Source organism: Elephas maximus, chromosome 4 (genome assembly GCF_024166365.1).
Source record: "Elephas maximus indicus isolate mEleMax1 chromosome 4, mEleMax1 primary haplotype, whole genome shotgun sequence".
NCBI lineage: Eukaryota > Metazoa > Chordata > Mammalia > Proboscidea > Elephantidae > Elephas > Elephas maximus.
Genome location: NC_064822.1, coordinates 108,388,098 through 108,459,712, shown reverse-complemented (window position 1 = coordinate 108,459,712; position 71,615 = coordinate 108,388,098). Strand labels below are relative to the sequence as shown.

General features: G+C 47.5%; 1 protein-coding gene across 1 annotated transcript; it reads left to right on the top strand.

Annotated features, from left to right (window-relative positions):
• The first annotated feature begins 29,538 nt into the window (after positions 1 to 29,538).
• Positions 29,539 to 38,349, top strand: KRT8 (keratin 8). Its single transcript, XM_049883222.1, has 9 exons — positions 29,539 to 29,969; positions 33,452 to 33,660; positions 34,288 to 34,348; positions 34,847 to 34,942; positions 35,554 to 35,718; positions 35,999 to 36,124; positions 36,721 to 36,941; positions 37,097 to 37,155; positions 37,891 to 38,349. The coding sequence occupies exons 1-9, from the start codon at positions 29,625 to 29,627 to the stop codon at positions 38,088 to 38,090; spliced, it is 1,482 nt and encodes a 493-aa protein (XP_049739179.1). The 5' UTR covers positions 29,539 to 29,624; the 3' UTR covers positions 38,091 to 38,349.
• The last annotated feature ends 33,266 nt before the right edge of the window (positions 38,350 to 71,615 follow it).

The window sequence follows — 71,615 nt, the reverse complement described above, 5'->3', positions numbered from 1 at the left end:
CCATTTCATTTAAGCTGTGAGATTTATAGGCAAAAATCTGTTCGTAATATTTGCTTATTATTCTTTTACTATCTATAAGATCTCTTTCACTGGTGATATTGGTAGTTGGGGTCTTCTTTCCCCTCTCCCCCCATCAGTCAGGCCTGAAGTTTATTCACATTTTTATCTTTTCAAAGAACCAGCTTTTTTTTTTTTTTTTTAAAGAAAAAAGCTGTCTTTATTTACAGATGGCATGATTGTCCTTGTGATGAAATCTCAAAAAAAAAAAAAAAAAGCGACAAATCAACAAGTTAGTGTAGGAAGGTTGCATGGTACAAGATCAAATCAAATCCATTGTATTCTAAATAATAGCAATAAACAATTGGGAACTGAAATTTAAAAAATACCATTTACAATAGAATTAACAAGTATGAAATACTTAGGGATAAATTTGACCACAGAAAAGAACCAGTTTTTTATTTCATTGGTTTCCTCTATTGTTTTTCTGTTTTTAAGGTCATTGCTTCCTGCTTTTATGTTTAGTATTTCCCTCCTTCTGCTTGCTTTGGTTTTAATTTGCTCTTCTTTTCCTAGTTTCTTAAAGCAGAAGCTTAGATTTTTATTTTTAGGCCTTTCTTCTTTGCTAATATCAGCTTGTAATGCTAAAAATTTCCCTCTAAGCACTGCTTTAGCTGTGTCCCCCAGATTTTGATGTATTTCTTTCAATTCAAAATGTTTTATAATTTCCTTTATGATTGCTTCTTTTAGAATGAGTTATTTAGAAGTATCTTGTTTAATTTCCAAAATTAAATTTGGAAATTTTCCAGGTATCATTCTGTTTTTTATTTCTTTTATGGTTAGATATGGTTAGATATTTTACCATAGAGTATATGATTTTATTTTTTAAAAAATTATTGAGATTTACTTTTTGACCCAGAATGTGATCTGTCTTGATGAACATTCTAAGTGCCCTAGAAAAGTATGTGTATTCTGCTGTTGTTGAATGAAGTTCTATGTGTCAATTAGATCACATTGGTTGATAGTATTGTTCAGGCCTTCTATATCTTTACTAATTTTCTATTTGTCTTATTAATTACTGAAAGGGGAGTGTTTCTGTCTCCAAGTATTATTTTGGATTTGTTTTTTTCTCCTTTCAATTCTATCCATTTCACTTTTATGTTTTTTAAAGTTCTGTTTTTCAGTGCATACACATTTTAGGATAGTTATTGTTTTCTTAATAAATTGATCCCTTTATTATTATGTAATGTCCCTCTTTACCCAAAGGTAATATTCCTTGTTTTGAAGTCCACTGTGTCTGATATTTATCTGGCTTTTATTTAATTTTCCCTTTCTCAGGAATGACATCATGATCCAAAGAGGCATCTAGGCAGAAGTGGAGGGGTCATCCTTGATACCCATCTCCTCCAACCATATCAGCCCATCATCAAGTCCTGTCCATTTTACCTGCTAAATTACTCTCTGCACTGCAAGCAGGAAGGATTTGTTTAAAAACACAAATGAAGTCATGGCCCTAAAACTAATCAGGTCTAATTAGGTCCTATTATTCTTTATTTTATTTTATTTTTAAAAACTTTATTGTGGTAAAATATGTATAACATATAACTTGCCATCTTAACCATGTTTAAATGTACAATTCAGTGACATTAATTACATTCACAATGTTGCACAACCATAACCATTATCTATTTCGAAAACTTTTTCATTACCCTAAACAGAAATTTGATACCCAATAAATGATGGCTCTCCAGCCCCCTCCCACCCATCCCCGGTAACCAATAATTTTTTATCTTTATGCATCTGTCTATTCTAGATATTTCATATAAACAGAATCTTAAAATCTTTGTCCTTTTGTGTCTGATTTATTTCACTCAGCATAATGTTTTCAAAGTTCATCCACCTTGTAGCATGTATCAGACCTTCATTTCTCTTTATGGTTGAATAATATTCCATTATATGTATACGTATATGTATATGTTGTTGTTGTTAGGTGCCGTCGAATCCGTTCTGACTCATAGCGACCCTATGCACAGCAGAATGAAACACTGCCCGGTCCTGCGCCATCCTTACAATCGTTGTTATGTTTGAGCTCATTGTTGCAGCCACTGTGTCAATCCACCTCATTGAGGGTCTTCCTCTTTTCCGCTGACCCTGTACTCTGCCAAGCATGATGTCCTTCTCCAGGGACTCATTCCTCCTGACAACATGTCCAAAGTATGTAGGATGCAGTCTCGCCATCCTTGCCTCTAAGGAGCATTCTGGCTACAATTCTTCCAAGACAGATTTGTTTGTTCTTTTGGCAGTCCGTGGTATATTCAATATTCTTCACCAACACCACAATTCAAAGGCGTCAACTCTTCCTCTGTCTTCCTTATTCATTGTCCAGCTTTCGCATGCATATGATGGGATTGAAAATACCATGGCTTGGCTCAGGCGCACCTTAGTCTTCAGGGTGACATCTTTACTCTTCAACACTTTGAAGAGGTCCTTTGCAGCAGATTTCCCCAATGCAATGCGTGTTTTGATTTCTTGACTGCTGCTTCCATGGCTGTTGATTGTGGATCCAAGTAAAATGAAATCCTTCACAACTTCAATCTTTTCTCCATTTATGATGATGTTGCTTATTGGTCCAGTTACGAGGATTTTTGTTTTCTTTATGTTGAGGTGCAGTCCATACTGAAGGTTGTGGTCTTTGATCTTCATTAGTAAGTGCTTCAAGTCCTCTTCACTTTCAGCAAGCCAGATTGTGTCATCTGCCTAACGCAGGTTGTTAATGAGTCTTCCTCCAATCCTGAGGCCCCTTTCTTCTTCATATAGTCCAGCTTCTCATATTATTTGCTCAGCATACAGATTGAATAGGTATGGTGAAAGAATACAACCCTGATGCACACCTTTCCTGACTTTAAACCAATCAGTATCCCCTTGTTCTGTCCGAACAACTGCCTCTTGATCTATGTAAAGGTTCCTCATGAGCACAATTAAGTGTTCTGGAATTCCCATTCTTTGCAGTGTTACCCATAGTTTGTTATGATCCACACAGTCAAATGCCTTTGCATAATCAATAAAACACAGGTAAACATCCTTCTGATATTCTCTGCTTTCAGCCAGGATCTGTCTGACATCAGCAACGATATCTCTGGTTCTACATCCTCTTCTGAAACTGGCCTGAATTTCTGGCAGTTCCCTGTTGATATACTGCTGCAGCCGTTTTTGAATGACCTTCAGCAAAATTTTGCTTGTGTCTGATATTAATGATATTGTTCTATAATTTCCACATTCGGTTGGATCACCTTTCTTGGGAATAGGCATAAATATGGATCTCTTCCAGTCAGTTGGCCAAGAAGCTGTCTTCCATACGTCTTGGCATAGACGAGCGAGCACCTCCAGCGCTGCATCTGTTGAAACATCTCAGTTGATATTCCACCAATTCCTGGAGCCTTGTTTTTTGCCAATGCCTTCAGAGCAGCTTGGACTTCTTCCTTCAGTACCATCGGTTCCTGATCATATGCCACCTCTTGAAATGGTTGAATATCGACTAATTCTTTTTGGTATAATGACTCTGTGTATTCCTTCCATCTTCTTTTGATGCTTCCTGCGTTGTTTAATATTTTCCCCATGGAATCCTTCACTATTGCAACTTGAGGTTTGAATTTTTTCTTCAGTTCTTTCAGCTTGAGAAATACCGAGTGTGTTCTTCCCTTTTGGTATGTATATACCACATTTTATTTATTCATTCACCTGTTGATGGACACCTGCATTGTTTCCACCTTTTGGCTACTGTGAATAACGCTGCAGTGAACACTGGTGTACGAGTACCTGCTTGAATCCTTGCTTTAATTCTTTTGGGCATATACCATAAGTGGAATTGCTAGGTCATATGTTAATTCTATGTTTAACTTTTTGAGGGACTGCCAAACTTTTTTCCACTACAACTGCACCATTTTACATTCCTGCCAGCAATGCACACAGGTTCCGTTTTCTATACATCCTTGCTGATGCTTGTTATCTTCTTTTAATTTTTTCATTGTTTATAGTAGCAATTCTAGTGAGTATCTATCTCACTGTGGCTTTGATTTGCATTTCCTTAATGACGTAAGACTTTGAGCATCTTTTCATGTACTTATTGGCCATTTGTGTATCTTCTTTCTAGAAATGTCTATTCAAGTCCAGTTTCTATTATTTTTAGGGTAAAGACCCGAAACCTTAAGGTGACTGACAAGACTCTGCATGGTCTGGTCTCATTTCCCTCTCCAGTCTTATCCTGTACCTTTCTCCTTCTTGATCTGGCTACACTGTTGCTCTTTCTGTTTCTGGAACATGTCATACCCTGCTCATCCAGGGCCTTTGCACATGAAATTTCTTGTGTCTGGATCATCCTCTCCCCCTCTACATTAGTTTCCTTGGGCTGCCATAACAACTTAATGCAACAACTGCCTTGCTTAAAACAACAGAAATTTATTCTGTCATAGTTCCGGAGGCCAGAAGCCCAAAATCAAGGTGTCAGCAGGGTTGGTTCATTCTGGAGGCTTTGAGGGAGAATCTGTTCCATACCTCTCTCCCAGCTTCTGGTGGTTGCTAGCAATCCTTAGTATTCCTTGGCTTGTAGCTACATCTCTGCAATATCTACCTTCGTCGTCATTCGACTCTCCCTGTGTATCTCTTGTGTGTCTGTCCTCTTCTTATAAGAACATCAGTAATTAGATTTAGGGCCCACTCTAATCCAGGATGACCTCATCTTAACTGCAATTACATCTGCAAAGGACCTATTTCTATATAAGGTTTCATTCTGAAGTTCCGCGTAGACATGCATTTTTGGACGACACTGTTCAATACACTACACCCTTACTCTAGCCCTTTCTATTAACTTATCCTTCAGATCTCAGTTCAAACATTACTTCCTCAGGGAAGTTTCCCCAACTCTTTCAAATTTAGATCAGAATCCGTTGTAATATGCTGTCAAAGAATCATGTTTCTCTCATTAAAATAACTTATAGCAGCTTGCATTTATATTTTCACTCTTGGGATTATTTGATTACTATCTTCCTTGCCAGCTAGATTGTAAGCTCCAGGAGCTGTGTCTGTTTTGCTCACCAGTGTGTTCACAGTGCCTGTGCCTAGTAGATGCTCAGTAAGTGTTAGTTGAATATATGGGGAGTCAATGGGTGGCAGAGCAAAGGAAGAGCAGCAGATGAAACGGGAAAGTTGGTGAGGGCCAGGCCATGGAGGGGCTTGTAGGCCATGAAGAATTTGTACTGCCTTGACTGGCGGCTGAGGCTTAACTTTGTATTGCACCAGGATCACTGGGCGCATATTGTAAATGCAGTTGCCCATAGTAATAATCTCTGGGGGTGAGATCTGGGCCTCTACTTAAAACAAGTTCCCTTTAAGCGCTCAACTGCTAACTGAAAGGTTGGTGGTTCAAACCCACCAGCTTCTCTGTGGGAGAAAAGACCTGGTGATCTGTTCCTGTAAAGGTTATAGCCTAGGGTCCTGGACAGAGCTGGAGAAAAATGTAGAACAAAATTCTAACTCAAAAAGAAAGACCAGACTTGCTGGCCTGACACAGACTGGAGAAACCCTGAGAGTATGGCCCCCGGCCATCCTTTCAGCTCAGTAATGAAATCACTCCTGAGGTTTACCCTTCAGCCAAAGATTGGACAGACCCATAAAACAAAATGAGACTAAAGGGGCGCAGCAGCCGTGGGGCAAGGACTAGATGGCAGGAGGGGACAGGAAAGGGGATAGTGAACCCAAGGTTGAGAAGGGAGAGTGTTGACACGTCATGGGGCTGTTAACCAATGTCATAAAACAATATGTGTACTAACTGTTTAAGGAGAAACTAGTTTGTTCTGTAAACCTTCATCTAAAGTACAATTAAAAAAAAGAAAAGATTATAGCCTAGTACGCCCTATGAGACATGTCTGCTCTGTCCTATAGGGTCTCTGCGAGTAGGAATCGACTCGATGGCACATAACAACAACAGGAATGGCCGTTGTTTTAGTGTCAGGGAAGACACTGAAGCTTGAAGCAAGGAAGTGTCATTATCAGAGTTACGCTTTGCCAAAACAGTTCTAGCTGGATGTCTTGGAAAAATTTGAAGGAACAAGATTGGGGGATCCTGAAATCATCTAGGCAAGAGATAAGAGTGCCTAAACTAAGAAAAAAATCAGTGGAAATACAGAGAAGAAAATAGAGTCCAGGGACATTAAGAAAATAGAATTCAGGAGAAAGAATAGAAATTTAGAAGATAGAAGATAGGACTTGGTTTCTAATTGAATGTAAGGGGAAAGAATAACAGGAACAACAATAGCTAGCACTTATTGAGCATTTCCAATGTGCCAGGCACAATTGTAAGGGCTTTATATGTATCACATTATTTAACCTCATGGCAACCACGTGACAGGCTGTATTATCATCCCCAGGACTTCAGGTGAATCTAGATTTATCACTTTGGAGGCAGTGATACTGTCCACCAGATAGTGATTATGAGAGGGAGTGGGGCTTTGAGGGCGGGGTTAGATAATGACATCAGTTTAGAACTTTCTGAGTTTGAGGCTTTGGTGATTATTGGTGATTCTCCTTAGACCTGGTGGGACATACAGATGGTGATTGGAAACATGGGTCTACAACTCCCATGAGAGTTTGGAGATGTCCATCTTGGAGTCCTTAATCCTGAGAGTGGAGATAAGAGATATAAGGAGAAAAGAGGTATAAGGAGAAGCCTGAAGATCCTAACATTCCAGGCTTAGGCTCTTAATCTGACCTCTGAGGATGAGTCTCTGGAGTCCATGAGCCCCTTGAGGTTGTATGGGAGATGCTGAAAATCTGTGATTGTGTATTAGAGTCTCAAAGGAGTACATGACCCCACAAAAAGATGAAGGACCACTGACACAAGTGCTGCGTAGATAAAGAAGATTCAAGGAAGAAGATTGGAAAGGAGTGGCCAGAGAGACAGTGAGAAATGCAGGAGGCCAAGTCTACCTTGAGACCTGAAGAACTAGATGGTGCTTGGCTACCCCTTCCAAACATCCTAACCAGGGCCACAGTAGATGGCCTCTGATAGAAAGGGAGAAAAATATGGAGCAGAACTTCAAATTCTCAAAGAACCCAGACTTACTGGGCCCTATGAGACTTGAGGAATCCCCGAGACTGTTTCCCTGAGATACTATTTAAACTGAAATTATCCCCTGAAGTCACCTTATAACCAAATGGCGGGTAAACTAAAAAAGAAAAGAATGTTTCCCTTGAGTACGGTGCTCTTTAAAAAAAAATTGACTATATGAGGCCCGATGGTCCACAGTTATTCTAAAACATGAATGAGAAGGTTGAGGGGCAGTGAGATGGAGCTAATGGGGATGGAAATAATGAGAATGTTGACACAATATGAAGACTGTAATCAATATCACTGAACGATGTGTGTAGAAATTCTTGAATGAGAGCCTGTTTTGCTGGTATACTTTCACCAAATGTACAATAAAATAATAAAAAAGAAAAGAAACACAGGAGGCCAAGGAAATAGTCTTAAAGAAAGATGGAGTGGTCAGGGGTGACCAATATTGCAAGGAGGTCAGGTAAGAGAAAGCTTGAAAAGAATCCATCAGATTTGGCCATTAGTTGATCATTGGTCCATGGATGGTGGTGCAGGCAGAGATGGGTAGGATAAGGTGAGAATGGGTGTGGTCTTTTCTTTTGGGAAGCTTGGCTGTGGGGGAGAGAGAGTTGAAGTGAGAGGTGGGTCCGGGAGTCAAGAACAGTGTCCTCTCTCCCTCTTTACCACCTTCCTCCCTTCCTCTCTTCTTCCTTCCCTCCCTTCCTTTTCATTTTTTTTAAGAAGGAAGGGACTCAAGCATGGTTATAGGTAAAGGGGAAAAATCCAGCCTGGGATAAGGGTGGGGGTAGGATGACTAGAGAGAGAGGCCACTTGGTGGGATAAGGATTCAAGTGGGTGGGGTTCAGAGTACAGGTAGAAGGACTAGCCCTGAAGAGAAGAAGAGTCACCTCCACCTCTGAGAAGGAGGTAAGGATGGATGGATATAGACGACCAAGGGTAGTGGTGGGTATTATTCAGGATGGAGGTGGCAACAATGGGGGGCCCTGTTGAGCACCAAGAATTTATGGTTCTGGTGCATAGCAGAAGGGAAAGGGTGAAGGTGGACCATTCTCTGCCTGCACCCCGTTTTTATGGACTCCCGAACCAGCTGAGTAGACACCCTCTTCTTTTCTGAAGATTCTACCATGTTTTCTTTAGCTTGGGACACCCCTCTCCTTGTTTTCTGAGTTGTCTCCAGGAAGCCTTCCCTGAATGACACCCCCACTCTACCCCCTTCCTGGCAGCTGGTCCGGCTCCCTATTCCTCCCTTCCTCTAACACAGAGGCAAAGTGCTCCCCCCAGTCTGGTGTCTGTCTCTGGTCTCAGAAGAGAAAGCACATGGAAGGAGGTTGGGAGGGGATAGAGACACATGTGCATCTGTAAAATGGGTGGCTTCTGCATCAGGACTTCCTCACCTCCAGGTCTCAGGACTGACTCTGCCCACAAGGGGGTGCTTGGCCAGAGAAGGTCTGGCTGGCAGGGCAGCAAGGCCTGCAGGGTTAGGCCCTCATGACTCCACCTCCAGCTGTGATCTTTGCTCCCAATCCTGATGGCCATGGCCACTGTTGCCATGGCTGCCCCTTAGTTTGGATAAACAGAATTTTTTTGCCTCTTGTCCAGCTTACAGGCACCCAAGTGTCTCCCTAGGGATGGGCTAGAATTTCAAATGTCCAGGCCAACCTCCCCCCTTCCCCACCGCCCACTACTCCAACCAGGGGAGGCCGGAGGATGGTGAGTTACTGGGCTTGGGCCACCACCCTCTCGCTATCCTCCGGCTTGCCCAGCTGTATTTTTCTGCCCCACTAATGTCCTGTTGACATTGGGAGGGTGGAGGGAAGGTCTGGGGCTCACCTGGGTCTATCACACTGAGTGATGGGGTGAGAGGAGGAGCCTCCCTCTACCGAGTTACCCCCGTAGGGCTGTTTCCTGAGGCCCAGTTTCAATCTCTGATATTAGTGTGAATAATCACAACTTCTTTTCTCTCTCATCTCCTGGATTCTTGGGGTCCAAGGTAAAAAAGAGAAGATAGGAAAAAAGGAATATGGGAGAGAGGAGATAGGGGAGTAGAATGGAGAAGAAGGCTCGTCTGGATAGAATTGAATCATAGAATCATTCATTCATTCTTTCATTCAAACAAGCAAGTCCCTGTGCTGGGTGCCTTGGTAAACAAGCCCATGTAAAGCAGGACTCTGATTTAGAGGGAGGCGTCTTGGTGCTGGTTTGAGGGTTGTGGACTTTGAATCCGGGGACCCTGGTTTGAGCCATGACTACCACTTCCTGGGCAGGTTACTTCTCTGAGCCTCCCGTTCCTCATCCGTAAGTAAAGATAATGATATTGAATTGCCAAGGTCATTGTGAGCTAAATATGGAAGAAGACCTCATTAATAGTTGCTGTTCAATGTACCTTAGATGACTGTGGGTCAGGTGGGGAGCTCAGACATGCCCACTGGCAAGTATAACTCAGCCTAGCAAAGACCTGTTCTCGGGGACTCTTTGGGGAGTGGGGAGCGGTCACTTCCAGCAGAGGCAACTAGGGCAGGCTTCAGGGCCGAGGTGCCTGGTGTGTAATTTTCATTCAGTAAATGTTTGTGGAATGAATAGGGTGTGCTGCAGCCAGGGCCTGGAGGCAGGGTAAGGTTTCTGCAGGCTCAGGTGAAGGGGGAGTGCTGCTGGAGGGAAGGGTACAGCCCAGGGGGTGGGGAGGGGAGGGCAGCTGGTGCCAGGTGGGGAAGGTTCAGCCTCAGCCACAGTGCCAGATGAGGAGTTTGACCTTTATTCTGAAGGCAGTAGGAAGCTCTGTGCTGGGGAACGCTGGGATCAAAGTGGTGTTTGTAGAGGATCAATCTTGCTAGGCACCGGGAGGAGACATCTTGGAGCACATGGGGGAGGTGAAGGGAGCGAGGGACACACTGCGCAGAAGGAGCGTGTGTACGTGTCTAGGAACCTGAGGCAGGCGGTGATGTCACTGACCCCCTCCACTCTGCAGAGGGGCCAGTTTCATACCAGCACGTCTCCGGGGTAGGTCTCACCTGCCTGGAAGAAGGAGGGGGGGACATCACAGGGAGGTGCAGAATTTTTTGGGGACACAGAGAACTAGGGAACACTGTTTCCTTTCTCCTCCTGCCTCCCTGGGACCCAGGACCCAGCCCAGAATAACAGGATGGGACGGGGAGAGGAAGATGGGGCTCGAACTAGGATCCAGCCCCTCATTTTCTGGTTCCTGTTCCAGTCCTCTAAGATAGAGGGTGAGTCAACTGCAATTTTTTAAATTAGAAAAATATTGAAGGGGTAAGAGAGAGAGAACCCATTAGGCCCCAGGGAGAAAAAAAAAAAAATTTATTTTTTTTTAAACCCTAGAGCTCGGTGACCACCGACTCTTATAGAGGGGCAATGAAGAACAGTGTTGTTCATTCCCAGCCCTGATTTTCCACGAAGGGAAATTTCTGGCCTGGGACTGGGGCCCAGTCACTCTGAATTATCTCTTCTCCCCCACCTTTGCCAAACAGATACACTTTGCGCCATCTAATTTCCGGATCACACACCCTGGAGTGACTCTGGTATGCTGCCCAGCCCACGACCCCCCAGCCCCCAGCCCTGACTCAGCCATAGCGCCTGGGAGCCCAGAGGTGGCGATCCTAAATCCGGAGGTGGGGAGATAAGGTTTATGGCCAGGCCAGGCTCATTCTCTCTGAGGTTGTGTACACACATACCTTCCGTTGCATTCCTCCAGGCCTGCCTCAGCCTTACTCAGTCCTTTCTAGAAATTGCAGACTGCCTGAGAGCACCTTTTTCCAAAAATTCCTCAACACCTCCTACCCCCAAAGTTTATCTTTACCATCCAGGCCTATTGCCTCCCTGAGGCCTGCTGCTCCCAATCTTACTTGCTCCTTGGCTTCTGGACAGGACCAACCAGGTCTGGGCCTGAGTGAGAAGAGGCCCAGCCCAGCTCTGTTTTTCAGAGGAACAGTCCCCTGCTTCGTAGCCACTCATTTCTATTCCTAGTCCTTTGGCCTAGTAAGTCCTTCCTTCAGTCTATCCTTTTGCTCCCTTTCAGTGTTCAGTGAAGGAGAGAATGCTGTTATGTTCACTGGCTGTTAAGGCAGTGCGAAAGAACCAAGGTAGACTCCAGAGCACGGGAGGGTGTCCTTCACCATAGGAGCCCTTTGACCTGGGTGAGAGGGAGGTAAAGGCAGAAAAAAAGGCAGAAGGAAGGGTGAATTCTTGGCGGCTGGGGGATGGCCCTACAGGCTTCCACAGAAGAAGAGGGAGAAGAGTTTTTACAGTATTATCTCATCACAGTAGAAGTCAAAGGAAATCTTTTAAAACATCATCTTTAACAACTTATATGAGGGAACGAAAGTAGAGAGAGGTTATGACTTGCTCAAATCAAGTATGATTTCAAGTTTAATGCTTTTCCCACTACATTGTAATCACTCCGGGAAATTCAAAGTTCTAAAAACCAAATTAATTTTACTTACTAGTAAAACATAATTTTCAAGGGATTTTAGACATAAATGGTCGTATCCATTTTATTAGAGAGTTGAGGCAATTTAGAGACTGAGTTGAGACTAGAACACAGGTTATTTGATCCCCAAACATGCTTTTCTGCTACTCTGCATTGTCCCCAAACCCAAAATCAAACCCATTGCTGTCGAGTTAGAACTGCTTCATAGGGTTTTCCTGGAAGCAGATCGACTTTCTTCTGCAGCGCCACTGAGTGGGTTCAAACTGCTGGCCTTTAGGATTAGTTAAAAAAAAAACCCTTTGCTGACAAGTCGATTCCGACTCATAGCGACCCTATAGGACAGAGTAGAGCTGCCCCTTAGGGTTTCCAAGGGGCGCCTGGTGGATTCAAACTGCCAACCTTTCTGGTTAACAGCCAGAGCTCTTAACCACTGTGCCACCAGGGTTTCCTTTAGGTTAGTCGTCAAGCACAAGCCTTTTGCGCCACCAGGGCTGCTTGACATTGTTCTCAGGATTGTTTAAAACTATCCACAAAATAAAAATTTAATCTTAATTTTGTCTAATTTTAATCATGAATCCTAGAGCACTTTGGGGGTGGTACAGTAAAACATGTGAAAGCCAGAAACTGTGTAAGGCAGAAACATGTCAGAAAGAAAGCTCAAATATTTTCCATTAATAGAGTGGTAGAAAAGTGGCAAGACTGCTCCCTGGCAAAGGTGGAAAGCTTGCAAGTCTGGGAAAAACAAGGCAGTGCTATAGAGTTCTAGCTTTCACGGGCTTCACTTAGTAGGGATTTGCAGAAGTGAAAGAACTTGAGGGTGTGTCAGCTCGTAGGATGAAGGGAGACCATCTGTCTAGCGAGCACTCAACTGCCCTGGGTCTCCTATGCCTTTCCACATCCCTGGGCGCTTCTGCAGGCTTCTGGACGGCATTTTCCTTTACCAGAGGTGCTGGCTGCTCAGAGACAAGGTTTGCACGCTGGGCTGAGGGTCTGCCTTCCTGACCCCTGCATCTTTCAGCCTGTCTTTGGCTAGACCCAGTTGAGTAGGAAACGAACTCTTGGGTTTCAGAACCAGAAAAGCTGAGACTGAATTCTGACCTTGGCACTCAGGAGCTATGTGACTATGGGAAATGTGTGGAAAGTTTCAGAGCTTCAGTATCCTCACCTGTAAAATGAGGGTAGCTGTACTTTCCCCCATAGGTTTAATTGGGAGGAGGACTGAAAGCTGTACTTTCCCCCATAGGTTTAATTGGGAAGAGGACTGAATGAGGTTATAAAAGCTCATGGTGCAGGGAGTGCCTGGCACACGTCCATCTTCAAGGGACAGGAGAGAGGGAGGTGTAAGGCAGGAAGGAGAGCAAGTGGCTTTTAGACAAGAAGGTACCTGTTCTGGCTTTCCTATTCTCTATTTTACTACAATCGGGCAAGCTACTTTTTAAACCCCAGGCTCAGTTTCCTCAACTCTAAAATGAGGGTGATGCATATTTCACAGAGTTTCTGTAAGAATTAAAGACTGTAATTACCTTCTTAAGGGAACTCCAAGGCCTCTGAGGGTGCCTAGACCCACACCCAACCCTGGGAGACCAGGTCAGAGCTGGGGTTGCCCAATCAGAGGCTCCACACTAGAGGGTAAAGTCTGGGAGGGCAAGTCTGTTTGGGATGGCTTCCTGAAAGGGGTTCTTGGGACAGAGCCAGGCTGGAGGGACAGAGACAGAGGAGCGGGGACTCCAGACTGGTGAATTGCATAGGTGGAGAGTTTATGTAGGAGCTGGTTGCCAAGCAGAACAGGGCCAGGCCATGGAGAATCCAGGGGTGAAGGGTGAATATGGGTGGATATGAGAGAACTGGGAGACATGGGCACATGGGCCCATGGGCCTAGGATGAGGCCTGAAGCAAAGGGGTTTGGCTTCTGCAGCTGGATACTTCTAAGCCAGAAGCACTGGTCTGGAAGGAAAAGGCCCCCCCTTCCCTTGGGTAGGGCTTTCTCTTCTCTGCCTCCCTTGTCCTGGAAGTTGCTTCTCCTGCTGGAGCTTCCCTTAGTATTCCTGGGAAACCAAGAAAGAAGGGAAGGTTGTGGTGGGGGGGGAGGGGGGAAGGAGTGACTTGGCCTTGGGGAATAGATGACCTTAGCCTGGAGTTCTGTTGGGAAGACACAAACACACACTAAGTTGCCATGGGAGGCTGCCTCCCACATCCCTGAGGCTAAACTAGCCTGGGCTGCCTGGGCCCAGCTCATTCCCACCCTCCAGGTCATAGCAGAATTCCTAATAAGACCTATGAATGAGAAATTGTACTCTGGTTTGGGGCTATCTTAGCCTTTAGAGACCAGGGAAATTGGGAAGTAGGTTGGTTATTGGGTAGCAGAGTTTCCCTACCTATTCCCTCTCTCATTTTCTCTCTTATAGAGGCACATGTACGCGATGGAGCAGGCTGAATCAGTCATTCATGACTTCATTCAACAATGTACATCAGTGGAGTGTCTGCTTGGCACTTTTCTAACCCTGTAGATATGGCAGTTAACAAGATAGTCAAGGTTCCTGTTCCTGTCCTCATGAAGCTATTGGTAGGAAGTGACCCCCAAATCTGCCAGAATCCCTCAGGTAGAAGAAGTAGTTTAGATGCCTAAAAACTATTAGATGAATGAATGAATGTTATATATATTTAAATGGCAAATAAAATAGGAAAAATGTTTTTGGATGATTTTTGTGGGTTATACACATTACTGCTTCCCTTGATGGAGAGAATTGGAGACTGACTGTACAGGTCACATTGAGAAACTTTGAGCCGCAGTCTCCTTATCTATAAAATGGGGATAATGTTACCTTCCTCATGGATTATTTTAGGGTTACAAGTAATAAATGTAAGAGATCTGACACTGACAGTACCAAAGCCCATTGCTCTCTAGTCCATTATGACTCATAGGGACCCTGTAGGACAGAGTAGAACTGCTCCATAGGGTTTCCAAGGCTGTAATCTTTTTGGAAGCAGACTGACACATCTTTCTCCTGTGGATCCGCTGGTGGGTTCAAACTGCCGACCTTCTGGTCAGCAGCTGAGCATTTAACCAATGCACCACCAGGGCTCCTCCGACACTGAGTAGGAACCCAGTGAATGGGAGCTCCCTTCATCATCGTCATTATCATCCTCACTATCCTCATCATCACCATCATCATCATCTCCATCATCAATATCATCATCACCATCACCATCATGGGCAGGAGAAGTAGCCCTGGGCTTAGAGTTGGAGAAGGGAAGGAGTGTCAGTAGGCAAGGTTCACTTTGCATGGTTAATGCCCTAGAAGTTGGGTTTGCAAGCTTCTGTTTTGCATGGTGGCAGATTTTTGCATGTTGTTCCTTTATTACTTGAGATAGCTTCTATAGACAGCTTCTGATATCCCCAGTTTGCCACCTCCTTCTAGTTACCCTCAATCCTTCTGAGCCAGCACTCTCTCCCACTTGAGCACCTACTGCGGGCTGGGCAGGAACCCCAGGGGACACACAGATGCATGAGACACAGTTCTCTCCTGCAAAGAGGCTCCTTCACATAGGGGAATACCAGGACTTAAGCTCGCACAAGGCAGAGGTGCCAAAGCAGCTGCCAACACAAGTTCCATGGGGGGTGGTCCTGAAGACAGTGAAGGGAGGGGGGAGACTTTAGGAAAGGCAGAGGAGGACAAGCTGGTAGTAGGCAGGGGTGGTGAGAGTCAGTTAACGTTTACTGAAAACCTGCTATTGTCAGGCACATCCCCTTATCTAAATAAAGTTCATATTAGTTTTCTGAGGTGGTTGTTAAGTATTTGCATTTTGAACTGAGGAAAAGGAATCTCAGAGACCTTAAGTAGCTTGCCCAACTTCACAGGAAATTGGAAGTGGCTCCAGTATTCCTTTGATTGACCCACTGTCCTTTAGCTTTCTGTCATATGACGATGAGGCTTGGGTCCAGTCCCACAGTGAGGACTCTGACAGGGTTCAGAGCCAACTTCTTCCTTTCACAGGTGTGTGAATTTGCATACTTTTCAATCCCAACTCGGCAGGTTTAAATGAGGTGTTCAGTGCACATAGTAGGTTCTCAGGACATGTTTCTAAAGCCCCCACACCCATCTGATGTTCTAGGCTCCTTGACCTTCTGCTTGAGTCCTTCCTCGTGAAGGGGAAGTCGCATCTTCCAGGGTGACCTAGACTTCATTTTCAGGGAACTCAAATTTTTGGAAAGTCCTTGCTTTTTTTTTTTTTTGCTTACAGGGAGCAGAAGCCTCTCTTCGGGGATTCCTTCCATTTAACCCTACTTGTGCCCTTTGGGCCACACAGATGAACAGCCTTACTTCTTCCTGGCAGTCCTCAGCTTCCACAGGTGTTGGGCTCTTTTCCAGAGATCTCATGGGATGTGGCTTTCAATCTCCTCCTTATTTTAGACAGTTCCTTATATCAAATGCCATTTGTCCAGGTTCCTCCTAAGAGTTGACCTAGGGCCTAACACAGTTCTCCAGGTCTGATATAATCAGCAGGGTTAAAAATGGGCTTGCCCACGCTTACTTTTGCTGCTGTGGACCATGCTGGGTTTTGTGGTGGCCTCACCATGATGTTGCTGGAGTGAAGGGTGTGTGCGTGGGATAAACAATGAAAAGAAGGCAAATGCTCGGGAAAGGCTCCACGCATGTTGACTCTGTGGCATCTTCTCTGGGCTGGCCCTGCCTGGCTCACAGATACGAACCAGACACAGACCCTGAAAGGAATCTACTCTTTCAGCAAGGAGCTGGGGCCTGAAACCAGTGGGATGAATGAGATGGTAGGAGTAGGCCTAGTGGCTCATGGCTAGTAAGTGCACTAGCCTGGCTAGAGTGAAAGTGCTAGGGCTCAGCAGAGAGCTACTGGAAGTACATCTGAGTCACTTTCTCCCTTCTCTCCACCTTGGACTCACAGCCCTGTAACCAGCTGCCACATTCCTGTTGGTTCTTCCTTCTTACCGTAGCCTGACTCCATTCCTGTCTTTCCACTCCACTGTGTTTCTACCATGGAGTCCCTGGGTGGTGCAAATGGTTAATGTGCTCAGCAGCTAACCAAAAGTTTGGAGGTTCGAGTCCACCTAGAGGTGCCTCAGAAGAAAGACCTGGTGAATTACTTCTTGAAAAATCAATCATTTAAAAACTTAAGGAACACAGCTCTACTCTGGCACACATGGGGTCACCATGAATTAGAATTGACTTGACGGCAACTGATCTTTTGGCTTCTACCACACCACAGGTCCCATTGCCCACATTCTGCAATAGCCCCCTTTCTAGCATCCTGCCTCCAGTTTTTGCCCCTGCCATCTAACTTATATATCTCAACCTGTTTCATTTTCCTTAAGTATTGCTTTAACTACATCACCCTCCTGCCCTCTCTCCTTCAGTAGCCCCCGCGATCTACTCCAGGGTAAACCCCAAGCTTCTCCATCTGGCCTTTGAGACCCTTAAGAGTAACCCCTCCCCCCACCCGTCACCACCCAGCCTTTCCACTCTGTTCCACAGGGATCCTGTTCCTGTTCAATGGCTCATGGCATTTCCAGGCCTTTCCATCCACCCACAGCTTACATTTCTAAGTTCAGCTTACTCAAGCCCAACCCCATTTTAAAGGGCTCTTCCCCGCCTCTGGAGTCCTAAAGCATATGTTTGAATCATGCTTTTATCTGAAATCAATATTTTGTTGATAAGGTACAGAAGGTAGACTTGGGCCAGATAGTAGTTATATTTATACAAAGGCTCAACATGCACACTGATATCTTTACACCCCTGAAGCTCTCTAGGTTTCCACATCTTTATTTGTGTACACTTGGGTTAGTGTGTGTAGTGAACATCTGTTGTTTTTGCCTGTCCAACTTCTCTTCCCCCTTTTTTGGCAAATCAGCTCTTCCTGCTCCTCTTCTATGTAGCTTTGGGTGGAGCCACCCACCCCTTCCCAGGGGCTGAGCATAGGATCTAGTCTAGCCATAATTACAGCATCCTATTTTTTTTTTTTTATTCCCCTGGCCAGAAGTCCTGGTGGCGCAGTGGTTCAGATTTCAACAGCTAACTAAAAGCTTGGTAGTTCGAATTCACCAGCTGCTCCTTGGAAACCCTATAGGGCGGTTCTACTCTGTCCTATAGGGTCGCTATGAGTAGGAACCGACTCAACCGGCAACCAGTTTATCGCCCTGGTCACAGTGATTGATTCAGGGATGAGCGTGTGACATAAGTCAGTCCAATGACAGTCAGCCTTGGAACTTTAACTGGAAGTTTTGGGAAACAAGGGAGTCCCTGGGTGGTGCAAATGGTTAATGAGCTCGATCGCTAACTGAAAGGTCGGTGGTTTGAGTCCACCCAGAGAGGTTTAGCAAGAAAGGCCTGGTGATCTACTTCCGAAAAAGTAGCCATTAAAAACCCTGTGGAGCACAGTTCTACTCTGACACACATGGGGTCTCCATGAGTTGGAATTAACTCGACTGGAACTGGAATTGGAGTTGGGAAAGAGGTACTTCTTTTTTTTCTGCTGGGTTTGCTCACCTGGTGAGATATATGTACCTGGAGTAGTTGGGAGTCATCCTTGCCACCGCATGGAAATAATTTGCCGAGGATAAAACTAACACAGAGGAAAACAACAAAAAGAAGTGGAAAAAGGGCCCTGATGATATCACTGAGCCCCTGGATTCATCTATGCCAAAAACCAAATGCACCCCTGAACTTCCCAGTTATGTGAACAAATAAATTATATTTTATGCTTAAGCCTGTTTGAGATGGATTTTGGTCACCTGGAACCAAGAATCCTGAGTAATAATGTGTATCCATTTGCTTAGGTTCTGATGATATGGTTGTGTGTGCGTGGGTGTAAGTGTGTGGTATATACGGGAAGAGTGATATGTACATGGGTATGATGCATAGGAGATGTAAGGGGAGTGTCTTAGTTATCTAGTGCTGCTATAACAGAAATACCACAAGTGGATGGCTTTAGCAAAGAGAAATTTATTCTCTCACAGTCTAGTAGGCTAGAAGTCCAAATTCAGGGCGTCGGCTCCAGGGGAAGGCTTTCTTTCTCTGTTGGCTGTGGAGGAATAAGTCTTTCTTATTCATTGTCCAGCTTTCGCATGCATATGAGGGGATTGAAAATACCATGTCTTGGGTCAGGTGCACCTTAGTCCTCAAAGTGGACTGGTCTAGGAGCTTCTCTGTGGAGGAACCCCATGTCCAGAGGATGCACTGTGCTCCTGGTGTTGCTTTCTTGGTGGTTTGAAGTCCCCATGTCTCTCTACTTGCTTCCCTCTTTTATATCTCAAAAGAGATTGGCTTAAAACACAACTTAATCTTGTAGACTGGGTCTGTCTCATTAACATAACTGCCACTAATCCTGACCTCATCAACATCATAGAGGTAGAATTTACAACACATCTGAAAATTACGTCAGATGACAAAATGGTGGACTATCACACAATATTGGAAATCGTGGCCTAGCCAAGTTGGCACACATTTTTTTGGGGAAAAAATCCAATCCATAACAGAGTGGTACCTGTGTGTCATGGGGATGTGAGGTGGCTGTACACCTTGGAGTAAGAACGAGGACAACTTGTGTGTGAGAGGGGAGGGTGTGTGTGTACTCAAGTGTGTATGTGATGGGGATAAGTGTGGATGTGTGGTGTAGGTTGAGCTTGTGTGTACATTGGTGGGGTATGGGGATGTGAGCAGTTGTACGTTTGTTTGGGGCAGAGAACCTGCCTCACATGTGTCCTGAGAGCAGGGGCTGAGCTTTGTACTTACATGTATCCCAGAGAGCAGGTGCTCAAAAAACACCTAGTTACTATCATCAACCTCTATTGTTATCGGAAACCCTGATGGCATAGTTGTTAAGAGCTACAGCTGCTAACCAAAATGTCGGCAGTTCAAATTCACCAGGCACTCCTTGGAAACCCTGTGGGTCAGTTCTACTCTGTCCTGTTGGGTCACTATGAGTCAGAATTGACTCCACGGCAAACGGTTTGGTTTTGGCTTTATTGTTGTCAACAGCTGCCGTTGAGTCAGCTGTGACCCATGCCAACCTTAATGAAACATTGCCTTGTCCTGTGCCATCTTCACGATTGTTGGGATGTTTGAGTTCATTGTTGCAACTATTGTGTCAATCTATCTCATTGAGGGTTTCCCTCATGTTCATCGACCCATTATTTCACCAAACATTGTCCCCTTTTCTAGTGATTGGTCTTTCCTAACGACATGTCTAAAGTAAGTGAGCTGAAATCTTGCAATCCTAGCTTTTAAGGAACATTCCTATTGAATTTCTTCTAAGAAATATCAGCCTCCCTTGTCGTCGTTGTTAGGTGTCGCCGAGTCAGTCCTACTCATAGCGGCGACCCTATGTACAACAGAATAAAATACTGCGTAGGCCTGTGCCATCTTCACAATCGTTGCTATGTTTAAGCCCGTTGTTGCAGCCACTCCGTCAATCCATCTCATTGAGGGTCTTCATCTTTTTCACTGTCCCTCTACTTTACCAAGCATGATGTCCTTCTCCAGGGACTGATCCCTCCTGATAACATGTCCAAAGTACATGAGACAAAGTCTCACCATCCTTGCTTCTCAGGAACATTCTGACTGTACTTTTTCCAAGACAGATTTGTTCATTCTTCTGGCAGTCCATGGTATATTCAATATTCTTCACCAACAGCATAATTCAAAGGCAGCAATTTTTCTTCAGTCTTCCTTATTTGTTTCCAGCTTTCGCATGCATATGAGTCGATTGAAAATATCACCTTTTGGGTCAGGTGCGCCTTAGTTGTCAAAGTGACATCTTTGCTTTTAACACCTGAAAGAGGTCTTTTGCAGCAGATTTGCCCAATGCATTATCTCCTTTAATATTGTTGAAAAAAGGTATTTGCAATGAATAAATCATTGGTCTTGCAAAATTCTATCATGTGTGTCGTTTCTATCACCAAGACCATATTTTCCAACTACTCATCCTTCTTCTTTGTTTCCGACTTTTGCATTCCAGTTACCAGTAATTATCAATGCACCTTGATTGCGTGTTTGATCAATTTCAGGCTGCAGAAGTTGGTAAAAATCCTCAATTTCTTCAGTTTTGGTATGACCTCTACCCTCTCCAAAATCCTCATTGGGATTTTGACTGAAGTCAAATTCCTTAGAATCTTTGAATGATGTATAGAATCATAAAACCTTTGTTGTTGGTGGTAGTAAAGTTTGGAACGTCAGAGGTTGAGCAGCCCAACCCCTACTAATCAGAGGGTATTAAGGATGTTAAAACCCAGACAGGGTGATGACTCATTGGGACTCAGCCAGATTTCAGCTAGGACAGAGTCATTACTTCCTTCCACTGAAGCAGGTGAAACAGGTGTGGCCAGGGCTAGCCTTGGGGCAGCTCACTCTTGAGGAGAACCCCCCTTAGCCCCCTTCTCCCATGGGCTATGGCTTTATGGTAGGCCATTAACTTCAGGCTGGACCTTGATACCTGCGTGTTTATGACTTCTAGCTCTGATGAGTGCCCTTGATCCCTGAGCCTTCTGTCCAAAGAAGGCTGGGTTTTTGCTCCCTATTCTTTCCAGTTCTTTCCTCAACTCCTCACTTCACAAAAGCAGATTGGTCTCCCTAAGCCAGAGGGTCCCAACCAGGGTGCCTGGTCATACCAGCTGTGCAGGGACCGGGCTACAACTGTGTAATATATTGACCCCATCAGTCCTCCGAGTCTCTAAGTGAGGCCTGGGGTGGCCACAGCCCCTGGCCTGAGCACATCTGGTGTCAAACAGATTTTTCCACCTGCCCCAGCCTGCCATATACATACTATCATTTTCATGTAGGCCATGACCGTGGAAAAGGTTGAGAGTGGCCTAAGCAGTACCATATCTCCGGGTCAGATGGAATGAGACGCGGAGACCAGGAGAAAAGCACTCAGAGGACTACCCCATGTTGTCTGAATTTCTCTTTTGTACCATGTGTGGAGGGTTACTACTCTTCGTGTATCAGGAAAGCAAGAAAGGGGTCCTCCTCTTCACCTAAGGGCTCGGAGGGTGCCTGGGCTAGTGTGTGCTTGATAGGGATGGGCCCTCGTCTGGGACCTCTTGGCAAGTTACGGGGTAGCAGGGCATTCAAAGGTTCTTGTCCAACACCATGAATTATGAGTTTTTAAGGGAGGTGCCTGGGGATGTTTTTCTGAAATCCGGGACTCTGCTTAGATTTCTCTGAGGGGCTGGTGCTGGGAGGAGTGATCTGGAATGGAGACTTGGAAGATTTCATCCTAGAGAAGACTGACTTCAATCAACACTGAGGGAAAGGAAGCTTACCTCAGTAGCCTTCCCCACCCTAGGGACCATCCTACCTCCATGGGGGATCCTTGAGCCTAGCCTGTGACTCCGCTCCTCTTCCCATCAAAATGTGCCTATCTTCAGTCCCCTTCTCTTAGACCCTAGCCCCTGCTGGGTGCCAGTTTGCTGACCTGAGAATAATTCCTGGGTGTTTAGACCACCATATTGCTTTTCTTGCACCTCCATTCTCAGGTTCTTTGTCTATAAAATAGCATCTATTTTATAGGGTATTTATGAAGATTTAATGAATTAATGTTTGTAAAACATTTTTGTATCATATAATGATATTATTATGGTGTTTAGAATAAGTGGTATTATATGTCTGCCTGTCTACCCCTAAGTGATTAGGGATCTTATTCCTCTGAGTTTCCCAGCATGTGCCCAATGTATATTCAGCCAACAGTATGCTGAATTAATTACTCAGGACTCCTGATGATCACTTGTGAACAGGGATTTTCAGGATACACCTTGTCTTGCTCCAAGGAGGCTCCCACTTATACCTAAATGGTTTGAGAGAAACAAAAAACTCATTTCTCTAAATCTGTCAGGCTAAGCCTGATGAGCAAATGAGTGGATGAAGGGATGAATGGGTGAACAAAAATGGGAAAAAACAAAGGACCTTGTCCCTGCACCCTATTCCTTAATGCCTTCCTCAGGTTGCTTAGCAGAAACTTGTGAACTATAGGCCTCTGGACAAAAGCACCATTACCAAGCAGCTCAGGCCAGAGGTAACTAAGGGGCCTGGAGGTGTGGGTGGAAACAGGTCAGTTGTAGCTGAGCCCCAGATCTTTCGTATTCCTTCCTCCCTCTTGCGTGTTGGTCTAGTCACCTGACCACATCTGTTGTTGTTATTAGGTGCCCTTGAGGCCTGTTTGGCGCTCCTTGGAAACTCTATGCGGTAGCTCTACTCTGTCCTATAGGGTCGCTATGAGTCGGAATCGACTAGATGGCACTGGGTTTGGTTTGGGTTTTTTTTTTTTAGTCTGTTCAGACTCATAGCCACTCTGTGTACAACAGAATGAAATGCTGCCCAGTCCTGCGCCATTCTCACAATCATTGCTATGTTTGAGCCCATTGTTGCAGCCACTGTGTCAATCCATCTCATTGAGGGTCTTCTTCTTTTTCACAATGACGCTCTATTTACCAAGCATGATGTCCTTCTCCAGGGACTGATCCCTCCTGATAACATGTCCAAAGTATGTGAGACGAAGTCTCACCATCCTTGCTTTTAAGGAGCATTCTGGCTGTTCGTCTTCCCAGACAGACTTGTTCATTCTTTTGGCAGTCCATGGTATATTCAATATTTTTCACCAACACCATAATTCAAAGGCAGCAATTCTTATTCAGTCTTCCTTATTCATAGTTCAGCTTTCGCATGCATACGAGGTGAATGAAAACACCATGGCTTGGGTCAGGTGCATCTTACTCCTTAAAGTGATATCTTTGCTTTTGGACACTTCAAAGGGGTCTTTTGCGCAGATTTGCCCAATGTAATGTGTCATTTGATTTCTTGACCGCTGCTTCCATGGGTCTTGATTGTGGATCCAAGTAAAATGCAGTCCTTGACATCTTCAATCTTTTCATTTATCATGACGTTGCTTATTGGTCTAGTTGTGAGGATTTTTGTTTTCTTTGTTGAGGTGTAATCCATTCTGAAGTTTGTAGTCTTTGATCTTCATCAGTAAGTGCTTCAAGTCCTCTTTGCTTTCAGCAAGAAAGTTTGTGTCATCTGCATAACCCAGGCTTTTAATGAGTCTTCTTCCAATCCTGATGCCCAGTTCTTCTTCGTATAGTACAGTTTCTCAGATTATTTGCTCAGGATACAGATTGAATAAGTATGGTGAAATGATACAACCCTGACACACACCTCTCCTGACTTTAAACCACACAGTATTCTGTTGTTCTGTTTGAATGACTGCCTCTTGATCTGTGTACAGGTTCCTCATGAGCACAATTAAGTGCTCTGGAATTTCCATTTTTCACAATGTTACCCATAATTTGTTATGATCCACATCTGACATCAGCAATGATATCCCTTGTTCCACATCCTCTTCTGAATCTGGCTTGAATTTCTGGCAGTTTCCTATTGATGTAGTGCTGCAACTGTTTTTAAATGATCTTCAGCAAAATTTTGCTTGTGTGTGCTATTAATGATATTTTTCAATAATTTCTGCATTTGGTTGGATCACACCTAGGAAAGCGCTTTCCTTGTTTGTTCTACAGTGGAACCATTGGGGCCTGTGTGATCCCTTCCTCAGGGCTCTTCCAGGGACCTATTCACTGTCTTCCCTGTGTCTCCCCCATCTCAAGTTCAACTTCTCATCTAAATCCTCTTCCCACCCCCACCCCTTCCAAAGCCTCTCCAGTGACTCCCTGCCTTCCACTTCCCCTCATTCAGGTCCCCTGGCACTGCTGCCCTTAGGGCCCATTTGGGTGCTCTCTCAGCCCTTGTGTTTGTGTCCCTGGCCAGGCGGTAAAATATCACTCTGTTTCCTCCCTCAGGGGCATGGTGTCTCCTCCTTTCTAAGAGTGGACTCTGCAGTGCTCTGGACTTGGGGACTGTCCTGTTCCCACTGGGGAGAGAAGACTGATCTTAGGGGTCTTGGTGATTGGGACCACGGCTAAAGTACCGAGGAAGCTTTCCGAAACATAGATGTCTGGCTCCACCTTAGAGATAGAGTGTGTGGACTGTGGCCTGGGCATGTGCATTTTTAGTCTTTCACAAGTGATTTTGATGTGCACACTCCAAATAAAGAACCAGAGTTAAAGGGAAGGACTCCAGGGACAGAACCATAACTGGATCCTTCCTGCCTAGCACCAACTGCCCATTCAAGGATGGCTTTTTGGGTTTGGTATCAGTAGAGATGCGGGTGGTGGGTGGGAAGAGGGGCAGCAGCCTTCCTGTCTCTTTATGTCTTTTTTCCTCCACAATAAACCTTACCTTGCCATACTTGCCCCCATATTTGTTCTAGTAACTTCTAATCACATCCCCTATTAAAACCTCAATTCAGAGAACATCCATGACTGTCTAATCTTCTATTTGTAAAGCTCTGTGGTAGTGGGACATGGATAAAAGGCTTTCAGAATTGGGAGAATTTGGAAGTTCTAGTCCAAATTCTGTGAGGCGTTGGTGGTTAAGTGGTAGAACTCCCACCTTCCATATTGGAAACCTGGGTTCGATTCCAGACCAATGCGCTTCATGCGCCACCAGTGTCTGTCAGCGGAGGCTGGTGTGTTGCTATGATGCTGAACGTTTCAGTGGAACTTCCCGACTAAGACGGACTAGGAAGAAAAGCCTGGTGATCTACATACTTCTGAAAATCAACCAGTGAAAATCCCGTGGATCACAACAGTCTGATCCCCAACTAATCATGGGGATGGTACAAGGACCAGGTAGCTCTGTTCTGTTGTGCATGGGGTTGCCATGAGTTGGGGGCCAACTTGGTGACAGCTAACAACAACAAAATCCAAACTCTACCTAGCATAGGATTCTGCCTTCCCGTGAGTGGCTGGTAACCAGGCCTTGGTCTCAGTATTTCTAGGAACAGGAGCTTGGCCTCCCTAGGCAGTCCATTCCCATTCTGAATGGCTCTAATCATCAGAACAATTTAATCGTATAAGCAATTTTGGCCTTGAGGCACCCAACACAAAATCAGCCATCAAATCAATTTTATTTTTCATGATGTGGCTTACCCACCATCTGTGGCTTCCTATTTAAACTGATTGTTCTTGCTGCCTAGGTACTAAACTATGCCAACAATGACATTTTAAATTGCCCCATCTTTTAAAGCAATTTTAGTGCTTTGGGGGACATTGCCTTAGTTACTAGCTAGAGGTAGAGAACGCCTTTTCCTTCAGCATCCAAACAAACTCTTCCCTCCTATTCCCCCACCCGTATAAATATATATATATATAAAAAAAAACTGACCTAAAAATCCCCTGCTTTGTGTGGCCAACTTATGCTTCTGTGGTGTTATGGCTTTATTAAGTGATAATTCACATATCATACAATGCAACCACTTAAAGTGTACAATTCGATGTTTTTCAGTATATTCACAGAGTTGTGCAACTCTCATGACTAAATTTGAGAACATTTTAATCACCCCCAAAAGAAACCTCATACCCTTTAGCAGTCACCCCATCCCTCCATCCCTAGGCCACCACTAATCTACTTTCTATCTGTATGGTTTGTTTATTCTGGAGATGTCATATAAATGGAATAATAGGATATTTGTCCTTTTGTGACTGGCTTCCTTCACTTAGCACGACGTTTTCAGGGCTCATCCATTTTGCAGCTTGCGTCAGTACTTCATTCCTTTTTGCTGAGAGTAATTGTCCATTGTACGGCGATACCACATTTTGTTTACCCATTAATCATTTGGTAGACATTTGAACAATGCTGCTATGAATATGTTATCCTAATGTTTTCAGTCCTGATTCTCCGAAAAAAACTTGCTCAGGCTATCTTTTCTGATAATTGTGGGTGATGCAGTGATAACTCCGCCCACTCTACCTCTGCCCCAGCCTTGAGGCATCAGGGCCTCCTGCGGTCACTCTGCACCATGGAGGGGGGCTGGCCCCCACTCTTGACCTGCAGGGAACAAATGTCTCCTCCTTCCCTCTCTGGCTCTCCAGGCAAGGCAGTTTGGGGCGGGTCCTCTGGGTTGGGCACAGTCACCACAAACACTTTCCCTTTTGTTGGGTGCGCAGTGGTGCTGATTACAGTGGCCAAAGGCAGCCTTACAAGGAGCTGTACCGGTGGCCGCCCCAATCCGGTTTTTCCTTCCCTCACCACTTGGGCCTAGTCCCAGCTGCCTTCCCCTTGTGCCGCCACCCGTGGACTCCCAGACAGGGGACAGCAGAGAGGACAGCTCTGCTTACTGAGACTGGGGGAGGGGCTGCCTGGGTCTCTGGGCACTCAGGAGCTGACACCCCCATCCAATGATTTTTGGCCCTGGCTTGCTCTGGGCTGCCCCAGCAAAGAGGGGTTCTTTCTGGGTGAGATCTGGGCCAGCCCTTCAGCCAGCAAGCAGAAGCACAATCCCTTGTAGCCCCCTTTGTCCTCACCTTAGCCAAGAGACATTCTTGGAACCAGGGAGCCAGGTGGGTGGGGTGGAGGGGCTTGAATTTCAGGAAGGAACTCTAGGTTGCTGTTTTGTGCTCCTTAGGCTGCTAAAACCAGGAGTTCAGGAATAGGCCCTCCCCTCTGAACTCCCCAGGCCCCTCTGACAATAGTGTGGAGGAGGGGAAAGAGGGGGCCTTGGTTGTCCCCTCTCCCCAGGGCTGCAATACCTGTCTGACCAGCCCCTCCCTCTCTCCTTCCGCCTTCTCTGTCCTTGGCTTGGCACTGGGCCCATCCCCTCCTCCCTTTGGTTACTGGAATGGGAAGTCTCTCAGTGTTGCTGCTTGTGCGTGTTTGTTGAGGAGCGGGTGGCAAGTATTTGGGAAAATTAAAACCAAACAAAACCCATTGTTATCGAGTCTATTCAGACTCATAGTGACCCTACAGGACAGAGTAGAGCTGCCTCTTAGAGATTCCAAGGCTGCAATCTTTATGGAAACAGACTGCTACATTCTTTCTCCTGCAGAGTGGCTGGTGGATTCAAATTCTGGCATTTTGGTTAACAGCTGAGCACTTATCCACTGCGCCACCAGGCCTCCTTTTGGGAAAATTAAACATTGTTTAAAGGGGCTGGGAGAAGGCCTGGTATGAACAGGTGCTAACTGGATTCCCTCTGCATGGTTCAGTATACTCAGAAGGTCCCAGCCTAAAGATGGGTAAACCCCAGTGCCTTCGAGGAAGAGGGGTAGGGAGAGGAAAAAGAGAGAGGGAAGAAGGGATGTGACCTTGGGGTCCTCTCTGGGGGTTTCTGGATTTATCTTTTTGGAAGGGACTTCAAAGTGTGTCCTTTTATGTGTGTGTGAGAGCTTGTCTGTGTGTCTGTCTCTTAGGATTTATGTCTGTTCCCCAGGGAGGGGGCACTGTCTGGCGATGGACTGTCCATTTGGGTAGGGGTCTATGTGCCCGTCCTTGTGGGAGCCTGAGTGTCTCTCCTGGAGAAGGATGGGGAGGAACCTGTATATTTGCCCTCCTAGTCGGTGGTTGGAAACCCTGGTGCCTTAGTGGTTAGGTGCTATAGGTGCTAACCAAAAGATCTGCAGTTAGAATCCACCAGGTGCTCCTTGGAAACTCTATGGAGTAGTTCTACTCTGTCTTATAGGGCCGCTATGAATCGGAATCTACTTGACAGCAAATTCAAATCAAAGTAGGTGGTCAGCCCTTCCCTGGGTTGGGGGCTGTGTGCCACCTGTACCTCTGTTTCTCCCCCAGCAGATCTGGGCTTCTGTCATCTGTTAGTCCCTCAGGTTAAAATTCATCCAGTCCCCACCTCATGCCCTGCACCCAGCCATAAGGTAATTGCACCTGGAATGTCTGCCTCGGGGACCCAAACCTCCTGCCTTTTCCCCACAGCATGCGCACACAGCTGCCCCATCCAGCCCCACCCGGGCCCCAGGTGCCTTCCTTGCTCAGCTCCTCATTCTCCAGCCTCCCACAGGTGTGTGCTGTGGCCCAACCTGCTCTCCTGACTCACTCTGATAATGGGTTCAGGGAGACAGGTGCAGGGACTCTTTCCTCCATCTCCTCTGGCCAGTTGGGGGCCTGGGAAGAGAAGGGGGGTCTAGGTGGCTGCAGACTTGCTCTTTATCAGTGCCATGTACCACCCACTCCACTCACCCCACTCCACATTGTCCTTTCTCCCTTCTGGTGATTCAGGCTCTGGGAGCTATGGAAATGACTCCCTCAAGCCACAATGAGAACAATGAAGATCTCCCAACCCAGCCCCTCTTTCCCTTGTACTTCTCTGCCCTTTTAGCCCCTGTTCTTTGTTCTCTGTTCCCTTCAACAAGGTTTACAGTGTCAGATCTGTATGGAGGATCCTGAGACTGTGGAAGAAGAGGAGGGTACTGGATTGTGTCCATAAAAAGTGCTATCTTGGGTCTCACATTATCTTGCACCTACAGACCCAAAGGGAAGTTAGCCAGAGTGTGTGCGTTTTCATTCATTCATTCCACAAATATTTACCGGGCCCCTCTTGGTGACCTGGCACAGTACCAGGTACTGAGGATACTGCAGTAATGGAGGAGAGACAGAAGCAAATGGTTGACCTCAGGTTCAAGGTTCTGGAGCCCAGGTGCGCTGTGATCCAGCAGGGAAGAGCCCCATAATCCCTTAAAGGGGGGAGAAGAACACTGAGTGTTCTTGTGGGGTGTCAGTGCTCAAAGGAGACCCCAATACCAGGGGTCCCTTTCCTGCTATGCTTCCCAGTTCTCCAGTTTATTTGTCACAGGAGGGAAGGAGACAAGACCCTAGAGCCAGGGTTCCAGCGGATGGGGGGTCCAGGGCAAGTCTCCTTGGCACAGGGAGCTCCAGCATGGCCGGCCAGGCACATTCCTTCCGGTTTCACATTCAACGATTTGCTCTGTCCTGGGTTTCTAGGGCGGTGCTGGAGTGGGCCCCTGGATGGGAGCAGCTCTCTGCTGCCCCCACCTGAGCCCTGCCTGGAGGTGGCAGGTGTCAGGTTAGGCCCGGCCCCCTCAGGGCCTAGCCACTCAGGTAGGAGGCCGCTCCCCCTGCCCTTGGGCTGGGTTCTCTTTTATAAGGGCCATCGCTGGGAGCTGTCCCCCACCTAGAAGCAGGTTCTTGGCTCATTCTCGAACCTCTGTCTACTTCCGCCGCTGCCTCCTCTCCAGCCTCCACCATGTCTATCAGGGTGACCCAGAAGTCCTACAAGATGTCCACCTCTGGACCCCGGGCCTTCAGCAGCCGCTCTTACACGAGCGGGCCCGGCGGCCGCATCAGCTCTTCTGCCTTCTCCCGGGTGGGCAGCAGCAGCAGCAGCTTCCGGCCCGGCCTGGGCGCCGGTTTCGGTCTGTCCGGGGGCTTCGGCGTAGGAGGTGCGGGGGGCATCACATCCGTCACCGTAAACCAGAGCCTGCTGAGCCCCCTTAAGCTGGAGGTGGACCCCAACATCCAGGCCGTGCGCACCCAGGAAAAGGAGCAGATCAAGACCCTCAACAACAAGTTTGCCTCCTTCATCGACAAGGTGAGGGTTTCCCCTGCACGGCTGGCTATGCCTGCCACCCTATGAGGGACTGCAACCTCTCTCCTGGCTGCCCTGTTGGTGGGCACATCTCTAGTCCCTCAACTGGCGTCCTGCTGGCCCCGCTCACCCTGGCAACACTGCCTTCTAACCTATGACTCACTTCTCCCATGCACTTTGGGTGGGGCTGGGGCAGGGATAGGGAGAGGGTCCGGATGGCATGTGACTCTGGATCCTGGGGTTTCCTCCCTCAAACTACCCCCAAGTCGAGGTCTGAGCGGTGGATAAAGTTTTCATTCTGGAATGGTCTCAGTTTTTAAACTGCAGGGCGAGAGGAGAGGGCCCTTCCAGGTTCACCCCTCTCCTTTAGCACTGCTCCGCTGGATCCTCAGTGGTGCCCGGTGCTTTTTTTTTTTAATAGGGGTTTGATAGGTTTCTAGGAGACGAAAGAGGGTGTCTTGACTCAAATAGGCAAATATTAATTAAGGTTTTTGGCGCCCCAGGCCGAGTGTGGGGGGTCCAAGGATGAGTCATAGCCCGGCCGCTGTCCTGGGAGCCAGCGGGGTGGGGCGGGGCGGGGCGGGGCGGGGCAGAGACCCGCCCCCTACCGTGGGGTGAAGGGCTGAGGTTCGCCGGCTTTGGGACGCTTTCAGTCCACCTGGCGGAGCTCTTAGCGCCTGGGCTGGGTGTGTGTCAAGGGTAGGGTGGCATGCGGGTGGTGGCTGGGGAGACGCCAGGAGCTGGGTTCATTAAAGCCCCTATCGGGGATTCAAAGTCTGCGGGCGTTGGACCCGGGTCGTAGGGCCTGTTAAACCCCTGAGTTTATGGCTTCAGAAACGCGTCCCGCCAACCTCCTTCTTCCCTCTCGGCCCTTGCCCCTTTCACTCTTACCCACCCTGCTCCGCCCCAGCGGCCTGGCTCCACTTTCCCAGAGAAACAGCCAGGCCGGGTTTTGCAGCCTTAGGGGCCCCTGGGCCCCCGGCGGGCGGGAGGATTGGGCCCTTCCCTGCTGACTGGCTTCTGGGAGGCTTTGTGGGGAAGGAAGGAATGAAATCCTGGGGCAGATGAGAGCCCTTAGGAATTGGAGTCCCCCAGGATACCAACGACTTCCTTGTTCTTTAGAGAATGGTTGCGGGTTCCTTGCCTCTTGCTAAGCACTTTCATTTATTTTATTTTTAATGTGCTTTAATTGAAAGTTTACAAATCAACTTAGTCCCTCATACAAAAATTTATATACACCTTGCTATATATATAAAAAAAAAAAACCTGGTGGCGTAGTAGTTAAGTGATACAGCTGCTAACCAAGACGACGGCAGTTCGAATCTGCCAGGGGCTCCTTGGAAACTCTCTGGGGCAGTTCTACTCTGTCCTATAGGATCGCAATGAGTCGGAATGGACTCGACGGCACTAGGTTTGTTTTTTTGTTTTTGTTTCTTGTTATATACTCCTAGTTGCTTTCCCCATAACGAGACAGTGTACTCCTCTCCACCTTGTATTCCCCCTGTCCATTCAGCCAGCTTCTGTCCCCCTGTGCCTTCTCACCTTCCCTCCAGATAGGAGCTGCCCACATAGTCTCATGTGTCTACCTGAGTCAAGAAGCTCACTCCTCACCAGTATCATTTTCTGTCTTATAGTCCAGTCCAATCCCTGTCTGAAGAGTTGGCTTTGGGAATGGTTCCTGTCTTGGGCTAACAGAAGGTCTGGGGACCATGACCTCTGGGGTCCTTCTAGTCTCAGTCAGACCATTAAGTCTGGCCTTTTTACAAAAATTTGAAGTCTGCATCCCACTGCTCTACTGTTCCATCAGGAACTCTCTGTTTTGTTCCCTGTCAGGGCAGTCATTGGTTGTAGCCAGGCACCATCTATTTCTCCTGGTCTCAGGCTGATGTAGTCTCTGATTTAGGTCGCCTTCTCTGTCTCTTGGGCTCATAATTACCTTGTGTCTTTGGTGTTCTCCATTCTCCTTGCTCCAGGTGGGTTGAGACCAATTGATGCATCTTAGATGGCCGCTTGCTAGCATTTAAGACCCCAGACGCCACTCACCAAAGTGGGATGCAGAATGTTTTCTCTAAGCACTCTTGATTTTACATCTCGAGTGCACTGTACTAGCTCTGGGGTTCTCACAGTCAGTAGTTAAGACCTGGAGTCCAAATTCCAGTTCACACATGGCTCCCCTGTTTCCTACCTGGTTACCTAACTAAGTCTGATTTTTCTCCTCTATAAAATGGGCGTAATAGTCCCTAGATCAATGCGTTTTTGCCTATTCAACAATATAATGCATGTAAAGTGTTTAGTGGTCTTGGCTCATATTAAATAATCCATTAGAGCTAGCTGTTATAATCACTATCATTTTTATTATTGGGGGACACAGAATGACCTGAAGAAGAGAGAGATTTAGAGAGGGGGGAGGGTTGTGGGATCTAGGCTGTACCCTTAAAACATCCTTCTCTTCCAAGTCCACCCAATTAAAAAAAAATTACAACTTTGGGTTGGTTGAAAACAAAATACAAAACATTCTCCATCTTGGAATTAGTCTATTCTTTCTTTTATAAATGTCCCATCTAACATGCCCTAATTTCATCCTAAGATCTGGATTGTTTGAGCCCAATGAACCCAGGACCTTTGTGTTTGGGGCAGAAGGGGAGGGCTGTGGATTCAAGGGTAGGGCAGGGGGTAGGAGACCTGTCCCAGGCCTTCTTTGCCTTTTAGACAGTCTCCAGCAGATCCTGAAGAATCTCAGAGACACTGCTGTGGGGAGGAGGGAGGAGCCTTCAGTTTACAGACAGACCTCTCAGGCCTCTTAACTTCTTCCTCAGCTGAGAGTGACTTCTGTACAGAAACGGGGCTCCCAAAAGGGGCTGTTTGAGTTCCTCTAGGCCATTGCAGGGTTGAGGAGGCCAGGCTCACAGAGGGGAGGCAACTCAAGGTCATGTGGCACAGGTTAGTAGCAGTGTTTGGCCAGGACCTAGGCCTCCTGTCCAGTGTTCTTTAGACAAAGTGTTGGATAAAGCTTCCCTATAATCTCCACGAGTCCCTCAGAGTCACTCCAAATAATAATGATAATTTTATTTGATATGGACAACCTAAGTTTTCTTTTTTCAGTCTTATATGAGTGTAAATAAAAGCAACCTTAGAAAACTTAGCTATTTTTTTGGTGTGTAATAGACAATCTAAGTATTAAGACCTGTTTGCTAGGCAAACACAGCTTCAATGTAAGTCCCCTAACTGTCCCCTTCCAACCATGCTTCCCACCCCTTCCAGCGTTGGAGGGGCATGGCTCCCTACCCCCTCATTATACTGTCTCCCCCAGGTCATGGGTGATCCTCCCAAAACAGCTAACCAGGTTGCTGGGTTCCAGGGACCTCACTGCTTGGGGAGTGGATTAGAGAAAGAGACAGAATGTACAGTTTCCAAGTGTGTCCCCCACTCCAGTCTCTGAGCCCCGGCCTGATGTGGACCTCCTTGCTCCCTCCTCCCCTATGCAGGTGCGGTTCCTGGAGCAGCAGAACAAGATGCTGGAGACCAAGTGGAGCCTTCTGCAGCAGCAGAAGACATCTCGGAGCAACATGGACAGTATGTTCGAGAGCTACATCAACAACCTTAGGCGGCAGCTGGAGACGCTGGGCCAGGAGAAACTGAAGCTGGAGGCAGAGCTGGGCAACATGCAGGGGCTGGTGGAGGACTTCAAGAATAAGTGAGCTACTCCCCCTCCCCGACCTGAGGTCATCCTGCCTTGTCCCTTGGGACCAGAGGCCAAAGTCCCAATGGCCCTCTACTTTTGGGTAATGTAGTCCTATGTAATTAGGGTGACCATATCACTGGGTGTGCTCAGGGCAGTCTACGTTTACACCCATTATCCCAGAGAAATTGTTAATAGCATCCCTTTCAATATCAGAACTGCCTGTATTTAGACAATAAATTATATGGTAATGTTTATATACTAAACCTAAGATGGGAGAGACAATTTTACACTTACATCCCTGACCCCTATTTATTCATGACCCCTGATCTCCAGCAAACCCCAGAAAGTTCTGTCTGAGGTCTATGTCAGTTCCCGCTTCTAACTCTCCCGATATATCCAATACAACGGGATTCATGGACATGGAGAGAGATTTCTTGCTCCAGGCCTACCCACTGGCTGACAATAGTGTGAGGGGCAGGGAGGGGGCAGCTGGCAGGGGCAGAAGAATCAGCTCTCTGATATCCTGTATCCTCTACGAACTGGGTTTTATAGATATTCATGTCCCCTTCCCCTTTCAAGAGACCCAGGGCAACCTCGCCTTTGCCTTCATTCTCTGATTCTAAGTTGTTTCATCACCAGGTACGAGGATGAGATCAATAAGCGAACAGAAATGGAGAATGAATTTGTTCTCATCAAGAAGGTGAGGGAGTACCCATATCCTCAACCAGACATGGAGGCTGGGGCTTAGAGACTCAGACTAAGAAGGCATTCTGGGCTCCGCCCCTAAATGTTTCCAAGCAGTGGAACAAATACATTTATTTCAACATTTGAGTGTCTTCTGGGTACATAGCATAGAAAAGTAGAGAAGAACAGGGAGGTAACTAGGTGCATCTGGACAGAATTCTGGACATTGATATTGGGACATGGTTAATAAAATGGAGCAGTAGAATTAGATGTCTGGCCATAAAAGGCTTTCTGAAGGAGGAAAAGGAGGAGGAGGGTGTGTTTCAGCAAGAAGATGTGAAGGTGTTGGGCTGGGGTTGCTATGGGGCAGAGGACTGGGCCCAAGGTAGGGGTGGGGAAGACAGTTAGCTATAAGGTCCTGAAGTCTAGGCTGTTGGGTGGACAATGGGGAGCCGCTGGGTTGGGACTGAGTGTGGGCACTCAGCTCATGCTCCCTCTCACCCTCATCCCCCAGGATGTGGATGAAGCTTATATGAACAAGGTAGAGCTGGAGTCCCGCCTGGAAGGGCTGACCGACGAGATTAACTTCCTTAGGCAACTGTATGAAGAGGTATGTTTGTTGGGGCTGGGGAGTCAGCCCTTTTACCCTTGGGCACAGCACACCAATAGAAAAGGGCCCACCACAAATAATCACAGCTACCAATACTAGCCCAGCATAGGTATCCTACATGCTCTGTCCCCCTGTATGAGGGATGGGTATTTCTCCATCTCACAGATGAGGAAGCAAGCTCAGAGAAGTGAAACAAACTGTCCAGGGTCATCATGCAGAAAGTGGTGACCCTGCTGCAAACCCAGGCCCACTCTTGTCCCTAGAGCCTTTGTTCCTAATCTTTGGGCCACATTGGATCCCTCTGTGGACTTAGTATTGGTAGCTGAGAGGATGGATGGACTCTTTCCCTTTGGCTCCTCACCCAAAGCCAGGCTTTCTTTTATCCTTGCTTCATTTCATTTTTACCTCCCTCCATGTTCCAGGTCTTTTGACCCATCTTCCTTCTTCAGGAACTTTGCCTTCTCCCCAGCCCTGACTTCCACCTGCTTCTCTCCTTTGCTGCCCTGACTTATCCTTTAGTTGTCCTGTCCTATTCCTTAAGGAAGGCCCTTCTGCAAAAGGGGGTTCCTTGTAGGCAGGGACAGAGTCTCACCACTTCCTCCACATGACAGGAGATCCGTGAGCTGCAGGCCCAGATCTCGGACACGTCTGTGGTGCTGTCCATGGACAACAGCCGCTCCCTGGACATGGATGGCATCATCGCCGAGGTCAAGGCCCAGTATGAGGAGATCGCCAACCGCAGCCGGGCCGAGGCTGAGAGCATGTATCAGATCAAGGTGAAGAGCAGAGTCATTTGTTCCTAGGCTACCCCCTCCCTACTCTGGCCACACCTATGCCCTGGTCACAGGGAGGGAGCAGGATTTCAAACTTTGCTAAACCTGCCGGCTGGATGCTGGATTCCCTGTGCTTGAAGACCTAGAAGGTCTTTAGTGGGGTGTGTATGGGGGGGGGGGTGGGCAAGGTGACCTGGCAGAGTGGGTACTTTCCTTTGGGTAGAAGGCATCTTGGGCTTCAGGGGGCCATCCCTCAGGCCTCACTCCTTGTCTCTCACTGCAGTATGAGGAGCTGCAGACACTGGCTGGGAAGCACGGGGATGACCTTCGTCGTACGAAGACTGAGATCTCCGAGATGAACCGGAATATCAGCCGGATTCAGGCTGAGATCGAGGCACTCAAAGGCCAGGTACGGACTAGACTAGCCTGGGTGTGGGAGAGGACCCTGGAACACATGTGGGTGAGAGAAGATAATGTAGGAAGGAGTGAGGGGGCTGGGGGCCAGGGGCAGGAATCCTAGACCAGAGTTTGGAAATTAGAGGTGAGAGCTACAGCACAACTTCTTAGACTGTTCCTGGGAAGGTGACCAGTGCTAAGGCAGTCCCTGGGGCCATGACAAAGGTGGAAGGAGGTTGGGAAGGTAGGTTGAGGTCCAGAATGACTCCCCCAACTCTGCTTTGTTTTATCTGTCTTATATGTCAGGATGAGATTGGGTTCTGATGCTTTAAAAAAGTCTAGGAACTGGAGATCTAGTCCAGTTAAGGTGGGGATGATGCCGTGTAGTGTCACAGGTGAGAGGTTTGTGTGGGGAAGTGCCTGGAAGCCACCCACCATAGTTCTCCATTCTTACTCAGCTTTCTGAGCCTCACTTCCCTTGTTTTCTTTGAGCTGGGTGGGGTTAGTCTGGGTCAGGGAATAATGACCCTAAGGAAGAGGAAATGGGCACAGGGGAGGAGGCACATCAGATATCCTCCTACCTGCTTACCTGTCCCCCTACCCCCACAGAGGGCTTCCCTGGAGGCTGCCATCGCTGACGCTGAGCAGCGTGGAGAGCTGGCCATTAAGGATGCCCAGAACAAGCTGGCTGAGCTGGAGGCTGCCCTGCAGCGAGCCAAGCAGGACATGGCGCGGCAGCTGCGTGAGTACCAGGAGCTGATGAACGTCAAGCTGGCCCTGGACATCGAGATCGCAACTTACCGCAAGCTCCTGGAGGGCGAGGAGAGCCGGTGAGGATGGGGATCTCTGATGCTGGCCCTGGTGCCCATGCCTGGGACCTGGTGTGAGCAGGGGTTGGTGGTCTCCCCTGGGAACTTTGGTCCTGTTGTCCTGGGATAAGAAGGGCTCAGTTTATCCTGACGTCCCATGTGTCTTTTGGGTACAGGCTGGAGTCTGGGATGCAGAACATGAGCATCCACACAAAGACCACCAGTGGCTACTCCGGTGAGCGTCCCGGGCTCTGTGGGATGGAAGCGGGAGGGTAGGGCCTGCATCTGTTCTCCAGCAGGCAGGCGTGTTCTGGGGGCGCTGTGCTCAGTTGCTTGTCCAGTGACCTTGGCAGTTGAGGAGGAAGTCCATGAGAAGGAGCAGGATCCTTGTTTTTGGGAATTCCAGGGTAATGGGGGACATACCCAAGACCCAAATCATATAGTTAACAATAGAAAGCACCCAACTAAATGGTAACTCTGTGCCCTGGTGGCACAGTGGCTTAGAGCTACAGTGTGCTATGGCTGCTATCCGAAAAGGTCAGCAGTTCAAATCCACCAGCTGCTCCTTGGAAACCTTATGGGGCCGTTGTATTCTGTCCTGTAGGGTCACTATGAGTTGGAATCGACTTGACAGTGATGGATTTGGGTTGGGTTTGGTGCCAGGTGCAGTGTAAAGTACTTCACGTGCTTTATTTTATTTAGTATTTATACAGCCCTTGTAAATTTCCCTGTTTTTACAGAAGAGGAAGCTGAGGTCCAATTAAATGACTTGCCCAAGGTCACATAGCTAATACTGAAGCTCTTTCCCACCCTGCCCCTGGTTTCCCTCGACATTCTGGAGCAGTGAACCTAGCAGACCTGGGCTAGATTCCCCATCCTTGGGGGCCGTGTAGGGAGTGAGCAGAGAGGGGCCGTGGGGCCTGGTGCAGGGAGGCCCCCCCCTCATGTGGCTGCCTCTGTCCCTGATCAGGTGTGCTGGGCTCGGCCTATGGGGGCCTTACAAGCCCTGGCCTCAACTACGGCCTGAGCTCCTTCCAGTCTAGCTTCGGCTCTGGCGGAGGCCCTGGCTCCTTCACCCATACCGGCTCCACCAAGACTGTGGTTGTGAAGAAGATTGAGACCCGTAATGGGAAGCTGGTGTCCGAGTCTTCTGATGTCTTGCCCAAGTGAATGGCCACTGTGGCCCATCCCAGCCTACACCTACCCCTGGCTGCCCTGGAGCTTTCGGGAAGGAGCTGTGCAGGGGTGTGTAGGGAACAGGAGACCTGAGGCTTGGCTAAGCCCTCAGCCCAGCCCTCAGCCCACTCTGCCGGGGGAGTCTACTGCTTGGAGTACCCTCTCTTGCCCATGACCCCAACTAAAACCAATTGTTTTTTTCCAAAATAAAGCCTGAGCCAACCCACCTTGCTGTGAGTGCAGATATTGTCCCCGGGTACGGGAGAGGGAGGTGGTCAGGAGGACTTTTCCTGGGACCGCAGAAGCTGGGAAGGGCCAGCAGAGGGCTCTAAGGAGGGAAGCCTGGCCTCCTCCAGGCTCTTCTCAAGAGACTTCTGTGTTGAATCCCGGATGACCCCTTGGCCATTGCTATAAATGTCCACACCTGTCACAGCAGCCTCTCGCCTGTACACAGCGCTTTATAGTTTATAACAAGCTCTCAAATACCCCATTTCAATTCATCTACACAATAAACCCTTTGAGGAAGGTAGAGTAGGTTCTAGACAGTATTATCAAAGAGTTTAGTTTATTTTCCTGAGTTTATAGGAGGTTGGTATTAGGACTACTTGCAGGCTCGGAGAGACCAAGTAATTTGCTCAACTAGAAAGTGGCAGAATTGGGATTCGAACCCAGGACTGTCTAATTCCCAAGCCTGTACTTCTCTTCAAGGAGCCCTGGTGGTGCAATGGTTATGCACTTGGCTGTTAACTGAAAGATCAGCAGTTTGAACCCACCCAGAGGGTCCAGAGGAGAAAGACTTGGCAATCTGCTCCTGTAAAAATTACATCCTAGGAAACCCAATGGGACAGTTCTGCTCTGTCGCGGAAGGTTGTTATGAGTCAGAATCTACTTGACAGCACACAACAACAAACTACTTCTCTTCAGCCACACACGTGGCTTCTTTTTGTGGTCAGAGATGTCTTTTCACCATCTTCATTTTTAGCCAGGGACCAAGGAGTCCTGGTTTTCCCATCATTCAAATGTTCAGAGTCCACTCTCAGCAACTGTGTGTGTCACACCACAAGTTCTAGAAGCCAAGATAGTAGAGGACCTGACCTTGATGAGTGGGCTTTTCCATGCTCCACTCACAGTCACACCCACCCTACCTGGCTCTTCGGCCCTTTCACTTGCTGAATTTATATCCTGTAGAGGGCTTGTGTGTGTAAAGGGTGTGTATACGTTCTGTATTTGCACGTGTAGGTGTATTATAGTGAGATGGGTGTGTACAGATTTCATGAGGTGTGTGAATAAGGGGTTTGCCTATCTTTGTTGAAACACAGAAGCTCCAAGCTTTAGGGCAAGAGTGGAGGGTTAGGATACAGCTGGATGGAGCCGGACATCCCCAACACTCCTGCTCCATTGCCTCCAGCACTAAGGTCCACGCAGATACGGTGGTCCCTTAGCCCTGGACTAAGCATGGACAAGCCCCTGGGTGTGACTGAGATGAGGCATTTCAATAAGGAAGAAGAGTCCAGAAACATGAGCAGAGTGTGTGGTGGGTGGAGTCAGCCTGGTATAGGGAGCACAGGTCTAGCCCGGCTGCAGGGCCCCCTCCAGGAGTTCCAATCCTGGGCCCTTAGCTTCCCAGCCCCTGACCTCCCGCTAATACCGGCCCATCTCCCTACCCCTCTTGTTATCCACCTTCATGGAGCTCTCAGACTAAGTCCAGGCTTCTACCTCCCACCCCCTCCCATCTAGTCCCTCGAAAGAGCCAGGGCTCTGGACACTGTTACAATAAAGGACTTCACTCTTCGGTGATAAAACTAACAACAACATTACCTAGAGCTGTGGCTCTCCAACTATTTTAGCAGTGGCTCACAGTAAGAAATTAATTTTTATCGCCACCGTGAACAAGAATTTCATAAAACAAGACCTGCCTTCTGCCACCTGCTCACGTCTGACTCTCGCCAGGAGCCTGGGGGTGGTGTTAGAGCCCCGGGCAGAGGCAGCATCTGGTGAGAGGGACCGCTCCCACTGGGGCCCCGAGTCAATATTTTTAATTATGCCCCACCCAATCCTGCCTGAAGCCAGCTACCTTATCAAGGTCCTGCCCCTGGGCGGTGGGTGTGCTGGCCCACCAGGAGTTTCCACACCCTGGGTGTTTGCTCAGGGAAAGGCAGGCACAGCTCCGGGTAGAATTCCCTTTCCTTCCATTTCCTCCCTCTGTCCCTCCATCTCTTCCTCCCTTCTTTCCTTCCCTCATGACCAAGTAGTCCCCGGGTGTGGGTAGGCTGCTCATCGAAAGGTTGGTGGTTTGAGTCCACCCAGTGGTACCTCAGAAGAAAGGCTTGGTCATCTACTTTTGAAAAATCAGCCACTGAAAACCCTAGGGAGTACAGTTCCACTCTGACACACGAGGTTGCCATGAGTTGGAATTTACCTGAAGGCAACTGGTTAACTAGTTACCATGTAATCTTAAACAAGATACCCCCCCAAAAACAAAAACAAAAACCACACGCATTGCTGTGGAGTCTATTCTGACTCATAGTGACCCTATAGCACAGAGCAGAACTGCCCCATAGGATTTCTAAGGCTGTAAATCTTTATGGAAGCAGACGGTCGCATCTTTCTCCTGTGGAGCGGTTGGTGGGTTCAAACTGCCGACCTTTCAGTTAGCAGTCGAGTGCTTAACCACTGCACCACCAGGGCTCCTTTAAACAAAGATAAGAGCTGGAAATTTAATTCTCACGTAGATGAGGAAACTCAGCAAGGAGGGAGGCTGACATTTCTTAGGGCAGACCTGGTGATTCATCACCTCCCAATCCTCCATTAATCCTGTGAGGCGGGTATTAAAATCCTTACTTTATGGATGTACAATTTGCCCAAGGTTACATAGCAAGCCATGAAAGTGGTGCGCTAACTTCTGGACCAGTTCTTTTGACAATACTAGATTTCTGTCAAAGGCGGCCGGGGTGGTGCAAACTATTAAGCGCTTGATTACTGGCCAAAAGCTTGGCGGTCAGAACCTACCCAGACATGTCTCGGAAGACAGGCCTTGTGATCTGCTTCTGAAAGCTCACAGCCTGCAAAACCCAATGGAACCATTCTACTCTGGACACAGGGGCTCGCCATGAATCAGAATCGACTTGACTCGACGGCAACTAACAACAATAGCTTTCCTATCAAACATAGCTAAAATTTTTAAACTTTTTTTTTTGTTTTTAAAGAGGTAATAAATGCACATTGTATACAATTAAAAAATACAAAAGGGCTTCCTTCCTCCCCAGTCACCCAGTTTCTCTCCCAGAGGGCAACTAATATCACATTTTCTCGTGATTCCTTTCAGATAGAGTTCATGTATATATATAGTTAACCCGTTGAAACCTGTTGCCATGGAGTCGATTCCGATTCATAGCAACCTTATAGGACAGAGCAGATCTGTTCCATATGGTTTCAAGGAGTGCCTGGTGGATTTGAACTGCCGACCCATCTTAGGCATCTAGTACTGCTGTAACAGAAATACCACAAGTGAATGGCTTTAACAAAGAGAAATTTATTCTCTCACAGTCTAGTAGGTTTACAAGTCCAAATTCAGGGTGTCAGCTCCAGGGGAAGGCTTTCTCTTTTTGTCGGGTCTAGAGGAAGGTCCTCGTCCTCAATCTCCCCCTGGTTGAAGAGCTTCTCAGGCAGAGGGACTCCGGGTCCAAAGGAGGCACTCTGCTCCTGATGCTGCTTTATTGGTGGTATGAGGTCCCCTGTCTCTCTGCTTGCTTCTCTTTTATATTTCAAGAGATTGCCTCAAGACACAATCCAATCCTGTAGGTTGAGTCCTGCCTCACCAACACAACTGCCGCCCATCCTTCCTCATTAACATTGTAGAGGCAGGATTAACAACATATGGGAAAGTCACACAATACCAGGAATCATGGCCCAGCCCAAGTGATACACACATTTTTTGGGGGACATAATCCAATCCATGACATGACCTTTTGGTTAGCAGCCGTAGCTCTCAGCCACTATGCCACCAGGGTTTTCATACACAGTTTCAAAAAACCGCCAAAACCAAACCTGTTGCCGGAGAGTCGGTTCCAACTCTTAGCAACCTTATAGTGGCGTAGTGGTTAAAAGCTATGGCTGCTAACCAAAAGGTCGTCAGTTCAAATCCACCAGGCTCTCCTTGAAAACCCTTGGGGCAGTTCTACTCTGTCCTATAGAGTCGCTGTGAGTCATATATAGTGAGGCACATGCATATATACATTTATACTTATTTCTCACAAAGGGTAGTGTATGATGTGTTGTTAAATACTTTGATTTGGCATTCACTTTTTTTTTTTTTGACCCCTGTTCCTTCCATATCAGTATGTAATTGTTCTTTTCCAGAGCTGTATAATATTCCACTTAAGGATATGCCATAATTTATTTAACCGGTCCTCCATTGGTGAGCCTTTTTCATCTTTTGCAATGACAATAACGTCGCAATTAATAATAACCTTGGATACATGTCATATCATACATGGTGAGGATATCCAAATAATCCTTCAACGTGTATGTACGTTAAAATTTTGGGTAGATAGTTGAAAAAAAAAAGCTTGAATTCTTATAGGACTGAGTTTTAGGTTCCAAAAAAATCCACACATGTAGAAGGCCCGTTTTTTACCATTCCAGGTGGTCATTATTTCCTGTGTCCCTCATGACCAGGAATAAAATGAGGAATCCTCTATGCATTTGTGGACCTTTCCTCACACATTGTGATTCTAAGCCTTTGCTGTGCCTGCCCAAGGTCATTTGAGCTAAGATGGTCCATGAGGTTCCCTGTAGCAGGGGGATTCTCAAAGTGTGCTAAGGGTGAGGGCTAGATAGAACAGGGTGTAGGAGGGTAGGAACGGAGGAGGTCAGTTTAGGAGCAGTACTCTGTGAGCAGGGGAAGGAGAGAAGGAGACCAGAGTGGTTGTGTGGCCCCTCTGGCTACCATATTGTGGTGGGTGTCAATTACTTTGTCTAACTGGCATCCCATTTCCCTTCTTCTGGTATCAGAACACACTCCCTGTGCCCTGCCTTCCCATCATGTCCCCTTTCCTTTCAGGCACAATTCTTCCCCAGCTATAGCCCTTGATTCTGGTGGGCCTGCCAGTCATTTCTCAGCGTCCACAAAGGTGGGCATGACCCAGCCTTGGCCAATCACAGGACCCTTTTTGTTCTTTTTCTTTCTGAGGTACGACATACTAATACATGAAAGTGCAAAAGTACTCTTATGCTAAATGCATACCTCGATGAATTTTTACCTATGTTCACATCTGTGATATAGAACATTTGCTGCATCACAGACGCATCCCTTGGGCCCTCGGCCAGAGTAAACTTTGAAAATACAAATCAGATTTAGTTTCTTCCCTACTTAAAGCCCTTTCATGTGGACATGCAGAATGAAGCCCCAAGTCCTGCTCTGGCCTTACCCACCTTTCAGGCCTCATCCTGGTCACTCTGTCCTGTGCTCTCTCTGACCCAGCAGTGCTGCTTTTTTTGATGGCCCATACCATGTTTCCTCCCACTCAGAGCCATTGCACATGCTGTTCCCTCTGCTTGGAACACACTGCTTTTCCTATGAGCACCTGGGAGCTTCCTAGTCATCCATCAGAGTTTAGCTCAAACACAGCTTCTCCAGGAACATCTTCTAGACATCACAGGCTGGATTGGGTAATTCCATAATAAATTCTCAAAGCACCCTGTATTTTCTCCTCATAGATTATAGTTATTCATTCATCTGCAGTGGTATTTTATTAAGTCAGTCTTCCCAGCTAGACTGTAACCTTCACAGAGGCAGGCACTGCATCATATCCTCCTGGCTCTCCATTGACTCTCCAGGGCCTAGCAGAGTGCCAGGCACATGGTAGGGGGTCAAGACAAAATTATGAAATGAAAGAATGAATGAGCCATTTCCATATTGATGACCATCTATTTTGTTCTTTTTCTGCCATTTAAACCTTTTAAATTCCTTCCATTTGGGGAGATAGATCAACTAGATCAGATCTTTTCCAGAAAGACCTGTACTGATCTTTAAAAGGGTCTCTTTGCGAAGTGGCCTTAGTGAGATTCAGGACTACACCAGTCCTGTAGCGACAGGCTGGCTCTGTTTAAGTGCCTGGGAAGGGATTAGAGCAAAGCTTGGCCTGTAATGCCTGGCAATGTGTACCTGGTGCTTGGGAGTGAGGAGGAGATTGGAGTAGGGGAATACAAAAGACATATAAGACTTTAAACTACTTCCAGCTTTCCTGGAAAAACAATATATATCCCAGAAACTTTAACTTAATTTGTTCAGTCGTTGAGTAAACATTCACTGGGCATCTGGGTGAACCAGACACTGCATTAGGCACAGTGTTGAAGAAGGACTGGATGTTCGACACATAGCAAGTGAGGAGTCAGTGTGCATGGTGTTTTAGTGTGACATTGACTGCTAGTGTTCCCCCAATATCAATTCTGTCCCTTTTCCTCAGTAATTAGAACCCCCATGTGTTAGCTGGACACATGGCTACTCGGAATAAAGACTATATTTTCTATCCCTTTTTGCAGATGACATGATCTTATGTATAGAAAACCTCAATCCACAAGAAAGCTACTACAGCTAATAAATGAATTCAGCAAAGCGGCAGGGTACAAGGTCAACACACAAAAGTCTGTTGGGTTTCTATACATCAGCAGTGAGCATTCTGAAAAGGAAATTAAGGAAACAATTGCATATGAATTGCATCTAAAAGAACAAAATACCTAGGAATCGATTTAACCAGGGAAATGAAAGACCTGTATACTGAACGATAAAGTACTACTGAAAGAAATTAAAGAAGACCTAAATAAATGGAAGGACATACCATGTTCATGAATTGTTGTTTTTATGTGCCGTCTCATCAGTTCTGACTCATAGCAAATCAATGTTTAATAGAACAAAACGTTACCTGGTCCTGTGTTATCCTCACAATATGTTTGAGCCCATTGTTGCAGTCACTGTGTCAGTCCATCTTATTAAGGATCTTCCTCTTTTTGCTCACCTTCTACTTTACCAAGCATAATGTCCTTCTCTAAGGATTGATAACATCTTCTGATAACATGTCCAAAGTAAATGAGGCTAAGTCTTGCCATCCTTGCTTCTAAGGAGCATTCTGGTTGTACTTCTTCCAAGACAGATTTGTTCTTCTGGCAGTCCATGGTATATTCAATATTCTTTGCCAATACCATAATTCAAATGTGTCAGTTCTTCTTCAGCCTTCCTTTTTCCTTGCCCAGCTTTAGCATGCACATGAGGAGATTGAAAATATCATGGCTTGGGTCAGGTACACCTTAGTCACCAAAGTGACACCTTTTCTTTTTATACTTTTTGCAGCAGGTTTGTCCAATGCAATATGTTATTTGATTTCTTGACTGCTGTTTCCATGGGCATTGAGAGTGGATTCAAGTAAAATGAAATCCTTCACAACTTCAATTTTTCGTCCATTTATCATGATGTTGCTTATTGGTCCAGTTGTGAGGATTTTTCCTTTCTTTATGTTTCGATTTAATCCATACTGAAGGCTGTAGTCTACATACTGGAGATCAAAGACTACAACCTTCAGTGTTCATGGGTTAGAAGACTTAATACTGTTAAGATGTAAATACCACCCAAAGCAATCTATAGATTCTATGCAATCCCCAGCTTTTGCAGAAATGGAATAGCCCATCTTCATATTTATATGAAACTGTAAGGGGCCCTGAATAACCAAAGCAATCTTGAAAAAGAAGAATAAAATAGGAGGACTCACTTTCTGATTTCAAAACGTACTATAGAGCTAAAGTAATCAAAACAGTATGGTATTGGAATAATGATAGACATATAGACCAATGGAATAGAATTGAGAGTCAGAAATAAACCCATACATCTATGGTCGGCTGATTTTTGACAAGGGTGTTAAGTCCATTCAATGCATCAAAAATAGTCTTTAATAAGTGGTGCTGGGACAACTGGATCTCCACATGTGAAAGAATGATGCTGGACCCATATTTCACATCATACTAAAAAATTAACTCAAAATAGAACAAGGACCTAAATGTAAGAACTAAAACCATAAAACTCTTGGAAGAAAACATAGGGGTAAAATTTAGGGATCTAGTTTTTGATGATGGATTCTCAGATATGACACCAAAAGCAGGAGCAACAAAAAGATAAAACAGATAAATTGGACTTCATCAAAATTAAGAACTTTTGTGCCTCCAAGAACTTAATCAACAAAGTGAAGAGACAACCCACAGATTGGGAGAAAATTTTCAGAAACCACATATTAGATAAAGGTTTAATATCCAGACTATATAAAGAACTCCTACAACTTAGCAACAAAAAGACAAACAATCCAATAAAAAAGTGCAAAGAACTTTATATTCTATATATTCATTCTATAAATGAGGGTTTACAGAACAAACTGGTTTCTTATCAAACAGTTAGCGCACACTCTCTTCCATGACATTGGTTAACAACCCCATGACATGTAAGCACTCTTCTTTCTCAACGCTCGGTTTCCTATTAGCAGCTTTCCTGTTCACTTCTGCCTTTCAGTCCCTGCCCCAGGGCTGGTACACCCCTTTAGTCTTCTATTGTTCCCTGGGCCTGTTTAGTCTTTGGCTGAAGGTGAACCTCAGGAGTGACTTTATTACTGAGCTGAAAGGGTGTCCGGGGACCATACTCTCAGGGTTTCTCCAGTCTCTGTCAGGCCAGCAAGTCTGGTCTTTCTTTTTGAGTTAGAATTTTGTTCTACATTTTCCCCCACAGCTCTGTCCGGGACCCTCTATTGTGATCCGTGTCAGAGCAGTCAGTGGTGGTAGCCGGGCACCATCTATTGTCCTGGACTCAGTCCGGTGGAGGTCATGGTAGATGTAGTCCATTAGTCCTTTGAACTAATCTTTCCCCTGTGTCTTTAGTTTTCTTCATTCTTCCTTGCTCCCGAAGGGCTGAGACCAGTGGAATATCCTAGATGGGTGCTCACAGACTTTTAAGACCCCAGGCGCTACTCATCAACGTAGAATGTAGAACATATTCTTTATAAACTATGTTATGCCAGTTGAGCTAGATATTACCTGAGATCAAGCTCCCACAGCCCTCACCCCAACAACTCAGTCCCTCAGGGAGCTTGGATGTGAAATGGAGCTACCATGACTTTGCCTTGCACAGTTTGTTCTGACTTCCCCAGTATTGTGTACTGTCTTACCCTTTGCCAAAGTTTCTACTTACCTATTGTCTGTTAAGTATTTTTCCAACCCCACCATGGCCCTCCCTTGTAACCATCAAAGATTGTTTCTTTTTGTATGTAAACCTTTTCATGAGTATTTACAGTAGTGGTCTCATACAATACCTGTCCTTTTGTGATTGACTTATTTCACTCAGCATAATGCCCTCCAGATTCATCCAAGTTATGAGATTCATCATTGTTCTTTATCGTTGCACAATACTCCATTGTGTGTATATACCACAGCTTTTTTATCCATTCATCTGTTGATGGACATCTAGGTTGTTCCCATTTTTTGCTATTGTGAACAATGCTACAATGAATATGGGTGTGCATATGTCTGTCCGTGTGACGGCTCTTATTTCTCTAGGGTATATTCCTAGGAGTGGGATTTCTGGATTAGATGATATTTCTATCTCTAGCTTTCCAAGGAAGCACCATATCGTTTACCAAAACGGTCGTATCATTTGACTTTCCCACCAGCAGTGCATAAGAGTTGCAGTCTCTCTGCAACCTCTCCAACATCTGTTATTTCCGGTTTTATTGATTCGTGCCAGTAATACCAGGATGAGATGGTATCTCATTGTGGTTCAGATCTGGATTTCTGTAATGGCTAGAGATCATATGCATTTCGTCCTGTGCCTGTTGGCTGCTGGAATGTCTTCTTTGGTGAAGTGTCTGTTCATTTCCTAACAGCAAAGAAATTTAACAGACATTCTACCAAAGAAGATATACAAATGGCTAACCAACACATGAAAAGATCTCATCGTTAGTCATTAACCTTATGGAAGTGCAAATCAAAACACAGGACACCACTTCATTACCACTAGGATGGCTGTGATTAAAAGAAAAAGGAAAACAACAGGCGTTGGTGAGATGTGGAGAAATTCCCTGGTGGGAATGTAAAATAGTGCAGCCCTTACGGAAAAGAATTTGGCAGCTCCTCAAAAAGTTAACATAGAACTACCATGTTGTTGCTGTTGTTATATACCATCGAGCCGATTCTGACTCAAGTGGCTCTATATGATAGGGTAGAACAGCCCCATAGCATTTCCTGGGCTGTACTGTTTACGGGAACAAATCACCAGGTCTTTTCTCCTATGGAGCCTCTGGTGGGTTCAAACTGCTTACCTTTAGGGCGGCAGCTGAGTGATTAGGTATTATGCCACCAGGGCTCCTTAGAATTACCATATGACTCACAATTCCAAAGAATTGAAAGCAGGAATGCAAACAGACAATGGTACACAAATGTTCATTGCAACACTATTCACGATAGCTAAAAGGTGGAAAGAGTCTAAATGTGAATAGATGAATGGATAAACAAAATGTGGTATATACCTATAATGAAATACTATTCAACCACAAAGAGAAATGAAGTCCTGATACATGCTACAACATGGAAGAACCTTGAAAACACCAAAGTGAGTGAATAAATCTGTAACAAAAGGACAAATATTGTATGATCCCACTTACTTGAAATATGTAGAATTTGGCAAATGTATAGAGATGGAAGTTTCTTAGTGGTGACCACGGGTGGGAGGGAGGAGAAGGGGGAGTCATTGCTTAGGGAGCTCCGAGTTTCCGTGAAGGGTGATGGAGACAGATAGTGGTGGTGGATGCACACAACAGTGAACGGGACTAACGTTACTGAGTTGTGCACATGAAAGGTGTTGAAATAGCAAATGCTTTACTATGTATGTTTTTACCACAATTAAAAAAAAAAAAAAGGACTACATTCTCCTGCCTTCTTTGCAGGTAGCTACGGCCATGTGACAAAGGGATGTAAATGGAAGTGGAAAGTGAAAATCCTGAGAAGTGTCATTAAGGGGAGAGAGCATTAGTGCTGCTTTCACCCTTAACTTTCTGCTGGCAGGAATGCACATGTAATGGTTGGAGTGCAGCAGCCACATTGGACCATGAGGTGACCTGGGAAATGAAAGCCACCCTTGACAGAGCAAAGGCTACATGGACCTGGGTCCCTGCCTCCATGGGCTGATTATTTCCATATGTCTGGAAATTGAGAGAGAAACAAATTTCTCTCTGAAACAGGTCACCGTTATTTATTTATTTCCTGTTACTCTCAGCCGAAGCTAATCCTACTACAGTGAGCATATCAGCCTGTCTTAGAGATATGGCTGCCGGAGGACCCTGGAGGATGAACAATGTGATGGTTAAGGTTGTGTGTCAACTTGGCTGGGCCATGACTCTCAGTGGTTTGGCAGTTGTATGATGTGAAAACTTCCATGATGAAATTTGATATTATGTGATCACCATGATGAGATCTGCTGCGAGTAGCCAATGAGTTGAAATGGAGTTTCCTTGGGCATATGGCCTGCATTGAATACAAGTGGATAATCTGGCAAGGCTTGGGTGCTCTTTGCTCGTGCTAGATCCTGCAGCTGGCTCCTGTTCGTCTGCCCTCCAGTTCTTAGAGCTTGAGCTAGCAGCTTACTGCAGTCTTGCCTGATGATCTTGGCTTTGCCAGCCCCTGTGCCTAAGTGAATCAGGAGAAGACTCTGTCCTGACCCATGGACTTTGGACATTACAGCTTATACAACTGTGTGAGCCATTTCCTTCATATAAACCTCTCTCTCTATGTGTATATTAATACATGTTACTGGTTTAGCTTCTCTAGAGAACCCAGCCTAAGACAAACAGGGAGAATAAACTGTAAGCAAATAATATGAAAATTAACTTCTAATCCCAGTCCCACCCTTGACTTGCTCTGTGATGTTTGGAAAATCCTTCCTCTCTCTGAACAAAGAGAGGTTGGACTCCATGGTTAAGATATCTTCTAGCCCAGACACTTTAGTCCCTGGACATTTTGGAGAGTCATGGTGGCAGGACCTGGGAAGCTGAGCTAAGAGATTTGTACTTGATCTTGGAAGTAGTTGGAGATTTTTTGGGGGTGGGGAGGGGGCAAGGAAGTGACTTGTGGAGGCAGTGCTTTAGGAAGACCAATCTGGCGTCTTTTGACACGGACACACAGGGATGGAGTAACCAGTACACAAGGTACACGGGGCTTACATTAAAAAAGGTACACACGAGCTTACCTGTGCTTACTTACTATGACGTGGTGAAACCCATTTGCAATTGTGCACTACAGATTAGTAAGAAAGCACAAGTACATGTGTGCATACCTTGCTTATTGGGTTGTCTATTCTTGGGACTCATTCCTGAAGGCAGCAAAGTGGGAAGAGCAAAATGGGAACAATTGAACCAGCCTTACAGGGTGGTTGTGAGGAGTAAAGGCGATAATGTGTATGAAGGTGTTCTGTGAACTATAAATCATGATGGGTGTTCTTTCCCTCAGGAGCCTTTTTCAGGGGAGATTCTCTCTCCATTTCCCCTTTGGTGTCTCTCCAACACTCCGCTGCCCTACACTGACTTCCCATGAGACCCAGGGAGCCTCAGAAAGCAGAATGAAGTTGGGAAGAAAGTAGAGGGGGCCTGAGGAGACACCTGCAGGCTCTCTGTTCTCCAGCCTGTCTCTTGCCTCAGTTGCTTTCTTCCTCATGCCTGTGTTGGGCTTCACAGTTTTCAAAGCACTTGTGAAGGCTTTGCCTCACTTGATCTTCACATCTCCGTGAAGCAGATTCAGTGCTCATTTTATAGCTGAGGGACAAGGCCTGAGGTCTCGGGAGGGAAGTCACCTGCTCAGGATCACCTAGCTATTTGGTGGCAGAGCTTGGATCAGAACCAAGGACTCTAAACCTGGAGTTTTTTCCAGATGACTTCACCTGCCCAGACCCTTTTAACCGAGGGGGACTTGGAAGGTTAGAAGACCAAGGAGTGGACCAAGCAGGTGGGCACCAGTGGAAGGGTGGGGAGGGAGGGACGGCACAGTTCGAATTACCTTTTTGCCCATGGGCCTCTTTACACAGGTTTTAGGCGCCCCCTGGAGGGCATTATGGGGAGTGCCCAGCCAATTGTGCGTTTCCCAGCCTAGGCTGTTCACAGCCTCAGGACTTTTGTCTGTCTCTACTTTTTTCTTCCAGCTTCTGGTCTATCTTTGGAGGTTTATTAGAAAAGTGAGAATGCAGATTTGAAAAGCACCTTGGAGTTTTTTTTTTTTTGGTCTAGGGGGATTGCAAATTCAAACGCCAAGAAGCGCCAGGGAGCTAAGATAAAAGAGTGAAGTGGATCTAGGGTAAGAAAATGTGGACATAGACACACTTCATTTGCATATTAAAAACGATGGAATACTCTTCGTGTTTACAAAGAATTAGGCTTCCCTCTAATTTTTTGAAACGTGGGGCTTTCATTCTTCCACTATAGATTGAAGTGTGGGCATACGAACGGTTTAATTTTCTTTTTACATCTATCATAAGGTGGTCCAAGCATGATGCTCATTGGCACTTGCCACTCATTGCTGGGACACTAAAAGGGAATGGTGAGGATTATGGCATTGCTTACATTTTATACAGGACAGTCAATGCCACTTTTAGCCCTACGTAAGAGGACTCTGCCCTGTGACCCTTGCTTCAGCAGACCCTACTCTGTTACCTGTCTGGTCATGCCCCTCAACCCCAGATGGAGAATCCAAGGGGCCAAGGGAGTGTGACCACCCAGACAGAGCCTGTGCCTCCCATGCCCTATTCTAGACCATGTTCCAAGAACCTACCAGTAGATTCTGACACATGGTGACCCCATGTGTGTCAGAGGAGAACTGTGGTTTGTAGAATTTTCAATGAGCTGGTTTTTTGGAAATAAATCACCAGGACTTTTTCCCAAGGTGTCTCTGGGTAGATTCAGTTAGCAGCCACGTGTGTTAACCATGTGCATCACCCAGGAGGTCCTCCAGGTATCTATGACCCTAGAATTAATAGCCACGAGTCTGCTTCCAGGAGGAAGCATCTTCCTCAGGCTCTTCCTCTTATGGATCCCTAGGCCTGAGGGTGGTTGAAGGGTGGCTGATTTGAAGGGAGGGAGTGGGAGGGTATAGAGCTGCTCTGTACAATAAGGTAGTCGCAAGCTACACGTGACTGTTTAGTACAAGAAAAGCAGTTAGTCTGAATTGAGATGTCCTGTGGGTGTAAAATACGCGCTTGAAGACTTAGTACAAAAAAAAAAAAAAAAGAATGCAAATATCTTAACACTTTTGCATATTGATCACATGTGGAAATAATATTTTGCATAAATCAGGTTAAATAAAATCCACCCAGCAGCTCTGTAGGAGAAAGACCTGGCAATCTGCTTCCACAGAGATGACAACCAAGAAAACCCTATGGGACTGTTCTACTCTGTCACATGAGGTCTCTGTGAGTTGAAAATGGATTCAATGTCACCTAACAATAACACCATTTCTTTTAAAGAAGTCTCAGGATGGTGCAGATGGTTAAGCACTTGACCACTAGCTGACGGTTGGCAGCTGAAACCCACCCAGATGTGCCTCAGAAGAAAGGCCTGCTGGTATGCTTCCAAAAAGGTCATAGACTTGAAAAGCCTAGGGAGCGGGTTTACTCCGCACACACGGGGGTGCCATGAGTCAGAACTGACTTGACGGCAACTAAGAACCACAACATTTCTTTTTCGCTTTTAAATGTGGTTACTAGAAAACTTAAAATTCCTTATGCATCTGTGACTCATATTATATTTCTATAGGACTGATACAGAGGGTGCTTTGAAGAGCATTCAAGCTCTCTGCGGACTTGTGTGTGAGGCCCCTTGAGATGCGGGGTGGAGTTGGGGTCAGGAGAGCAGGGAGCTTCCTCCTTCACCTTATCCCATCAACTCAAATGCTAGGACCAGGCCAGGGCAGTCTCTTTACTCAGCCCCTGCCAATTGTAGTCATGCACGAATATGGTCTCAGGGCCAGGATTTTCAACTTTGCAACAGAATTTAGAAATCTGGATTTCTATGTGAAACCTCCTGATTTTTAATTGTTGGCAACTAATTCAATGTTTAGAAGGAATACTGTTCTGGCCAAGACCACGCAAGCCACAGGAAATGCATTTTTGGCTCAGAGACTGAGGCCTGAGGCTTGCCTTGGTTCCTGCAGCAGAGGAGCCAGAGTCAGCATAGCAGAGACCCAGGGAGAACCACAAGCAGATAAAAAGGGCTTCGGGTGGACTCTCCCACACCAATACTTAGAGTCCAGTATTGGCATTTAGGGGGTAGTGGTGGATTGGGGATCCAAGGGACACAGAGAAGCTCGGCAGCCTGGGGAACCATGGATTGTCATCCTTTCCCCGAGGCAGGCCTTGTTGCATTCAGCCTCTGAAGAATGGGCACTAAAGCTCAAGCCATAACGGAAGGAAGGAGGCGAGATTTGAGCAACCCGGAGATTCATGAATTGTCCACTGGGGGGCAGCAGAGGAACAGGGAAGAAGCTTCTCTACAGGCTCCTTGGGGATCGAACTTGCAGGGGAGCGGGGCCTACTGCATTCTCCCCGTTCTAGGAGCCCCATTTGGGAGGCTTCTGGGTTGCAGGCAACCACCAGCCCACAGGGTGCCTTTGTGCAAATTCCTGGGGGATGCAGCCCTGCACTAGGGCATGGTTTGGTGAGTGGAGCTCCGGGTGGATTTTGGTTCCCGTCCAGCTATGACCTGAACACTTGGCAACACAGGCGTCGTTGTCGCGGGGAGGGGGCTGGGGGATGAAGGCTCTGGAGAACGGGTTGGGGCATCCCTGTTACAGCAGGTGTGTGTCCCCTGGTACACTGCAGCTCCGGGTCTGGGTACCAGGTGAGTGTTGCACGGCTCCTCTAGACGGCGCCGCACTGACAGGTGCAACCTTGCTGGTTCCCTCCTTCCCAGCAGGTGGCAGGCTCCAGACTCCAGACTCCAGACTTCATCACTGGAGACAGCTGAGGCCAGGTTGGGAGGACCGCGGGGGCGGGCGCAGGGCTGGCAGGTGAAGCTGGGGAAGGGGGCAGAAACCAGGAGGAGGTGCTGGGCCAGGCTTCAGTCAGGCTGAGCTAGGCAGAGGGGGGATTCCCCGCTCTGGAGGAAGGGGAATCTCAGAAGGCAGCTGGCACCTGTGAGTCAGCTCACAGACATCCGTGGTTTTAGAGGTGCAGAGCGTGAAGCCAGTGCGCACTGGGGCAGAGCCAGGGTGGGAACTTAGTGTCCTCACGTCCAGCCCAGTGCCTCCACAGCACTCCTTTGGGTCAGGTCTGATCATGTCACACCCCTGTCCAAATCCCTTCCCTGGAGAGACCCAAGCCTCTGAGCTTGGCACTCAGAGCCCTTCCCCACTGCCCTCCACTCAGGCAGCTGAGGAACACACGACCTTCACAACACTTAGCCTTTGTGTTTGCTGCTCTCCTGCTGGAATGCACTTCCCATTTCTTGTCCATGTGATGAACATTTAGCCTTCTTAACTTTGGGTGGTGCAGTTTGTGCTTGACTATTAACCTAAAGGTTGGTGGGTCTAACCCCATCAGTGCACCATGGAAGAAAGGCCTGGTGATCTGCTTCTGTTAAAGATTATAGCCAAAAAAACCCCCTATCGAACAGTTCTACTCTAACACAAGTGGTCTCCATGAGTGGGAATTGACTTGACGGCAACAGGTTTGCTTTTAGGTTTTGGAACTTACTCAGGGTATTACCTCATCTCTAAGTCCTCCCCTGACCCCCCAAGGATGGGCAACCTCACTCCCCTGCCTTCCACCACCAAGGCCCTTTTCACTGCGTTGCAGCCTCCCTGAACAGACAGTGAGCTTGGAGAGGCCGAGTCTGTCTGGGATGCGTCTGTCAATGGATGTGTCCTTGGTGCCAGGCACAGAGCCGGTGATGGCAAACATCTGGTGTTTAAATGAAACAAAGGCTGACTACATTCCTTCTCCTCACTGCAGCTGCAGGATTGCTGTCACAGAAGAAAGATAGGAGGGTGTGTGTGCGTGCATGCGTGTGCCTGTGTGTGCACATCCCTATGTGTACACATCCCTGTGTGTGCATGTGCCCGTGTGTGCACATTCCTGTGTGTGTACACATGCATGCGTATGTGTGCATGTGCGTGTGGTTAGCGTACATGGTGGGGGGGGGCTCAGGCACTGGAGGCGAGGAATGACTCCTGTGGGAGGTTGTGTGTTCGCAGGCACAGACAGGCACTAACAGGCACAGACAGCCATGCTCATAGCAACCCCGAAAGACGCGGAGCTCCATCCATAAGAAGGGTTTTATTTATTTATTTAAAAATAATATTTCATTGAGTTTTTAGTGAAAGTTTATACAGCAAATTATGTTTCCATTTGACAATTTCCACACAAATTATTCAGTGACATTAGTTACATTTATCACAATGTGTCAACATTCTCTTTAATTGTGCTCTGTTTGTTCCACTTCCAGTACTCTAGTTTCCCTGCCCTCTTATCTTCTCATCTTTGTTTTTGAGTGATTGTTGACCTTTTGGTCTCATACTGATGGTTTTTAAGTAGGGCACTGATCTTACAGGTAATATCCTTTATTTTGTGTGCCACTCTGCTAGTTCACTAAAAGGAGATAGGCTGGGTTCTAGATTTAAAGAGTGCCTCAGGACGATTGTCTCAGGGAGTCCTTTGTTCTCTACTGTTCCAGTTTGTCTGCCTTTTTTTTTTTTTAAACAAGAATTTGAATTCTGCTCCATGTTGTTCTCCAGTTCTATCCGGGACAAATTATTATGCCCCAGGTCAGAATGGTCAATGGTGGTAGCCGGGCACCATCTAGTTCTTCTGGTCTCAGGTTAGATGAGGTTGTAGCTTGTGTAGACTTGTTTCTTCTCTGATCTTCTCACTATTTCGCTCCTGGCAAGTAGATACCCGTAGTTGTGTGGGTTTATTTATTTTTAAAAAGTATTTTCATTGAAGAATAACATACACACAGAGAAGTACTTATGTCATAAGTACACAGCTCGATGAATTTGCACAAACTGAACACATTCCTGCTGCCAGCATCCAGGTCCAGAAGCAGAACATGGCCAGCACTTGGAAGCCCACAAGGGGAGCTTGGTCAATGCCTGTTGCCTGACTCCTGAGCCCTGGGATGGAGGGAGGGGCCCTGGGAGGAGAGTCTGGGGCCCACAGCCTCCCCTCCGAGGGCTGGGGCCTCCTGAGTGCTTCTCTAGGAGATTCGGTGCTTTTTGAACCCAGGTTCTGTGCCCAGTGCCTACTTCTACCATTTTGCCATTGTTCCTTCTCCCCTCCAGTACCTGGGTCTTCCAGGCTGTTGCATTACCCCTCCTCTCCTTGGGCAGCAGGCCCCAGGGCTGACTCCCCTTCCTGAGTTCACCTCAGGCACTACCGGTCCTGCAGTTCTGTGTGTAAACCAGCCCTTGACCAATTTCTGGGAGGGCTAGTCTGTGAGAGGGCATGGTTTCTGGGGAGACCCTTAGCCTCCTGCCCCAGCCAGGCTTACTGTAACTCCAGGATAGGGAGAGATTGGGGATCAAATGAAGCCCACCCCAATATCCTGGAACTGTAAACACAAAGGGGGTGCGGAGACCTGTCCCCTAGAGCCAGGGCAGAGCTGACATGACTGTTTGGGACAATTGTAAAATGGCTCGTGGTGCTGTGCGCTCTGCGTGACTGGTCAAGCACAGGGGTGCTGTTTCCAACTGTGTATGTTTTATGGAGACTGCATGAAACACTGTGTGGTGGGGGTTTGCATGACGCTGGGGCAGTGCTGGGACATCATGGGTGACGTGCTGGAGCGTATGACAAGTGGTTGCGGGTGCAGGGCTGCGTGTTGAGGGTGTGAGAAGGAGCACTGGCTGTGTATCTGTCCCTAAGGCGGTGTGTTTGGAAGCCTGTGTGTACGGACAGACATTTGTGTGTTAGGGGGCAGAGTGGAGGATTGCTGTGTGTGTGATAGCGTTGTAGCTCTGCTTGTGTTTGCTTGCTGCAACCAAGAGGTTACCTGTTACCATGGGCCCAGTGTGGGCAAGGAGGGGTCCATTTGAAGAAGGAGAAGGGACCGGGGGTTGTGGTGGGAGGCTCTAAGCTGGGCCGCTCCCCACTCTAGGGTCTGGCCATCTGGGCCTTCCTCTTGGTTCCCAGCCCTGGGGATCAGGTGCCCAGCCCTTCTCTCTGCTAGGCAGGTACCATGTCGGGGCTCAGATGCTGAGGTGGCAGGCCCAGGAGGAGGGGGTGGTGCCAGTGACCTGCCCAAGTGGCAGCCTGCACCAGGCACCCTGCCCTGTGCTGATCTGGCAGCTGGCTCTGGGAGCAGGCAGGGCCCCACCCAAGCAGGCTTGGGCAGGCAGGGCTGGGCCTGCCTGGAGCAGGGAGGGGATGGGGCTGATGGGGCAAGCCTGGGCCTTTGTTTTGCAAAGATGGAAGGTTGAGGGGCAGTGGTCTGTGCTGCAGGGATTCCCATAGTGGTGGGGAAGGAGTATCAGGCCTGTGGTCTGTGCATACTTAACTACTGTGATCGCGCTGCATTTGATTTGTGTATACATAGGTATTCCTGTCTGTGTTGTATACATGGACCCAGGGGTCAGTGTTAGGGGCATGTGACTAGCGGGGGGAGACACGGTGGCTTTGTGTGTGTTGTGTGACTGGCACGTGCATGTGTTTATGTGAGAATCCTGCATGGAGTATGTGTGTGGAAGGCTTGTGTGCTCAGGTGACTGTGTTTGTGCACACTTGTCTGAAAGTCCTTTGTGGGGTTTGTGTGTCATGGTTGTGGAAGACCTGTATGTGAGTAGTGCCTGTGCATGCTTCCTCAAAGGTGTGTGTGTGTGTGTGTGTGTGTATAGTTCAGGTCTTAGGCCCAGGGAGCAGAGGGCGATAGTTGGCAATGGCCTGTTCAGGGTGAGTGTGTGTAGGGAGGAGGAAGCCTAGGTTTTCTGAGTTGGGGCCTGAGTGGGCTTGACCAGGCCCCTGCAACAATTTCTTCCTGCAACAAATGCAGATGTTCTTCCCACTCCCACCATCATCCCTTTCTTGGTGGCCCTGACAGTGTGTGCGTGTGTGTGTGTAATGACCCACAAACCATGGTGAGTCTGTGTGTAACAACTCCAATGATTCCTTTAAAAATGCAGTTGTGTTGGTAACAATTCTGTAAACCGTGTGTGCAGCCATGCCTGTGTGTGACACACTCCTGTGTCTGTGTCTGAGTCTACATACGATGACCCCACAGACCACAGGGGGTGTGTGTATGTGCTAGGAAGTGTGTGTGGGTCAAGCTGACATGTCCCTCCTCTGTTCTCTCCCTGCTGGGGATCTGGGGTTGCTTCCTCTGAACCCCACAAGTGCTGACACTGGGTTTTCTCTACTTCCCTCCCTGTTCCCCACTCACTCTTTCTCAGAGCCATCAGGGAGCCTCCCTTGGGGTGGGAAACCTTGTTTGAAGCTGAGAACTGGACCTCCCTGTGGAGTTGGTGGGCTTTCCCCTGACTATGCTTTGGTATAGTGGGCCAGGTGGAGGCCACCACAGGTGAAGGGATTCAGGGGCAGCCAGGGCCTATGGAAAGAGCATACATTTTAGAGTCCGACAGACCTGGGCTCAAATCTAGGCTCTCTCACATACTGCACCTGTGTGAACTGGGTCAGATCATACTCTGTGCCTCAGTTTCTCCTTTGTCAAATGGGAATTGTGTTTATTTTTGCAGTTGCTATGAGAAGCCATAGATAAGATGCACACAAAGCTCCTAGCATAGGGCTTTGGCTCTGGACAAACATGGGTCCTCTTGCCTTTTTAAACCACTTTGAGATCTAGCAGGGAAGGGCCCCAGAGGTCAGAAGGGGATGCCCTGAGCCTGACCTGCAGGTTAGCACCTGACCTCTGAACTTCAGGGACCTAGCAGTGTGGAGGGGATAGGGACGTGTACCCTCTAGCAGAGCCAGAGCTGGAGAAATCTCCGAAGTGCTCCCGACAGGACCATCCCAGATAGAGACACAAAGGCTAGAGTCCTGTTAGCAGCTGGGAGGGGGTGCTCTGACATAATCTTGAATTGAGGGGTCATGGAGTGTGTCCCTGAGGGACCAACACTTAAAACTCCAAAAGACCTTAGTCCATCAGCTGATCCCACAAAGATTCCGGAGAGGGAGGCACAGAAACAGCCCTAGAAGGACAGGCATACAGCCTCCTATGTGAGAGGGACAGAATCCTCCCACCACCCCCTAAATAACAGACAAACAATCCCCCAGAAGAACAGACACCAGGTTCCCCTCTTCTGAAGAGGGACAGCCCCCCCCCCCCGCCACGACACACTTTCTCCACCCCCTGCCGCCTTGCCCCCGCCGCAGGAGCCCCTGGGGAGTACGCAAACCGGGCGCAGGCAGGCCCGGCAGCCCCTGCTGAGTCAGGCAGTCTGGGTTTAGCGGGCGGGACCTGGGTGGGAAGAGGCTGGGCCAGGGCCAGCTGCAGGGTGGGGAGGAGGGATGAGTCACCTAAGCCACAGTGGGAGCCGCCCTGGGCCTGCCGTGGGAGCGCTGGGCTCAGCCAATCACAGACTGCCACCTGACCTACCGCTGTGGCCCTGCCCCCGCCGCAGGCCGCTGCGGGTTTCCCAGGTCCTGGGTCCCCCAGGTAGCTCTCAGAGATCCTTGACCCCGCACCCAGGAAGAGCCCAACGTGTTTGCCTCTGGAGGGAGGCTGTAGGAAAACATAGGGCTCTTGGGAAACCCAACCAATTCTCAGTTCCTCTCCAAGGCGCCCCTCCTGCTTCACGGACCCCCTCCCATGGGCCAGGCAGGGGTAGGGGGTTGCCCTGCCATGACCGGAGGCATAGTCTCCACTCTGGTTCCTTCTTGCTATCCTCTGTGGGGTACTGAGCCCCTGTTTGAAGGGGACAGACTGACTGTTTCCAAGGCTAAGGGACAATGTGGGCCTCACACTGGCATTTCCTATAACTGATTGATGGCAAAAGTTCTCTGTCCTAGAGTCAGCTACACCACATGCTGCTTTTTTTTTTCCCTCTCAAAATATAGTCACTAAGAGGGTCATTGTTCCTAAGACGCTGGTGATCCCAGCTGCTGAGCAAGGTCTGGGCCCGGGACCTGACGAACACACAGATATACATAGAACCAAACCCAAAAATCCACCGCCATCTAGTCGATTCCGACTCATAGCAACGCTATAGGACAGAATACAACTGCCTGATAGAGTTTCCAAGGAGCGCCCAACGGATTGGAACTGCTGGCCTCTTGGTTAGCAGCTGTAGCACTTAACCACTATGCCACACAGAGCACAGGTATATATAGTGAATATACAGAGATACAGACAGACACACAGACATTATATCCAGATCTCACACACACGCACACGCACACGCACACACACAGATATATACACAGATCGTATGAGTAGGTATATTCAGTGAAAATACGCAGATACGCACAGACTTTATGCCCAGATCTCTCTCTTTCATACACACACACACACGCACACGCACACACACAGATATTCACAGACCATATAGCAGGTATATACAGTGAATACACACAGACGCACCAACAGACATGCAGACGTTATGCTCAGACCATATACATACAGACATACACACAGATACACACAGACCCACGTGGGCAACTATAAACAATGACGACAAGCAGATATACACAGACACGTGGATTTATGCTCAGGTCATACACAGACACATGGAGACACACACTTTCAGAAGCAGAGTCAAGATCTTGCATAGTTTAAGGGTTTGGAGTCAAAGAGACCTGGGGTTGCATCTCGGCTCTGTCCCTTACTAGCTATTGACTTCGTCACTTCTCACATCTCTTGGAGTTGGTTTCCCACTGCAAAGTGGGCTGAGCTACAGTGCCTTCCTCACAGGGTTGTGTGAAGATTAAAATAGACAATGCCTGGTAGGTGGGCCTCATCCATTGAGATAACAAATGACAGCTCGATTCTCTCCCAGGCCTACATGATGTAGCCACACAAGCATGCTTATAGACACACAGATGCACACAGACACATACCAAACCTCAGACGTAAATACATATACAAGGACCAGGCATACATTGACATAGGTGTATTTGCACACAGATACATAGGCACAAAGAGCCCCCCCCACAAGCAAAACAGCAACAACCCCCACAACAACCATAAAATCCAGTTTTACTGTCCAGGGTGTGACGGGAAGAGGCAGCCAGCTGGGCGGGGGGTAGAGGCCTCCGCGTTGGGCGGTGCCGGTTCTGCCCTGGCTCCCACTCAGCCCCAGGGAAAGGACGTGCAAATTCTTCCAACTGGCCCCCTCTGTCCCCCAAGAACAGTCACCTCATCCTTTCTCCATTGTCACCTGAAATGAGGCCCCACCCTCTTTCAAAAGCCTGATTCCCAGGGTCGGGTCCCTCAAGGGTTTGTGCCACATGTAGTTGGTGGGACATGACGGCCTGGCTTTCTGGGGAAGGACTTGTGGGTTGGCAGAGCCACCCTGCCCCCACCACTTTTCTGGGCTGGTGGGTTTGAGAGGGTAGGCATGCTGGGGATTTGGTTGCTTGGCTGTGGGAGCAGCCAGAAAGGGACCACTGGCAGCAGGGGATACCCTGCAGGGCTCAGACCCTCTGCACAGTTTTCCCCCCTTTGCCTTATGCTCCCCATCTCCACTTCTTGCTGGACCCTCAGCTTTCTCCAGAGCTGGGGATGTGGAGCTTTGAAAATGATTCCTGAGAGCCCAGGAAAGCTAGAGGGAACCCCAGCCCCAGCCCTGGGAGTGAGAATCTTTCCTGTTAAATCTTGGCCACGCCAGCCTGGTCTTCCACTTAGTGCTGTCCCATTTCCCTACTGTCCCCCTTGCCCTATCAACACGCTAGGACGCTGGATACTCCTAATACTGTACCTGATGCCATCAAGCTGATTCCAACTCATAGCGACCTTATAGGACAGAGTAGCCCCATGGGGTTTCCAAGTCTGTAATTTTTATGGAAGCAAACTGCCACATCTTTCTCCTTCCGTGCGGCTGGTGGGTTCCAACTGCTGACCTTCCAGTTAGCAGCCAGCCTCTCAACCACTGCATCATCAGGGTTCCTTCCTAGTACCACAGACTGTCAGAATTGGAAGAGACCTCCAAAGTCCCTGAGTCAAAAGAGCCAAGCTGGAAAGCCCCATGTCTGAGGCCACACAGTGATTCCATAGAGGTGGCAGTGGGGTAGAACCTGGGGCTTCTGCCTCCCCATCCAGAAAGGGCCTGAGTCTCAGTGTTTCCATCCCCACCCACTGTCCATGTTCACAGTGAGCAGGTGGGCACCGCTCCTGCGTACAGTCTGGTCCTAGGGGCTGGGGTTAGAGACCAGAGGAAGGAGGGAACTCGGATGCCTGTTTCTGGAACTCCCAGCCCGAGGCTGGAGGAGGGCATCAGATCCAGGGAACAGCGAGGCACATGCAGGTTTTACGCAGAGGACGCAGCCTGAATGCAGCAGGCCTGAAGGGTCTCACAGATACTGGGAGGCTTATCAGGCAATGTACCTGGAGGAGAATTTTGTGGGGGGGGGACATGGACTAGCTAAGGGTATGGTGTCTGGACTGGAGGGCTAGGGGTCTTGATGGAAGTGGATGAGGCTTACGCTTCTTGGAGAAAATTTGGTGCTTCCAGCCCTGGGGACTGGATCTTGGGGGGATGGCCATGAAGAACCGGGTGACTCTACTTAGAGTGTTGATTATTACTACAATGGCCAGAGGGAGGCCCAAGTGCCTTGCCCAGGCCTGGACCTTGACATAATGTGCTGGAGTGTAACCCCCGGGGCTGGAGACACTGGGGCTGATCTCTCCGGGGGATCTTAGGGCAAGGGAATGATCCCACCAGTGCTTTGCCAGCTTCCAGTCCTCTGTTCCAAATGGCCCAGTACAGGCTCCCAGAGGCCAACAGGCCCTAAGAGACTAGTGTGACCATGTCCTGCCAATGGGCCCTCAGAGCACTGGGAGGCCTTCTCAAATGCTCAGGCCATCAGCAGACTCTCTTCCTTTCTTCCTCTCACATTCTGATCCCCCTTTACCCCCAGGGCCTGGATGAGCCAGAAAGGTAGGGCTCCCAGTTGGCAAGATGCAATTTTGCTGGCTGGGAGAGTTTTTCAGGGTGGTAATTAAAAGGAGCCACCCAGAAAGAATGACTTCACTTGTTCACACACACACCCTTTTGCCCTGCCCTCCCCCCTGCCCCCATTCACACCCCGAGCCAAGGCAGGGGCGGCAGGCAGAGGGAGCCCAGCGGGCGAAAGCCTGGGCTGGGAGCATCTGTGCACGTCAACAAGCAAACTGCAGGCTCAGAGCATTTTTGACATTTTTCCTCAGTCAGATGTTGCAGTCTCTGCACTTCTCCTGCTGTTTCCCTCCCTGCTGGGCGGGACTGGTAGAGCTGCCTCTGGGTGGGAAGGGAACTAGGAGTACCCAAGGGGGCCGTGAATAGTCCCACTCTTGTGGGGAAGTCCTCCTGTGTTCTGACCTTGATCCCAACAGCTGCAGCTCGTTCTCACTGGTTTCATCCCCTACAGGGTGGGGCCCTAGCTGGAGAGTTCTTGCTGGGTCCATCTTCGGTAATGGTTATGTGAGGTTCTCCCCACTTATTCACAAAACCTCTCTGTTTCTAAATTATTCTCAAAGCAAAACCACAATTTTTTCTGTTCAGCTGAAGGAAAGGGCTGTGCACCCCGTTGGGCCCTGGTGCAGATTCTTTGGTATCTGGAGGGGTGTTGCTTACTGCTCAGAAAGCCCAAATACCCCTACTTTGGTGCTTGGTACACCCATGTTGATCCCCTTGGTTCTGGCTTACTGGGGGCAAAATGTGAGTTTCTGGATTCTGTCAGGGTCTGGTGTGGGAAAACCCTAGATTCCTTGGTGCCAGGGAGCAGTAGGGCATATTGGAGGCACTGGTGCTCGGCCTCTCCTGTCCCACGTGAGCGGGTGAAGACGCCAGCAGGGCTTGTTCTTCTCCTCCCTTCATTCCGTGATTGCCCTGTAGGGGGCGGCCTAAGCCAAGACTTCCTGCGGGCAGCCCGGTTACAGGCCCTCAGGCTTGGAGTGGGTCTCAGACCCTTTGCTCCCTCTGGGTCCTCCATCCCTCAGGAGTCTAGGATGGCCATGTGGAAGGGACAGAGACAGCTTGGGGCCCAGAGGCCCCGAAGTGACAGGAGTGACAAATGCTGGCCAGACACACTGCAAGCAAATGACATGCGAATAAGCCTTGCTAGACCGCCCTGATCCTTGCCAGAGGGAGTTTGCGCTCAGGCACCCTCTTGGTCACCCTGGGGTGGGGAGAGAGCTTGCCTGCCACTTTTCTCCCCCATCTTTGGGTGTTAGGGTCCCATCTTTGACACCCTCTCCCCCAGAGTAACTGACTGTGGGCCAGACATGAGCTAAATGCTTAGATAACCTCACTTAATTGTCGCAATAACCCACAGGCAGGTACAGATGGCTGCTGTGGGATTGCACTAATGTTGCCCACAGTCCGCCCTTTCCCCCACAAATCACCAGGTGTTAAGTGAGTTTGAAAATAACGTGCAAGAATCCCCATTCCCTGAAGAGCAGGGTCATCCTGAAAGGTCACTGAGAATGGGAGCTCTGTTCCATGGTTTGGCACAAAAGACTTTTGGGGGTCAAGTGTGATGAGAGGACCCTGAAGAAGTCACCTGGATGATTCCTCTTTCTCTCCCTGACCTGGGCCTCCTTGACCCCGTCCCACTGCTTATTTACTATGTCCTTTTGCAAATATTTTTAGAGGTTGAACTTCAGTCCAGAGTCCCTGGGTGGTGCAAACGGTTCATGGGCTTGGCTGCTAACTGAAAGGTTGGAGGTTCAAGTCCACCCAGTGGTGCCTTGGAAGAAAGGTCTGGTGATCTCCTTCAGAGAAAAGAGCCATTGAAAACCCTAAGGAGCATGTTTCTACTCTGACGTACATGGGGTCGCCATTAGTTGGAGTTGACTTTACCCCACTTTTTTTTTTTTGTTTAACTTCAGTTTCCCCTGCTGTGTCACCAGCTCATTGCCTTGGTGGTGGGCCAGGCTTTCCAAAGAACTTTTAAAGGGGAGTTTGGTGTAGTTTCTATGCCTCCTTCTTGCAAAAGGCCTTTATGTGGCCCAGGGGACTGTGGGTGACACTTGTCACTTCTTCTCCCATTAGAGTCCCAGAGAGAGGGAACCACATGAAACTGACACAGTTTCCCCTTGTGTTTTTTGACACTGGTTCCCCTGGCCGGAAGCTGGTTCCCAGGTGAGGTTTGTTCTGCCCTCTCCTCAAATATTCTGCCCAGCCTGGCCTCACCAAGTACTCCCCCACCATGGCACCATCAATCCCAGTTTCCTACCCCCACATTCTCCTTCCTCCATTTACCCTGCCCCGTTGCCTCTCCTACCTCCCACCCTTGCCCCTGCCCATCTCCTCTCTCCTGACTCTTCAGCCTGGCACCCCTCTTCTCTGATCACCCTGGCTGGTTACTCTGGGGCCCCACCAAATTTCTCTCCCCCAGAGGCCCAGCTGCTTGAGGGCTCCTCCCTATTGCTGAGGATGAGGCAGCTGGAGGAATGAAACCCTGGTACATTCCAGAGTTTTGAGGAGCTCAGTTGCCCAGGAAGCTGACTGGCACCAGGGCTTCTTGGGGTCTGAGAGTCCTGGACCAGCAGGGGCCTCTGAGGCAGATGGCCCAGGCCTTCTTGAAGCTGTGATGGCAAAGGGGGTAGGTACGTGGCAGGGCTCAGCCACCAGGCCTCAGTTTCCACTATCTCTGCTCCTCACTCTCTTCCATACAGCCTGTAACCATCCTCCTGCCCTCCCCAGCCAGGTGTCGGCAAGTACCAATCTCCTTCCTCGTTCCTTCTTTCCTCCACTCAACAACCTCTCCCCCTTCCTTCCTGGACCCCCTTCACACTCCCTTCCTCTGGGAGGCTTTGCCAACTGCTGCAGCTCAGCATTCCCTCTGGTTGCTCAGTCTGGTCTGAGCATGTCTCTTCCTTCCCTTGGATCCCTCAATCCCCCTTCCGGGGGGGGGGGGTGTCAATCCTGGCTGGAGAACAGACAGATGCAGGTACAGGCCTTAGAAAGGGTCCAGGCTTTGCAGACAGACTTGAGTTCAAATCCTGCCTCTTCTACCCATTGGTTGTGTGATCTAAAACAAAACAAAATAAAACAAACAAAAAAACCTCACTGCTGTTGAATTGATTCTGACTCATGGGGACTCCATGGGTTACAGAGTAGAACTGAGCTCCATGGGGTGTTCTGGACTGTAATCTTTATGGAAGGTGTTCACCAGGCCTTTCTTCTGCAGCACTGCTGCTGGGTTCAAACCTCCAACATTTTGGTTAGTAGCCAAGCACAAACTATTTGTGCTACCCAGGGACCTTTGTGTGATCTAGGACAAGTTGTTTAACCAGACTGAGCCTCAGTTTCTTCATCTGAAATGGGGTTATTTAGAGGTAAAATGTGTAAAACACCTGACATATAGTGGGTGCTCATTAAGTCATAGTTTTTAGTACAAATAATAGTATTAACAATTGAGACAACCTCCTGGAAGAGAAGTCTTTTTTGGAACCTCTAAATGAAAGGAAAGGCCCCCTTGGCCCTTTCTCCCTGAGGTGCCCTCCCCACTCAACCCTCTTTCTCAATTTTGCCTTTTTGAGGAGATGCGGGGTGCGCAGAGTGTCTGTCTCCTGGCCAGGGGGTGGTTGTGGGCTGCCCTGAGGGTAGGCCTGCAGGGGCATGTAGGCAAAGCGCTCTCAAAGCCTGGAGAGGGGCTTAAGCTTTCTCATCAGTGGCTGGGATCTGCTCCAGGCGTCCTTGGAGGGGATGGGGAGAGAGAGGAGGAGCGTGTAGGCCCAAGTAGGGAGCAGAAGGTGGGGGACAGTGTGGGTTCTGCTGGCTTGGAACATTCCTGGGTGGGGGTACAGGGCGGGGAAGGCTGGTGCTGGTTTCCTTCCGAGTTTCGATCAATGGGGCGGGTTTAAGGTTGCGCTTGAGTTGAGCTAGCAGTTTTTCTTCCAGGAAACTTGAAAGCTTTGAAGATAGAAAAACATCAAGGCTGTCCCAGGGTCAGCTACACGGCCCCTTCAGCATGGGGACTTGTGTCTCTGATGAAGTTTCCTTTCTAAGGGGTGTGTGACAGGGTGGGGACAGAGAATGTAGACATTCACACACAATCTTACACATTCACACACAACCCTCACACATTCATAACACAAATTTCCAACACACATTCTCACCCATACACCCTCTCTCTCTCACACACACCCTTACACACTGATATACACAGCAGCCATGATACACATCTACACAGAAGCTACACATTCACACCTCCATACAGTCACACCCACCACCCTTACACATTCATGCATACACAACCACCGTACATATCCACACACAAGCTATACTTTCGTAGCCCCTATACTTTTACTTGTACACACACACATACACACACAGAGTTCTACATGGTCATATACGATCTCTTTATACATTCACAGTCATTCCCCCAAATTCATTTACAAACTACCTACACACACCTTCTCTCTCTTTCTTGCCCCAGGAGGTCAGTAGGAAAGTGTTGTCCTCAGATGGCAGGGAGAGCAAGGTGGGTGGTAGGAGGGCAGGAGGGTGGAGAGTGTCAAAAGAGAATAATAATGATAAAAGTTAGTAGTTGGTGAGCATCCCCCTGTGCCAAGCACTGTTCTAAGCACTCTGTATGTACCATCTTGTTTAATATACACAACAACCCTATGAAGCAGGAATTTTTATTAGCCCCTTATTATAGATGGGAAAACAGAGGGAGAAAGAGGTTAAGTCATTTGCCTAAAGCCACACAGCTAGCAAGTACTGGAGACAGTGTTTGAACTCATGCAGTCTGACTTTAGACTTAGCCATCAGCCCGTGGGGCCCCTCTCTCCCTGATTCTTAGCCTCACTTATGTGCTCTGCTCAAGTCATCTCCAGGATTCCAGGAGTTAGCTCCCAGGGAGTCTATGTACTGTGGGGTTTCTCAGCTTGGCCCAGTATGAGCTGGGACTTCTCAAAGCCCAGGAAATGCCTGGGAGTCATCAGTGTTTTAAGTCCCCAATTTGGAGGGCTCTGGCCTCCTCTGGGAGCCCTAGTGGCACAGTGGTTAAGAGTTCGGCTGCTAACCAAAAGGTCAGCAGTTCAAATCTACCAGCTGTTCCTTGGAAAGCCTATGTGGCAGTTCTACTTTGTCCTTTAGGGTCGCTATGAATCAGAATTGACTCAATGGCAACAGATTTGGTTTCAGCCTCCTCTGGCCCAGGGACAAGGGAGGCGGTGGCGGGGAAGGGACTTCTGGGGAGATCACGAACAGTCGCTGCTGCTGGATGAGTGAGGAGGCCTGCCTGTTCCAGGAGACTGGCAGGCATGGCTTCAGGGCTGGCTCCCGCTCGACTCCCAGGCCCTTCCCAGATGCAAGAATCCCAGTCACCTGCAGGGGGAGTCGAGAGTGGTGAAAACTCAGCTCTTGCTCCTCCCTGGTAGGAAACACTGGGAATGGGTCCGTGCTCTGGGAAATCCTAGGAAGATATTGAGGAAATGTAGGGTGAGTGCTGGCTGCTGGCTCTGGGGACCCGTGAGCTGCCTGCTGGCTCTGCAGGCTCCAGGGTGTGACTATGCTCTAGTATGTGTGTGTAGATCTTCATCAGATGGGGCTTTGGGAGCATGGCTTTTGTTTCCACCAGCAAAGAAATCAGGCAGAGGGCTTGGGGGAAGCCCTGAAAATCTGTGCAAAGGAATACTCAAAACTATTCACAGTGATCTAAGGGTACGTTTATTGTCACAGAGAAGGGGAATAACCTGCTATAAATCCATATGTGCAATATGACCCCACTTATGGGAAAGGCATATTTATGTGAATAAATAATACTTAGACTACTTACACATCTACACAGAAGCTACACATTCACAACCCCGTACAGTCACACCCACCACCCTTACACATTCATGTACACAAAACCACTATACACATCCACACACAAACTATACTTTCATAGCCCCTACACTTTTACTTGTATGCGTGCACGTGCGCACACACACACACACACACACACACACACACACACACACACACACACACAGAGTTCTACATGGTCATATACGATTTCTTATACATTCACATTCATTCTACCAAATTCATTTACAAACTACCTATACACACCTTCTCTCTCTTTCTTGCCCCAGGAGGTCCTCAGATGACAGCGAGAGCAAGAAGGGTCCCAGGAAAGTCTGCCTTTAGGTGGCGTAGTGGTTAAGAGTTATGGCTGCTAACCAAAAGGTCAGCAGTTCGAATCCACCAGGCGCTCCTTGGAAGCTCTATGGGGTAGTTCTACTACAAGTCGCAATCAACTCGACAGCGATGGGTTTGTTTTTTTTGGTTTTGGTACACTACAGTAGGGTACCCAGGTGCTATCCCAGGCATGAGTGTACATATAGACATACACATACCACCACTCGTCTGTCAGTTTGTCATACTGCGTTGGCTTGCATGTTGCTGTGATACTGGAAGCTATGCCACCAGTATTTCAAATACCAGCAGGGTCACAGCGGAGCCTCCAGCCTAAGACAGACTAGGAAGAAGGACTTGACAATCTAGTTCTGAAAAAAATCAACCAGTGAAAACCTTACAGATAGCAGTTGAACACTGTCTGATTTAGTGCCAGAAGATGAGCCCCTCAGTTGGAAGGCACTCAAAATACGACTGGGGAAGAGCTGTCTCCTCAAAATAGAGTCGACCTTAATGATGTGGGTGGAGTAAAGTGTTTGGTTCATTTGCTGATGTGGCACAACTCAAAATGAGAAGAAACAGTTGCAAAGATCCATTAGTAATTGGAACGTGGAATGTATGAAGTATGACCAAAGAGAATTGAAAGTTGTCAAAAATAAAACGGAATGCTTAAAGGTTGGTATCCTAGACATTAGTAAGCTGAAATGGACTGGTACTGGCCATTTTGAATGGGACAATCATATGGTCTACTATTATGGTAATGACAAACCGAAGATGAGTTGGGGTCGCATTCATTGTCAAAAAAAACAGTTCAAAATCTATCCTGAAGTACAATGCTATCAGAGACAGGAAAACATCCATATGCCTACAAGGAAGACCAGTTAATATGACTATTATTCAAATTTACACACCAACCACTAATGTCAAAGATGAAGAAACTGAAGATTTTTACCAGCTTCTGCAGTCTGAAATTGACCAAACATGTAATCAAGATGCATTGATAATTACTGGTGATTGGAATGTGAAAGCTGAAAGCAAAGAAGAGAGACCAGTAGTTGGAAAATATGGCCTTGGTGATAGAAATGATGTTGGGAGATTGCATGATAGAATTTTGCAAGACCAATGACTAATTCACTGGAAATATCTTTTTTCAACAATGTAAAAGAATCAAATCAATTACATCTGTGGAAAGAGACAAAGGAGAAGCTTAATATAATCATTCAGAACAAACCATTAATTGCTCATTTGCAAGCTCGAGTTGAACCTGAAGAAATTTAAAACAAGTCCCTGGGGGCCAAAGTACAACCTTGATTATATCCCACATGTATTTAGAGACTATCTCAAGAATAGATTTGACACACTGAACACTAATGACTGAAGACCAGACAAGTTGTGGGATGACATCAAGGATATCATACTTAAAGAAAGAAAAAGGTCATTAAAAAGGCAGAAAAGAAAGAAAAGACCAAAACGGATGTCAGAAGAAACTCTGACACTTTCTCTTGATTTTAGAGTAGCTAAAGCAAATGGAAGAAATGATGACGTAAAAGAGCTGAACAGAAGATTTCAAAGTATTATAATGACATGCGCAGAGACCTGGAGTTAGAAAACCAAAAGGGAAGAACATGCTTGGAATTTCTCAAGCTGAAAGAACTGAAGAAAAATTCAAGCCTTGAGTTGAAATATTGAAGGATTTTGTGGGCAAAATGTTGAACGACACAGGAAGCATCAAAAGAACATGGAAGGAATACACAGCCACCGTACCAAAAAGAATTGGTTGATGTTCAGCTATTTCAGGAAGTGGCATATGATCAAGAACTGATAGTACTGAAGGAAGAAGTCCAAGCTGCACTGAAGGCACTGACAAAAAACAAGGCTCCAGGAATTGACAGAACACCAATTGAGATGTTTCAACAAACAGATGCAACGCTGGAAGCGCTCACTTGTCTATGCCAAGAAAATTGGAAGACAGCTACTTGGCCAGCCAACTGGAAGAGATTCATATTTGTTCCCATTCCAAAGAAAGGTGATCCAATAGAATGGGGGAAATTATCGATCAGTATTATTAATATTACACTCAAGTAAAATTTTGCTGAAGATAATTAAAAAATGGTTGCAGCAGTACACCAACAAGAAACTACCAGAAATTCAAGCCAGATTCAGAAGAAGATATGGAATGAGGGATATCATTGCTGATGTCAGAGGAATCTTGGCTGAAAGCAGAGAATACCA

Coding starts and splice junctions, on each gene's coding strand:
- KRT8 (XM_049883222.1), top strand. CDS start 29,625: ATGTCTATCAGGGTGACCCAGAAGTCCTACAAGATGTCCACCTCTGGA. Junction 33,661..34,287: donor GTGGAGGACTTCAAGAATAA/GTGAGCTACTCC, acceptor TTTCATCACCAG/GTACGAGGATGAGATCAATA. Junction 35,719..35,998: donor AGAGCATGTATCAGATCAAG/GTGAAGAGCAGA, acceptor CTCTCACTGCAG/TATGAGGAGCTGCAGACACT.